Genomic DNA, 72,089 nt, shown 5'->3' on the forward strand with positions numbered 1-72,089 from the left:
CAATTTGACATAGAAGTTTTGTAATATCATCGTTGTTCACAGGGAGTGGCGCAGAAACAGACGACTCCAATCTGGATTCGATCGCAGGGACTCATTGCGAAAGCAATGCAGAGTCATTTTTCAGGCCTACATGAATATTGAAAGACCCTGGTAACCGATTCCAGCACAGATAAATTGGCCGCTTCAAACCGTTTGACTACATCGAAGACAAAATCACGTTTTTCTTCCCGAGTCCTATTCATGGCTCCTTGGCTTGACTAGACGTCACGATGGAGCGATAAAAGGCGCCATAAGTGCAATGTTGCCATGCGAACACCTTTCCGAAAGAATGAACAAGGGGGCCACGACACCGCAATAACAAAAACATTATTGTCACGGTAGTAATGCGTATTGAAGTAACTGACCCACATACGTAGGAACGGCGATCGGCTCAAAGTCATCGTGGTGTCGTGGCCCGAAGTGGCGTCGAAATGTGTGCGCTTATGACCACACCTTGATGTGGTTGGTTCAGCGGCAGCAGTCTCTCGTTAGCAGACATGAATCCGCATGATCGCCGAAAGGCTAGTGCTCACGCAAAAAAATGCAGAAAGGCCGTCGCCGAAAGATGACCTGTCTAAGACGCGGCAGGCCTCCGTGCGCCAGTTTTGCTCGATCGGGCCGAGCAGCTGGCCAGAGGTAATAACCGGCGACTGGCCCAGGGCAGCGAGGAGCCGTATTTGCAGATGCAAGAACAGTCAGCGCCTCAACGTCATCATGGTGTCGTGGCAAATCTAGTGTCGCGGCAAATTTTAATGCAAACCCTTAAACGATGTGAGGCAGCGAAACTTCTTTGATTCATACAAATACAGAGTTCACTTTATCCCCCTTTATTTTTGGGAATCGAATCAGCGGTCACGAACAAACGGGTTTGATATAATCTCGGTGAAGCCAAATTTTTAAATCTCATCTAGTATCACATGTGACTTTTGGATCTCTCCGCATTAAGAGAGCTACAGAGTGTTCTGCACCCATCATGGTCACCTTCATACACCTTTATGACCATTTTCATAGTTTTATTATCAGGGCCCCTTACACCCATATATAAGGATTTTTAGTAATAGTGTCATACTCCTATCACACACATCTTAGACATTAAAATGACAGCGAATGATCACTAAATATGACCTTGGCACTTTTCGGCCTTGGCTGCCGTTGCGCCATAAACACCCACATACTACTACTACAACTAGCATGTTGTTCGCTAGTGGATCGCCACTCCCTGAAGACTGCCTGACAGCGCTCAGGAAGACCGTTTTACTCCATCAGGTACACAAGCATTTCTTGATGACGTTGTCGGAAAGCTTGCAGAGGCAGCTTGTCTGGAAAATGGGACCATAACTAGCAGGGGAAGACGTATCCTTCACATCGTGTGGTTTGAAGAGCAACTACCCCAAGGATGGTCTGCACTTGGATAGTGTGGCACGCCAACAAATTTCGTCAATGATAGCCACACCACCTGACAATATGCTGCCACCATCCCTGTCGTTCTTAAAAGGCACATAACTATTCAGAAACTTTCTGTGCTTGTAGTAAAAAGGAGTGCATCTGTCCATTTTGATGACGTCTGCGTAACGTGCAAGGAATATGTGAGGGATAGCGTCAAGTTTTGTGCACAAATACAGGAGAGCAACAGTGTGATGAAATAGAGAAAAAAGTGAACATTTAGGTGCGCCCTGGTTCCCAAAGCAATAGGCTGGGATTTAACGTCCCCTACATGAATAATAGCTTCCAGATGAGTAAGTACGGTGTCCGCGGCCTGTTTGATTGAGGCAGAATAAAATGGAGGAATGTCAAATTTATCGAATGCCCCTTCTAAGACCAAAGCAGGAATGTCCCATGGTGAGCAACCATTCGCGGGAGCAAGGACTTATTTATTCTGAAGGAGAATATCATGTGTACTGAGATGCTTCCTGAAGTCATACATGAGTTTAGATAAAGGGCATTTTTCTTCACAGAAGGGCTGCAGGGACATTAGTATCGTTCTTTCTACTGACGCGCCCAAACATGAGGTCAGAGAGATCGGCCTTATGTTATCAACATGAGGGGACTTATTTGGCTTGGGGATGAATCGTATTTCAGCCGTCATCCCGACAGGAGTTAGGTGACGTGAGCTCTAGTGCGAATTGATGTGGTAAAGAAGGTGATCCTGCGAGCCGGCGTCCATGTTGGCGAGAAACCAGTATGTGGCTTGGTCTAGTACCTGGGCTCAATTTTTAACACATTTGAGCATAGTTGCTTTTTTTCGTATAGTTGAAAGTTGTTTTCTAAGTAACCGTTTCTGTGCGTGTGTGTGCGTGTGTGAGTGCCTGTTTGTATGTGTGTGTGCGCACATGTGCTTGTGCGTGTGGCCGTGCTTGTGCATGCGGGCGCGTGCGATCGCATGCGTGTGCGTGTGTGCATGTTTCTGTTTTTTTTTTCTTTCCGGGCTTGTGCTTTCGGAGGGGGCTTCTCGGGCCTTTTCGATGACCTGGACGACGGAGGCCGTTCTTTGCACTGAGTTGGAGGTAGGAACGGCGCAAAGTTCACCTCTTCATCAGATATCCTGGGGTTTCCTGACCAAGCGGGCCCCCTGCACTTGGAATAGGTCGGGTGCCCTTTGTACCGCTACCGCCGTAGTGTCATCGCTTGCTACGGAGGGCCACTGGGCGACCATTGCCCGCGGTGTCGTGGGCGTGTCCAAGCATTTGATGACACACGTGTTTTAGGCAGGGTTTGCGACCAAGAGAAACGAGAGATTCGTGAAGCCTTCCGTATTCAGCGGGAGTCAGATAACCGTATCAACGTGGCTACCATCACTCTTACAGCAAAACAACTAGGCTTCTTGCCATGACGCATGCGTGAGACGTAGTTTCGCTGTGTGGGTGGCACACATGTATGGCTGTAGAGTGTTTTATGTCTTGTAAGTGTAAGCCCAGTCTGTTGGCTTTTTCAGATATTACGTGTCTCGAGTAAAAGCGGTTGTGTTGAAGTCTGGCGATTCTCCTGTCTACTTATTTCTAGGTGACTAACTTTTCGCTAGTGAAATGACTGTATGTCAACACCAACTAGCCCAACATTCAGCCTTAACTCTAGAAGGTGATGTTCTCGGTGATCTTAACATAGATTATGTGCTTCTCCTGTTTAAACGTGTAACACGTTTGCGGGCAGCCTGCATCAGCTCCCTGGCAGGTCGCACAGTTGAAGGATTCTCATTTGAAGGTTTCAGAAGGATGCTCATGCTCGTCCCACTTAGCGCAGGTACGCTGGCCATGGCAAGAGTTTGTACCATGACCAAAAAGTTGGCACTTAAAGCTGCGCCGTAGGTTCTTTATGTACGTGCGGACAGAACAGTGTATGGCCTGTATTTATGAATTATAGAAGGGTGGATCGGCAATATGTTTAATTGTTATTTGTTTTCCCTCGCAGTGTATGGTTATGCACGGTACAGCCGTGGTGCTCTGATCCCTTAGCGTTTCCAAAATGTCGCCATCGGTTGCGTCAATAAGATCAATATGAGGAATACCACCCTGAGAACTATTGAGGCTGCGGTCAATAGGATTGTGAATTTTGCTGCTTAGTTTTGAATTTAATTATCAATTCACCAGTTATTTCCTTCTGCATTGTATGTTCTTCCGAAGATGCGTTCAGAAAATTCCAAAACAAGAAATGCGGATTCAGAGGTAACCGGGTTCGATTTGTCGACAGATTCGACGACAAAAAAAGGCGTTAGTAATCTGCAAGGGGGGAAATTAACCTTAGCTACGACCCCTCTTTATTAGCAGATCATATATAAGGGAGATTTTCGATGTACCATACTGAAGAGGATACGGTATAGAAAAGGTGTGCTTTCTTTTACAGCCTTACTCTGATCGCTGAAGAGGTCCCGGAGCTCCCTGCTTGGTTAACAGACAGGGAGCCCATGTGCCATAGCTTTAACACGGCTCTGACGGCCAACGTTGGTGGTTTCTAACCCTCCGCCAATAAACGCATCGTCACGGTAAGTTACGACTTACGTTTGCGGGCTCGGGGTCCGCGGTGTTGCCAATACTGTCACCATGAATACTCAGGGTTCCCCGTATTGGAGATTGTGCACAGCGCCGGCTTTGTTTTTTTACGACAGAAAAAATCGGGTTTCCGTGCATCCTACGCTTCCAATCAGGATTTACGGCGTTTTACATCGACAAGAGGCAGTACACCAGTTTGCTTGCTAGAAACCTGATTAAATGGGCATACCAAGACACGCAATTTTGCCGCATTTCATGTTTCTGAATGGCAAATTCCGGTGCGCAGAACTTTTCATTGATGCATTGATGCAGAAGCGGCAATTTCTAACGGCAGCGTAACGGGTTTTATTTTAAATTTTTCGGTTTGTTTTCAAGCTTAACGTGGCACGTTGTGGAAAAGAATTTGATTATCTCGGTAGGAGTAGAGTTCAATGAGTGGATGCTCGATATGCTACAAGTTATTCACATTGTCACAAACGACACTTGGGACTTCCAATTATGAAGGCTACAAAGAAGGTTCAATACGTGTAAACTCAACGATGCAGCAAAGAGTCCATGAAAGCAAGCGCGTGCTCGAACGTTCTCCAATTCTTCATTTTCTTGCTGCCGATGATAGTAGCTGTATTGCTCCCCTCCCTGAGAGGACATCAACTAGAGGCCACGGACAATAAAACGAAATTGTTGAACGCGGACCAAAATCTTCAAGACGAAACATTGCCAGTTCGATACGTGCGTGCGGAGCTCGTGACTGAAAGTTCGCAGTAAGGCTTGAGACCTACGATGTGTACCAATCCGGAGGTTGGCCTTCAGCAGGAAGCTGTATGCGCTGTGTCAGGTTTGACTTCATATGAGGTCACCAATGCGGCCAAGTAGCTTATATGGCACGAAGTACCGCTTCATAAGCTTCTCACTCAAACGATGGCGCTGTACTGGTGTAGAAAGCCGAACTCTATCACCAGGGGTGAAATGTATGCCTCGTAGATGAGGGTTGGAGCGGTAAGCATCGAATTGTTGTTGGCGCTGAATCGCGATTCAAGTAAGTTGCCCCGCTTCCTCTTTGCGATGGGAGAGTACTTCCGCATCTTCGTCGGTAAGATCGCTGCGTGGATGGGGCAACATTGCGTCGACCACGGTATTCACGTGTCACCTATGCACCTAATGATATAGAGAAAACCCGTCGTTTCTTGCACGGTGGTGTTAAACAGAAAGGTTACAAATGGCAGCGGTTTATGCCATTTTCGGTGCTCGACACCTGCTTGCATGACGAATATGTGTGTCATTGGGTTATTGAAGCGCTCTGTAATTATATTACTTTGGGGATAGTACGACGTTCATTGACTGTTGTAGTTGTTACTCAAGCTGAGTATGTCTACTGCTAGTTTAGCCGTGAACGCAGGAACCGCGATCAGTGATGGACACTTTTGCAGCCGCCTGCTGCGTTTCAATTGCCTCAATAAAAAGTCGCTTTTTAGACATTTTTCCAAGCAGCAGCGTGTTTGACTCCGTTTAGCAAGTTAAATGTTTTGCCGCAATCACGCTCAACCGATTTCTTGATTTGGACATATGATACGGGCCGAGAAGATACCTGCTAATTTGTTCGAAATCTTTTAGCGGAGTTTTTATAGGATGTTTAATTCTGCGGGCTTTGTTGGTAGCTTCTTCTGTCTCTGGCATTCTCGGCCCGTTTACGTGTAGTAACGGGGTTATTGCGGAAGGCGAGGCCAGTAGTATTTTGCTGCTATCCGGGCTAGTGTGCGGCTGTATCTAAGATGTCTGGCGGTGGGGTGGTAATGAAAAGCTTCGATGATTTCCTTGCGAAGACTGTCTGGTGCGACAAGATGTAAGGACCTGCAATTTGAGTCGGACTTCTTTTTGTATAGGACGTCCTGTAAAAGACGTAACAAGGCAACGTCACCAGATAAAACGTTGGGAAGGTCAACTTGTTGGCCTTGGAAGTATGCCATAATTTTTTGCGCTCACGGTCCTGTCCTTCCCGATCTACCATATTAAAAACATGTAGTGTTTTAAGAAAGGTGTCGTTATCACCGACATTCGTCAAAACGCTTTCCACGGGGACCCGAGATAGTCAGCCCGCATTACAGTGTTTGTGACCAGATTAGTAGATAATAAAGAAATAAAATTCGTGAAGGACGTAGCCCCTACCAAGCAAGACGTATGGACGGGTCACTCAGGTTAGGAAGCCAGAAAAGTGAGTCATGATCAATTTCTACAGGTAGGAACGAAATACAGGTGAGGACAAAACTTTGTAACCGCCCAAATGATTGCAAGGCACTGCCTTTCGGTAGTTGAATACTTCTGTTTCGCTTTGGCTAGCGTACGGCTTGGGTAAGAAGTCGACAGCGCCATATAGCATTTGCGTAAGTACCGCGGGAAGTCTGAAACAACTTGCATCGGTATGGATTTCAGTTTCAGCCTCCCGGTCGAAATGGCTTAAGACTGTCGTCGTTGGCAGAGCTGTTTTCAATTCCTGGATTGCGTATTGTTCTTCATTACAATTGAACGGCAAATGTTCTGTTTTAAGGTAAGTCAGAGGGGCAGCTATCTGCGAGAAGTTCTTCATGGAGCAGCGGTAGTAACCGCACAGATTCAGAAAATTTTTAATGCAGACTTGTCAGCTTGAGTTTGGAAGGTATGAACACCGGCCATTTTCGCTGGGTCAGCACTTACATCAGCGCTGCTGGCAACTTGACCTAGAAACTTGAGCTCATGGAAGTGAACCTGCATCTTTGGATTGAGCGTACCGCCGCCGGTTTCGAGAGCCTCAAGTACTTCTCTAAGTTGTCGTTAGGGCGCATCAAAATGTAATTGCAATGGTGACACGTCATCGAGATAAACAAGGCCCTTCCACCATCTGAAACAGGCTAGATTGTGTTCATGACGCCTTGGAAGGTCACTGGTGCGTGCATAGCCCGAAAAGTGTCACTTTGAACTCACAGTTTAAATGAGTCAATAAAGGCCGTCATTAATCGCTCCCGCTTGTCGAACTCAATCTGCCAATACCCAGTCTTCAGGTCTATTGACGTGAATTAAACGGGAGTGAAGGCGGTGATCGGGTGTGTCATCTATGCAGGGCACCGCGTGCAAGTCCTTTGTTCTTTCGTTTAACCGCCGATAATCTTCGCAAAACCGTAGTGTCTCATCCTTGTTCTTTACCAGCCCCAATGGTGCAGGAAAGGGGCGGCTAGACCATGAGATGATATCGTCCTTCAGCATGTGTTTCACCGGTGTGTGTATTGCCTCTGATGATGATGATGATGGTCGGCGTTCAATGGCGCAAGGCCAACAACAGCAAAGAGCGCCAAAAACATTGGTTAGGTAAGAAGGATGTAAAGGTAAACTCTAAAATCGTTTAGCAAAACAAAAGTAAAATCAGTAAATGACAATGAGGATGGCTGGTGTAAAAGGCCAGGTTGTGATGGTGCCTGGTATGAAATAAGGTTTAAAAAAAACTACGCGTGATAGGAAATGAGGTGTAAAAACTTTGTCACTGAGAAGCTTAAAAGTGCGTTTTACAGGAATCACGGTATCATCCGCTAGAAAGAGTGCTTTGTGTAGTGGAATGTGTTGTCTGTAGAGTTGAGGGAAGGGCTTGCGTCTTGTTGTAGGGAGGGCTTTGCATGTAGTGAGCACGTGGAGTACGAATAGGCCTTCCCCACACCTGCCACACGGGGGTCTTGGAGGTCCAGTGAGCAGATGGGAGTGTGTCGCGTGTGTGTGGCGTATCCGTAATCTAGCTAGGGCAACTGCGATGAATCTGTTGTGTGAGTCAGCTGTGTACTGTCCTAAGTGTGGTTTTATTATGTGTAACTTGTTGTCTGTCAGTGTACTCCAGTCGGCTAGCCATGTTTTGCGAAGGTGTTGTCTGATGTGTGGCTTGTGGTCAGTGTAGGGTATTGTTGATATGTCCACTGTGTTTGCAAGTGCAGCAGCGGCGGCCATTTGATCCGCGGCTTCGTTCCCGGCTATACCACAGTGGCCAGGGACCCAGCAAAAGACTAGTTCAAATTTGTGGGCATACACAGACATAATACCCTTGACTACGTTTTACAACGTGATTTTTTGAAGACTTTGTTGACGACAACGCCCGCACAACACTGAGGGAATCTGTACATATAATGGATGGTGGAATGTGGCTTTGAACGATATTATTAACAACAAGAAGTGCACCATAAGCCTCTGCCGTAAAGACACTGCTTTTACTAATAAGAGTTCTAGTGACATTAGGGCGGGGCCCCTTCGCCACGCAGGACACCGTGGTGGAAGTGTTGGAGGCGTCCATATAACATTTAGAACATTGGAACTTCTGCTGCGAATACAAGAAGTGCTGCAGAATTGCACATGTGCGAGCTCGGTTTTTACCTACGTGTGTGAAGGATGTTTCGCATGTTACAGGGCGGAGATGCCATGGTGCTATAAAACCAGTTAGAGGGGTTTGGATTGTATCTAAAAAGGAGACAGCAAGCTCTGACGCTTCCTCTCTAACTCTGTAAGAGAAGAGCGCAGAAAACGATGGTCGATTTAAAAGGAGTTCACTCATGGATCTATCATGAAAAACTGATTTAAAATGATCGTGAGGCATGGATGAAATTTTAAAAGCATAAAGGAGATCTGTGTATGCTCTCTGACGTTGTAGGTTCCATTGTTGCACTCCACATAGAGGCTTTCAACTGGACTAGTCCGGAAAGCACCACACGCCAAGGGGAGCCCTAGATGAAGCACAGGGTCTAGCATTCTGAGGGACGTTTTAGTAGCTGACCCAAAGACAACGCTACCATAGTCCTATCGGGAACCTATCAAGCTGGTAAAAACACGTAAAAGAACTTGTTTGTCAGCACCAAAAGAGATGTGGAAGGGAACCTTCAGGATATTCATTGTTTTTAAGCAGTTATGTTTTAGTTTTTTTATGTGTGGGATGAACGTGAGCTTTTCGTCAAAGATTATACCTAAAAACTTGTGTTCCTCTTTGACTGGAAACGAGACACCATTGAAGTAAATGTCTGGATCCGGCCGGATGCCACACCTCTTAGAAAACAAAACACAAGTGCACTTCCCTAGATTAAATTTAAAACCGTTGCTATCCGGCCAGCCAGCTAGCTTGTTAACACCAAGCTGCACTTTCCACTCGCAGATAGACAGGTTACACGATTTCAAGAGAGTTGAACGTCGTCTACATAAATTGCGCAGGAAATCGACGGTGGCAATGCCTACCTAAGGGAATTCATTTTCACAAAAAAAAGTGTGCAACTTAAAACTCCACCTTGTGGCACTCCATTTTCGTGCACATGAACTCTAGAGAGTGGAGTTCGAACTAGCACGCGAAACGTTCTTTCGGACATGTAACTGGCAACATGTTCATCATGTTCCACGATAAGCCGAAGGACTTCAGGTCGCTTAGGATGCCATACCGCCATGCGGTATCGTACGCTTTTTCCAGATCAAAGAATACCCTCATACAACATTGTTTGTGAAGGAAAGCACCCTTTATATAGGACTCGAGCGCGACGAGTTGATTATTAGTGGACCGCCCTGTCCTGAAGACTGCCTGGCAGCTCTCGAGAAGGCCGTTGTACTCAAGAAAGTACACGAGTCTCCTGTTTATTATCTTCTCGAGGAGCTTGCACAGGCAGCTTGTAAGGGCGATGGGCGATAGCTAGCGGGAGAGGAAGGGTCCTTTCCTTCCTTCAGGATACCCACTACTATGGCCTCCCTCCAAGAGCGAGGAATGTGCCCCGAAAGCCATATTTTGTTGTATAGGTGTAAAAGTGTTTCAAGAGTGCGTGCGTGTAGGTGTAGTATCATGGTGTATGTTATCTGATCTGCGCCTGGGCCTGAAGGTTTACATGTGCTCAGGGCAGCCCTCAGCTCATAAAGTGTAAATTCAGAATTGTACACAGATTTCGGCCTGTTATTATCAGGTAAGGACGTCTTTTCACAAGCGGTTTTATGTATCAGGAAGTGTTTGTGTAATGTGCAGAGCTGGACACATGTTGGAAGTGTTGTGCAAGTGCGTTAGCCTGTTCTTCCACTATGTCCTCGGTTGTACTAACCAGGGGCAGGCTGTGTGTCTGTTGTTCTTTTAGTTTGCGTATTCGTGTCCAGACTTTGTGTTTGTCAGTGTAAGAGTTGATGGAAGTGGGGAAGGTGCGCCAACTTTCCCTTTTCGCCTCACGGCGCACTCGCTTTCCAGAAGCCTTAGCCCGTTATAAAGAAATGAGGTTATCTGACGTGGGGTACCGGCGAAGGACAACCCACGCCTTGTTCTGGGCCTCTCGCGCCCGCCTGCAGTCCTCGTTCCAGCTGGGCCTCCTTGGGGTGCGGCACACACTGGAGGCCTGGGGAATGGACTTTTCGGTGGCGTCGAGCATGTGCGCCGTGAGGAGTTGGGCGGCTTCCTTCACACGTAGGTGTTTTATGGATGTGGGGTGTATTTGAAATTCTTGTGTGAATGTGCTCCAGTTTGCTTTTGATACATTAAACCTTTTATGGGAAGATGAACTGCTCGGGCCTGTACCTATATACGTTAATGAAGTGGGCAAATGGTCACTACCATAAGGGTCCGTGCCCACACCCCACTCGAGACATGGAAAGAGAACTTCGGAACCAATAGCCAAGTCAAGATGGGAGTATGTATTGTGTCCTAAGTTATGGTATGTGGGCTGTTTTTTGTTGAAAAGGCATGCTCCGGAGGCATGCACCTTGGGCATCCGTTCTGGAGGAGTCCCGAAGTGAGCTGTGCGCATTAAGGTTGCCTGTTAGTATGTATGGTTCGGGCAGCTGGTCAACCAGTGCCTCAAAATCAGAGCTCAGAAGTGCAAAAACAGGAGAGATGTAAATGAAGCATACCGTTATCAACCAAATAAATATTATTGTACGGATCACTACAGCCTCGACGATAGTGTTTAAAGAAGGAGTGTTGCATGCTAATGATTTCCAGGCGATAATGGCCACACCTGCTGAAGAGTGGGTGCAGTCAACCCTGTCCTTTCTGAATACCATGTACCTATTTAAGAAATTTGTTTGTTTCGAATTGAGGTGGGTTTCCTTGGGACACATGATACTTGGCTGACGGGCATGCAGAATCTCATACACATCGTCAAGATTTCTAAGGAGGCCTCTGCAGTTCCATTGAATGATGTTTTCTGTTCCCATTATTTAAGTTACGAATGACTGCACTGTGCGTGTTCGTGTGTGTTCATGTGTCGTCTTTCGGGGCTGTTACTCTCGGATTCAGCTTTTTAGGCCTTTCCGCTGGCTTGGCCATTGGAGGACCCTCCTTGCGGTGCGTTGCAGGCAAGAACGGCGTGACGTTCATTTCGTCCTCAGATGTCCAGGTGGTGCCGGTCGAACCAGGCCCCCCGGAATTGGCCCCTTTCGGGAGCCCTTTGTTTGAGCCGCTGCCGTCGGGGGCGCCACAGGTGGCACGGGCGGTGCGGTGGCGGTGGGAGCCGATGCGGGGCTCGTGATGTCCATCCCCTCGGCACTCCAACTCACTAGAGGACGGGGTTGCAGAGGCGGGAGCGGCACCAGTCCCAACAGAAGTGGTTCGCACCAGAGCCGCTGCTGCCTCAGCAGGCGGCGTGGTGCCGGGTTGGGCTGCGTGAGGCAACCCAGCAGGGGGTGGCGGCGGGACTGGCGGGACTAGGTCCGACTCGTTGAACTGGGTGCCTGTGGACACCACACGCCGCTCCGCCCCCGGCGAGCTGCGTCAGCGTACCTCCCCAGGGGGAAAGAGGCGAACCTCTATCGCGCCTTCGGGAAGATGATGTTCTCAGTTCCCTTGATGTTGGTTATCTTTTTTTTCAAGTAGGAATTTTTCACACTGGCGGGAGTACACTGCATGTGGCCCCCCGCAGTTCACACAAATCAGGGTATCAGATGGACAATTGTCGCTGATGTTGTCATGCGCCGCGCATTTCGCACACGTCGTTTGACCACGGCAGGAGTTTGTAGCATGCCCGAACCGCTGGCACTTAAAACAGGGCCACGGGTTAGGGATATACGGACGGGTGGAGCAACGGATAAAACCTGCATATATGTGTTGTGGAAGAACTACGCGGTCAAAAGTCAAGATTATGTGCTTCGTGGCAATATCCTTGTCCTCTCTGCGGATGGTGATGCGTCTCACGCCAGTGACAATCTGATCCTTCAAGCCGGCAAGGAGATCCAAATCCGTTTCGTTCAGGAGATCTCACTCGGATATCAAACCTTGTGAGCTGTTTAGGCTCCGATGGAGTGTGACCCTGTCCTCGAGATCAGCCAGTCTAGTCTGATCTAGAAGCTTTGAAGACTGCTGCTTATCATTTATGTCGATATGGAGTTCAGTAGACCTTTGTTTCTTGCACTTATATGATTTTCCTATTACGGCTTCAAGATATTTTGCGATCAAGAAGACTGACTGCGAAGCTAGAGGGTGGGATGAACTGAGTGACTCCATGACAAGAAATCGAGAAAAAATGATCCGGTTCCGGGAAGGTTAGCGATGGCAATGGGGGAACGGATACTTCAGTGCGGCCCCTTTTCAGGGACCCATCAAAGTTGGGGGGGTTTGAAAATACCATGCGGCATAGTATAAAAGCAGGGAGACGGGGGTACTTTCTCCTTTTACCTTATCCTGTTAGTCAAAGAGGTCCCGCAGATCCCTGTCTGGTAGACAGGCTGGGAGCCCATTGGCCGGAGCTTGACCAAAGCTCCGACGGCCACCATTTACGGCTTCTACCCTTCACCTTCAAACACCTCGCTACAGTTGGACACAGCCTATGTATGGGAGTTCGGGGTACGCGGTGTCGCTGCTCACCGTCGCCATGAATATTCAAGGTGCTCCGTGCGGGGGTGTATTGCCTCTCGTTGTTTGGGGGAAACTCAGTGCGGTGGTTGGAAAGTTAGATGATTAGCGTCATCAGTCAAAATCCTTTGCTTAGCCATGGTGTATCGGCCAACTCAAGACAGCGTTGAAAAAGGGTGACCAAATTGGAGAGCAGTGAAAGCAACTCACCGTTTTGTTTACCTCAAAAGTTTTGAGTTCACGTCGAGTTCCAAATTTGCTGCTGTTTTTTGTTGAGACGATGTGGCGTTGGACAGCACATGAACAGCTGATATTTTAGTGATGCCTTTCACGTGGTCTACCACCATGCCCTTCGTCAGGTGCTGCGACTCGTTTCAAAAATTTGTGAACAGAACTTCCGGGCGTCCCTTTTGAAGCCGCAGTAAGCCTCCCAATACCACGATTCCTTTCTCCAGAAGAAGCTGGATACTTCCTTTTAAGAGTGCTTTCCCGTCAGGAAACGTGTCCACTTGCACCGGCAAGAAAGCGCAGGCTAAATGAGGCAGGTTCACATCCTCCACTAACACCCTAGACGAGGTCAAATGTGGCGCGCGGTGGCTCTGTGATGCCTTCGGCATCCAAAGTGCGAGGCCATTCGAGCCTAGGTAAATGACGTCTCTCTCTCTTGCACGAAATGTACCTAGAATGAAGGTTCCAGAGCATTTCACAAGAACGACAAACTTCGCAGGGCGTGGTTCTCCGTGGATCTTAACCCTGGCACTGCACCGTCCACCAGGCATCACCAGGTGTCCTCCGGCGGCATGTATATTCGGCCCATCCCTAGCTATCATTACTTCTCTAAGGTGACGGGAAAGCCTACTACTCTGAACGGAGTAGTCAGTGCCAGTGTCAATGAGCGCCGTCGCGTTGCAGCGGTCTATAGTGACAGACAGATGCAGCCCAGAGTCTGTGAGGGCAAGCGCTTGTTGGGGCATTCTTTTATTCTCCCTGACTTGCTGGTAATGATATTTGCAGCAATATGCACGGACTGACTCAAGCTTGAACTCGTGCCAAACTTTTGTCCATAATATGCACTCGGGTAGAGAAGAATGCTTAACGCAGTGGTAGTGTCACCCCACTTCTCAACTCTCCCTTAATTTGCCCTACTCTTAACCTTTATCATTCAAAGGGTTCAAACGGCGCTTGCAGGAATAGGATTGCATAATATGTGGTTGCGTATATTAGGCTGCCTGGAAGAGCGATTTACTCACGTTGTATCTAGCAGCACAGATTGCCAGAACGGGCAAAGACCACGAGCATTTCTCTCGCAATTTAAAATCAGCTACAGCTGTACATTTATTGGAGTGGTCGAGTAGTGGCGCTTTAGAACTGCCCTCTAACAGTATGAAATAAAATGAAAAAGTGTGGGCTGATTTAAAGATGCGCTACTTTAATGAAAGTGTAACGCCAAATGACGTACGTGCCGTGAAGACTGTGCAGAGGGGGCTAGGCGGCATCCTTGGCCGCTCTTACACTACGATGTAGGAAGAATCTTGAAGCAAAAATATCAAGCTAAGCACTCAAAATCAAGTCCTCCATTTGCAGCTGTAAATCCTTAAAGTGAAACGGAGAAGACCGATAACGTTTTCGTTTTTCAGAGGAGAACTTGAGGAAATCTTAAGTTGAACTTCCGTATTTCTTGCAGAAAGATCACCAATGTGCTACTGTTTAGCCTCCAACTTCAAACAGACATAATTAAACTCATGACTATGACAGTTAAGTATGCCGCCGAGTGCCGAAGGGAAATGCCATTAATCAAATATCTTTGTTCAGGTCTCACGCAATTGTGACTGTGTATAGAAAAGCAATAAAATGCGTCTAACGAGCTTTGTTGTTGACATCTGCAGCAGTGAATAAGTTCAGGGAAACGGGCACTTAAGTGCCACAGAGTGTTGAAAATACAAAAAGTGCGTTTTACGAGCATTGATCTTGACCTTTTTACCGTTGAACCCGCGTATATCACGGAGCACTTGTGTACCTTCATGGCCATGGAGGCCTATTGGAAGTACTAGGAGCCCCGAGAATTGTTTGGTCGTAAAACAAAAAAAAATTGTGCGTGGGAGGAAAACGATGCGCGATCAGTGCAAATATTGCGCGGAAAAGAGTTCACCAATATACTTTCACGCTTTCGAGGTATGACACTGAAAACGCTATTGCGGAGACTCCAAACAAAGAGGAGACGCTGTTGTGGAGCATTCACAACAGAGAAAGGGAAATTACCACCACCGCACCTAAGTTTCTGTTTATTTTGTGCTAAACAGTAGCCTTGAAATAGAATTTGTAGAATAATTACCATGAAGGTACGTGAACCTTAAATATATATCGCACCAGTCTTCCCTACATCAAACGTAACCTCACATATGAACAAAGAAAATCACGTCTCACTTCTATTACGTATTTTTATGAATTTCTCATTATATTGGTCACGTAAACGTGGTACAATGACATTATAAAACGCATACCACTGACGCCATACTGACATTCTATTCTAAGCAAACGTAGTGTGGGTGTTCTATTCCTGCTCCGACTAAAGAAAAAATTGAAGTGGCAGACCAATTCAGAAACTTTACTACAGACTACAAGATCTCGGCGTTCCAGTGCAAAACTGTAGTCATATACAATCAAATACTGATTGCACCATTTGTAGAAGTTTACAATGAATCAATACAACGGTTTCAAAAGAATGATTTTTATCTCACATCCGGTGTTTTTTATCTCACGTGTAATCTTTTATATCACAACCTAAAAAACAAAGCCTGGGGTCAAAAATGCGAACCTAAAAACCGCCATTTTAATTTGTTCTTGTGCACACGTTTCGAGGAAAGCTCGAAAATTTCAAAAGACAAAGTTATCAGTTTCATACACAACTATTATATGCAAAGATAATCTATTCTCGCAGCCGTGTCTTCATGTATCTTGATGATGTAATGCATCGTGATATTCCAGCGGAGCATCCGGAGTGGCATGAAAGGCAATAAACACAATCTTCAGTAGGCGCCACTACACCCCTGTTTGTAAAACATTTACGGTCAACACTCTAAAAAAATATAAGAAGAGCTTGTTGGATGTTAAAATACTTGATTGGTATTAGGATTCCGCGTGCGACAACTCCGTAAAAACCACAATAGGCTGGTTGTGCTGCTTTTCCAAAAACATTTGCTTAGATCCGAATGACACACGCGAGGTATAAAACAGAAAATGTTGTTAAAAAACAGCACAGCATTGGACAATAATATTTTGCAAATTAAACCTATAAAACATTTAGAGTATTTTATGGTTGCCGCACCGACTTATCTATTTATTTTGCGTATTGTGTTTTGTGGCTTAGTGGTGTGAAAACGGCATTATCAATAACCTATAACCGCTGCGATAAGAACACGCTTTCAAATTATAAACCCATATTTAACTTTCCAGTCCTAATATTTGTACAAAACAAGTCATTCATTGGTAAATCCATTTTTACGAAAGCACAGTTATAAGACCATGTTCTTTAAACTGCCTACTGGGTGCTCAAGCTAAACGGCGCTAATAGGTATATAAAATGCACTCAGCTGATTATGGAAAAAAACGTTGTACAAGGTAAGCATATATCCTATTTCTCCCAGGCCTTGGATTGAATCCTTTATCTTTTTCGTTTACTGATATCACAGTTGTATGCATTTTCTAACGGATAGCATTCATAAATATTATTATTCGCAAATCTACCAGACAGCCATTACACCTACCGTACGTCAATGTAGTATATAAGGTCCCTTTTACTTATTACATGTTGTAAAATAATGCACACGGGGACTTCACTATGGCGTTTTCCTTACGCTGATGTTGATAAATTGTTTTATCAGGTTTTGATTCAGATGAGATAGTAGCAACTTTGAATTTAGCAATACCTAAACAGCCATATTGGGCAATTTTTATAGTTACTCTGAAGAAAACAAAATCAAATTTGTTCCCTACCAGACAAGAAAATTATTTCTTACCCTTTCGAACATCTGAAAACACAATTATTTTGCCCAAACAAGATTCAAGAGTTGTCATTTTTTAGTTTAGCAAGTATGTGCACCCAGATTTACAATATAAAAAGATGTGTGCCACTACAGTAATCTTATCGCGATGCCGTTCCTGCCTCCCAATACCAGCCGAACAATAAGTTTATTACCGCATATTTGTTTGTACAACAAAATTTTTGTAATTTTTTGGGGCCACGACAACAAAAAAGCACGTGAGGCATCTCCTAGTAAGACAAATACGAATAAACCAATCAATTTATTTTTACCATTGAAAGAAAAAACCGCCAGAAGGCGTAGTCCGTGTTAGCTTAGGCTGGACACCAGAATTTTTTTGGGTGGGCGATTAGAAAAACAGGCAGACAGGAAGGAGAGAAGAGAGAGTGAGGTATGATACTTATATTTGTATGCCAAAGACAAAGCACTAAATATATACATTTAAACAGAAATAAACTAGAGGAAAATAAAATACACAAAAAACACTGCCACAGTAGTTTGCTATGTGGGGGAAAGCGATCAATCGTACAGTGCATTAGAAACCTCGAACACGTGCCCGCCATAAAAACGCCTCTTTAACATGCAACAATATTCGTGTTCATCAGTTGTAGTGGTTCTGTTAATTTCTTTTCGCTTGGTGGGATCAAGCTTTATATTCTTCTGTAATTTAAAAACAATAATAAACAAATGCACGCACTTTAATTTCTTTGTTAGGTTTCATACAAATTTGAGCACAAAAATGAAGGTGCAATATTCAACATATTCTGTTCCAGCAACAATGAAGATATAAGAGCAAACCGGCACTTTTTCACAAAACATTCATAACATTCTCAGTGAGGTTGCATGTGTAAGTGGGCTTCTGCTTCTATTTTTCCTCATTTTGCTTCGTATTCTAAAATATATTGTGATGTCGTTGACTGTAGTCTTTTTCTATATCCTTGAAATGCAGCATACAGTGATTTTGAAATACGTATACTTCAGCTTTGTAACTACTTGAAAATTTGCGCTGTCCAGCAACTGTGCATCTTTTCAACACTACGTGTGGTTTTGCGCGCTGTTCACTGCCCATTTAACGTGATTTCTAAAACATGTCAACCTGCTGCACTTGTTTTAACCTGGGGAGCTGTCCAGTGTGTGTGGAAATATAAACTTGAAATTGATATTTAGATTAGGTAATCAATCTTTCTTCCGATTCTGTACCTGTGTTCAGAAGTCACTTGACAAAGGCTGAATGTCTTATACATACCCCAAGCGTAACCTAGGTGGCAAAAAAGACAAAAATACAAAATAATAACATGAAAAACGTTTTTTCACAAATTTAAATTGTAAATATCAGTCTAGGTTTTCCGCAGCGATGTGGGTTAATTTAGAAATATCTTTTTGAGGCGACAAAAAGCGAGGGTATTTACAAATATTGTTTGCAATAAAATGATCGTGTAAGCCACATTTATGTCTTGCATCTGCATACATTCCTTGCGGTTTATAAAGTGCCATTCACTGAATGTCCCAAGAAAAAGTATGCTACCTAGGTAAAAGTGTCAAGGTATATTCTCTGCCCTTGACGTGCTCTGCCGTCACAGAAGACTGGGGTGAAGTAGCATCGTCTATTTATCAGTGTCAACACAATAAGGAAACATAAAAACATGCCACCATAAGAGGGATATAAACATGGTTGCGTACATGCCTTATAGGTAGCCAATTGCTATAATGGGCCATGCAACATGAAGCAGCATAGCGAAGAGTAAAAAGGTTGGAAGAAATAAAATATAAACAATGAAATACCGTAATGCACAAAAGTCTCATACATTCACCAGCCACCATTCTTAGGAATCTGTGGAGCACTACCTCTTTACCGCTGCTGCCGATGTCTCATTTTGAGCTTGTCTAAGTGTCTTCTGTGTCCAAAATGCCAACGAACGCCGAACTAGCAAAGAGAGTAGAAGAACTCGAGGAGAAGCAGAAAACTGAGACTTGTGAACCTGACAGTCCCGTGTATGTAAATGAACACTTGACACCTGCGAACAAGGCCCTCTTTTCTAAGGCTCAGGTTCTGAAAGAGAAAAATTGTATGTTTTTCTGGACCGCACACTGCCAAATCAAAGCTCGCAAGACAACCGAAGTATACAGGATACGCGATGAGGCTGATCTGGCTAAAATAAACTAACTGGCTCCCATTGTACATAATGCGCTTGCGCCAGCCATTTCTTCCTCGTCATCTCTTCTGTCACCTGCGCAAATAAACTCATTTCTGGGAAATACCTCCCGGTCTTTCATTCATTTCAGTGCCAGAAGCCTTCGAAAACAATTTGATGTATTCGATAATCTTCTTTCCACGTTTATCAACCCTTTCTCAGTAATTGCAATCACAGAAAATTGATTATCTGACGACAATAGAAATCTGTTTTGTTTTTCTTCCTACACACCATATTACAGTCACAGGTTATCTAGCAATTATGGTGGCGCAGCCATATACGTATCTTCCAACGCTTCCTGCTAACAACGTTTTGATCTTGAATTAAACACGCTTCACTGTGAATCCGTCTTGCTTGAATTTCAGCATACTTTTCTTAATCTAGATAACAAAGAGATTCATATTCGGCGGTATTTAACGCTCACCATCTTCTCCAGTTCCTCAATTCTGCAAAAACTTGCAACGTTCCCTAAATGTTATTTCCCTTGAAAATAAACATGCTATTATCATGGGTGACATCAACATTATTTACTAGAGGATTGGTCCTCTAACTCAATCAACTATGTAGGTGCACTGAACAGCATCGGGTATGAATGCTTAATCAGTCTTCCCATTAGACCTAAAAGCAATAGCAATGGGTCCCTGATTGATCGTGCATTTTCAGATCTACTCACAGCACCAGACGCTTGAGTGCCAGAAATAAATATTAGTGATCACTATCCCATATTTCTGCGTGCCGATTCCGTTGCAAGACGTAATTCACCTTCCTTTATTCCACATACATTGGACAAACTGAGATTTATCGATGCCGTTGCTAACACTAACTGGTCTGAAGTTTATTTTAAAGCCGACGCACAAGAAGCTTTCACCCTTTTTTCATCTTTACTACTATCACATGTTCAATCCTGTACAGATAAACAAAAATGCCAAAAAATAATAGCATCACCAGCAAATCCATGGATGACGAGCGGATTGCTAACAGACATGCACAAACGTGACAACCTCTACAAAAAAACCAAAAGGCAACCGTTTAACACGAATTTGCTTGCTCGCTACAAAACATTTTTACCCCCAATAAACACGCAGCTATACGAAGCTAAAAGAAATTATTATGAGAAAAAGTTAACTGAGGCCAGAAATACTACGAGAAAAATATGAGAAATCATTGTTTCCTTTTTGCACAGAAACGTAGATTCGGATAAAATAACTACAGTTTGTTCATAATTTTGTCACTTACAGTAACCCACCTGACATAGCTGATCAGTTTGCAATGTTTTTCTTTAACGCAGAAACCACTCTACCACCTTTAAATGAGGTGGTCTTAGATAGGCTACCCCCTTCATTCTTACTGTTTTTCAAGACTCCAGATGAAATAATCAGCATAATAGCTACCCTGAAATGACACGTGCTGGCCTTGATGGCATTCATCCCTCCCATATAAGAATGGTAGCTCACCTTATATCAAATGTATTTTCTTCAATTGTGAATTTATGTCTAAAACTGGTGTTTTCCCGCATAAACTGAAGCAGGGTAAAATATTCCCCGCACAAAAAAAGGAGATACCTCGTCACTGAATAACTACCGCCCCATTTGCATATTACCCTTTTTCAGTAAAGTAATTGAAAAACTGTCCTCTACACGTCTCACAAGTTACGTGAACAAATTTAATATACTCATCTACCTGTCAATTTGGCTTCCGTTCGGCCTACTCCAGGGACCTTGCACTAATTCCACTTACTGACAAAGTAAAAAAGGCTATACATAGCGTTTACTATGCGGGCAGCGTTTTCATAGATCTAACTAAAGCTTTCGATACGATCAATCATCACATTCTATTTATTAAACTTGAAGCACTTGGCATAAGTGGACCACCAACACTATTATTGCGTAGCTATTTCCGTAACCATACACAGAAGGTGGTAATTTGTAATGCCTATTCCCCAACCAAATTAACTTACATTGGCGTACCCCAGGGCTCCATTTTGGCGTCCCTTTATTTTTACTCTATATAAATGGTTTGCCGAATTGCCTCTCTTCATCCTCTTGTATATTATACGCAGACGACACCACAATGTTTAACTCCGAAACCAGCGTTACGTCCTTAACAGAAAAACTAAACTCTGACCTATCACAACTGCCTCGGTGGTGCAGTTATAACATGTTACAAATTAATGCGTCTAAGACAAAATTTGTTGTCTTCTCTTCACCGCAAAAACTATTACCCTCTATTCCTCCCGTTAAAATTGCTCGCAATGACATCCCTGTAAGCGACTGCTGTTGATTCCTGGGCGTTGAACTCGACAGTAACTTGAAATACCACCGACATATTGCATATATTAGGGAAAGAAAATGACGTATGGCAATAAATACTCATTAAATCTTGCCTTTAATTCAATCTCTCAATACTAGTGTCACTGTAGTCTTTTGTTCATTCACACATTTCTTACTGTATTACGTCATGGGGTAACACATACAAAACTCATTTCACTTCAGTTCGACAAATCAAAACCAAGCGATAAGAATTGCCACGTCAAGCCCATTTCTCACTAACGCTACGTTATTACTTCTCGAAAAAAATATAATAACTGTAACCGAACAAGTTAAATATAACCTTGGTATTTATATGTGTATATTTACAATCAACTTCCCAATTAAATGCGATTCTTTCAAATACGAATGTCACAAGGTTTGCCCTAAACAATAACTTCTCTTGCCAAAAGTTCCCACTAATTACGGCAAGCAAACAGTTTATGTTTGTGGAATTTCTTTTTGGAATAGTTTACCTTCTGACATTAAAGCATCCCGGTCCCTCAATGGAATTCAATCGAAGTAAAAAATCGCATCATGTCAACTAACTAGCCTGTTTTCCTGTTTCTTGATTGTTTCCAGTTCATTGTGAGTTGCGTTCTGTAATCACTTGTTTTTCTAATAAGCGTGCCATTCTTGGTTTTCAACTGTTTCTCGGAAATTACAAGTGTATATTTATATTTATTTGCCTCAATTGCAATTTACTGTAGGTCTGTCTCTCTGCTATGTACATCACAGTTTTTCTCACTTCTACATTGTACAAGAGATCCCCTTACAGTCTCTGACTATGGGACCTCTTTCTGTATATCTTGCACATGTTATCTGCATTTCGCACAATAAACCTTTTCTGATTTGTGATTTCTTACGGGCGGGTATAGATGAATTCTGGATGCTTGAGGACGCAACAAAACAGCATTTTTCAGTATGAAAAGGGAATTTGACAGAGCTTAAGGGATACAAGAAAGGATGGCCGGCACAAAATGACAAAGTTGATTTTTCAGCTGCCTCAGTTTCTTCACAGGGTATGTGAGGTCTGATAAATGCCCCTATAAAGAATTCATAAGGGATATGATATCCACTACCATTTTTTTGTTTTGATAACTGTTCGGACAATATAATGTTTTGTAAATCGCCACAAGTAGATTTTGTACATTTTTTCACACACTATGTTTTTCAATAAACAAGACCCAAATATCGTAGTCTGTCTCGTTTGCTTATTGCACAGCACTTGTATATAAACTTTAAAGTAATTTTGTATGTACAATGAATTTTACCTTTTATTCAATTTTTGGTTCATGCGTTCTCTGCACCCACATTGGAATTGCATAGATTAACAGTCTTCTTCAGGCTGATCCAAAAAAGTTTGACTCTGCCTTCCACCACCCAAAAAAAGTACTCTTGCTTCTGTTTGAAAGGAGATATACTTTTGTTTAAGTTGAATTGATGACGCAATTTATGACTGGAAATTCAACTGCAAAACTGCAAGATCCTATCGCGGGAACACTGGCATTGCTGCTGGAAGAAATAATTGTACACAGATAACTCCGGACGTCACCAACTTCAACTTAATAAAGTATCAAAGTGAAAGATTCCGATTTCTTCTATTTATTTAGGTCCTGCAGAAAAAAGGAAAGTACTGGATTTTCTATGGACGCACAGTCACCATGTTGCCCTGACAATGGGTAATTGTAAGTGTTAGCAACAGAAGACGCCTTACAAACACCACTATCCCGTGGCACTGGCGTTCTACTAAGTATAATCTTTTTACGTAAGTTGAAAGTACACTGAAGGCATCAACGTAGAAATATCTTAAGTCTATACGCTTTTTGTGTGCCTGTGAAGCAAGTCGTCGTGTGAAATTGAATACTCAAGAATACCGACTTACTGTTGGCTACCGTCTACTCTAGCAATAAAATAATGATTTTGCAACAACTGAATGAGATTGCTGTTCAGCACTTACGCTATTCGAAACAGGTTTAGACTACACACAACAAAGTAGCCGCCGAAATGTTTTTTTGAAAAGAGCGAAAGCTACCGTACTACTACAATGCCATAAAATTACAATGGTCTTCTTTCCCAACCATTTTACGGTGACACGTTCTGCCACCTAGCCGGGCGGCGGCGTTTCCTCCGACAATTGAAAAATATATAGAACAATGCCTAAAAAGAACTCCAAACACTCTCCTCAAAGTAAGCAGAAAAAGAAGCAAACTGTGTTTAATGCACTTATGTATGTTTCAACACGTGAAATTGGCGCTTGATTTGTACCGCCCTGAACACGCCCAAGTATTGGCTTAGAGCCTCAGCCAACTAATAAATGCTGAGTACACAGGTTATTTTATCTGCTTACAAAGAAATAATAGCTCCACAAAAGATAAAAAGCGAATTAATAATGCATGAATGTATCTGGACAACGGTTGCCGCGTAGTGGTCGGAAGGTCTGCCGCACATTCGACTAAACAACAAAATGTGGTAATCTTATTGGTTTTTAAAAATATGCCTTCATTTCTAGGAGAATCAATACAAATGAGCATATTAGAAACAGATGATTCGGCGCCTTTCAGAGTAATGGTTGTAGAAAAAAATTGTGCCTATGCTTTAGATCGACAACATCAGCAATGTTATCGGGTGTGCAAACAGCGACCCAAAGCAGTCTACAGACACAGCGCCTGATTTAGAGAATCCAATGTACAATTTAAATAAAAAGGTTTAAATAGAAAGGAAAGTATTGGCCAAAAAAATGTTTTTGCGTATAGTTGAAGGTTGCTTTGTAAAAGGTAGTACTAATTACAGTTGCCGCGAAAACAATTACGGGTAAAATAAGCAAGTACATGAACACAACTGCATGCCCTGGCATGTACTAACACTTCACAGAGGGTCATTAACACAGATGGCCTTTTCCTGTTGTCAGCAGTGAATTGGAATTACACGTTATGTCTATATTATAAAGGCTGCTGCTGGCTCCGCAAGTTTGCGGCCCTTTGCAAAATCCATCAAAAGAAGTAAAAGCAACAAGTAAAATGCTGTATGAATACTTTTCACAGCACTACCACAGGAGTAAATTCGTCCCAAATTTTTCTCCACGTTATCAACGAGTATTTCTACAAACTAGCACCGTAAAATCACCAAGGCTTGTTTTTTTTAGCCCACATTGTTCAACAAAACCACATCATAGTTCTAGCTATATTAGCTTATGGTTTTCCCTGCTGTTTCCAACCAATGCAAAGATCAATAGCTAAATTATTGACACAACTTTTAAACATCTTCCCTCTAGTTACCTAAACTTCAAAGATCGTTAACCCGTAACCTGGGTATGTATTTCTATAATGTTTACGTACAGGGGTGTACCTAAACTGGTATATTTATTACTGCAAATCAGTATATGTCGAACCCCCAGTTTTAATTCTTGTGTCATTCATTTACTCGGCGCCGTTCCGGGGCACCTCCGCCCCACCCCTGACACCTCTTTCACAACTATTTTCCCCTTAGCCTCCACCGATGACCCTTTGGCAAATTGCGCGGTCGGCAGATAACGGGGGTATGCGCTTATCAGATGATTATGAAAAATATAATGAAGCACGGATGGGCTTAAAAATGCACTGCCGGTTACTACACTCTCTAATATGAAATTTGTGCGCAGCGATATCTGCAGTCTTCTCTGTCACGGCGCATTCCTGCTGCGTCTCAGGAAATATTCGCGTTATCAGCGAGCGTACGGCGGCGCCCGCTAGTCTGCTGCTACCTTGCAGTGCAGCGCCGCCACCGGCCAGTATCTTGCAAATCGTGTTTGAGCTTCCCGCGCAAATGTCACGTAGTTCGAATAACCGCTGCACAAGGGAGGAGTGACCATGTTGCTCTATATCGTGCTTGAACCTCCGGCGCAAACGTCACGTGGTTTGGATTAGCGGAGCATAGAACAGCGTTTGGGGAAAGTGTCAGGAAGAGGGCGCTCCTTGGTGGCGACACATGAGGATGATGTGTGAAGGCTAATGGGCTAATGGCCCAAGGCCAGCAAGGGCAAAGAGGGCCAATTGGTGGCGACAGATGAAATATGTTCGAGGGAAAGGCAGTGAGAGATATGACGCCGTAGCCGCACGTGTCGTACTCCACTTCACCCTTCGGTAGACGCTCGTGTCCGATTTCTTTCCTTCGTTACGTCTACAATCGCTCACTCGGTTAGGCGGGCATAACAAGACGCCGCTCCCGCGAAGCCCAGGTAACGGCTTCCAAAGGGCTGCCAATAAAATGACGAAAAACCGTCGTCGCGGCGTCTGTCACTTCTAAGCACGCGCACATTACCAGTTGCCCGTTTATGCGTGCGCAGGTTTGCAGTGAAAAATAGTGGGAAGGTGGAGCAGAGGCGTAAACCCGCAGTTATAGGTTTTATGCCCCGACTAATGGATGCCATGTCTGTTGTGGTGGTGGGAGATTTAATCTAGCGCGTAAACGGCTTAGTTGGACCTTTTCGGAGACGGTAGTGGTAGAGCCGATTCGTTGTGTGTGTTAGGCGTTGTGTGTGTTAGTTAAGATTACCGACGCAAAGCCCGCATTGTGATCTATGGACGTAACAAATGCCATTTCACGCAGTTCGGTCGGCAGGGACATGAAATTATGTTATTCTTTAAAGACATTACGACAATTGCGGCAACAGTCCGAACCCGGCATTACAAAAACAGTAGGATGCTTACGAGGTCGGAGGGACCCAGGCAGCTCCATGTTTATCTGCAAGTACAAAACTTGGATCTTTCAGGGGTTCACTCAGCTAATTGGCTGGGAATTATGCTTCATCGGAAATAACGTTAACCATGTTTTGTTTCCTGCACTCCGTGGACAGCGCCAAGCTTTGCAAGTCACCCTTCTTTGGCACTTTAAGCAATCTTGGTGGCAGGTGTGGGCAACACCGGGGACCCCGAGCCACCATACATAAGTTGTGATCAACTGTAATGATGTGTTTTAAGGAGAAGGGTAGAAACCTCAAACGGTGGCTGTCGGAGCCCAGGTCAAGCTCCGGCGGATGGAATCCCATGTCGGTTGAGGAGGCAGGGAGCTCCGGCACCTCTTCAGCTATCAGGGTAAAGCTGACGAAGAAAGTACCAACGCCTCCCCGCATCTATACTAGGAGATATGGCATTTTCAAACGTTATCGGCCCCCGAAAACAGGGCGCACCGAAGTTTCTTTTCATCCTTTGCAATCAATCTTACTCCCAAAGCCTGATAAATTCTCGCGGTTTTTCATCATGGAAACTTTTGAAAAACCACAGACCATCATGCAGTCTGTGACCTTCGCAGTCTGTGTTTCTAATCTCCAAGTGTCGCGAAAGCCTCAACGGAAAGTCGCACAAGGCTAAGAAACTCACAACGGGGGAAGTTTTGATAGAAGTAGAAAACAAACAAAAAACCTCTAACCTCCTCAAGCAAACGCGCATGGTAGATATTGACATCAAGATCACGCCCCATCGCAGCCTGAATAGCTGCCAGGGCGTGATCTCTGATCAGAATTTAATGAATGAGACTGAAGCAGATCTGATCAAAGGCATTAGAAATCAAGGCGTGACAGCAGTGAGGGGAATCACCATACGCCGAAATGGGGAAATAATTTCAACCAAGCACACAATCTTGAAGCTTGACCGCTTAAACCTTCAACAGCCAACGCAGGTTTGTTAAGATGTCCAATCCAACCCAACGTGCCGAATCCACGTCGCTGCTTCAAGTGTCAGCGGCTTGGACACGGCACAACCTCTTGTCGTGGTAAACTGATGCGCGTAAAATGTGCAGCAGCTGATTATTTACTGATAATTGTAAATCCGAGAACTTTACCTGTGCGAACTGCCAGGGACCACATGCTGCCTATTCTAGGAGCGGTGAAAAGGTCAAGCAGGATATACAGATCATTGCCTTGAAAGTCAACAAAAACATCGCCTTCCCAGAGGCGCAAAAGAGGTTCGCCTCTTTATCTCTGGGGGGGTACTCCAACGCAGCTTGCCGGGGGGCGGAGCGTCGTCTGATTTCGGCGGGAACCCAGTACCGAGAGTCGAACCTGGTCCCTCCGCGTCCCCCCTGGGTTGCCTCTTGCAGCCCAACCCACCTCCGTACCGCTCGCCGAGCCAGCAGCGGCTGTGGTGCCAACCACGTCTTGTGGAGATGCTGGTGCACTCCCTGTTTCCTCCACTGCTTTCGCTGGAAGCACACACGAGGTCCCGGAGGAGATGGAGATTGAGGAAACCGCAGCAGTTTCCAACTCCACCGCACCGCCTGTGCCACCCGTGGCGCTCCTTACGCCCTTGGCGGTCGCGGCAAAAACGAATGGCACCGCAAAGGGTGCCACGTTTGGGTGGGGGGGGTCCGGTACGCCGGCTACCCCTTCCGAATTTGAAGATGAGATGAATGTGAAACCTTTCTTGCGTCTTACACAGCAGAAGGAGCGGGTCCCTCAATCTGAACCTCCAGATAAGGCAAAAAGAAACCTCTCCCAAGAGTGCAATCTCCGAAAGACATTACGTAAATACTCACACTATGGTAGCTCTATCACATCATGTTTGGAAGAGAAAATATTGTCCAATGGAACTGCAGAGGCCTTCTGAATAATCTTGATGACGTGTATAAGATTCTGCATGCTATCTGCCAAGTTTATTGTGTGTTTAAAAAACAAGTTTAAATTCCGACCAATGAACTTTCGTAAACAGGTAAATCGTGTTCAGAAAGGAAAGGGTTGGCTGCACACGCTCTTTGGGCGGTGTAGCCACAAAAACCCATAAATCCGTAGCATGCAACCCCATCACTCTCAAAACCGTCCTTGAGCCTGTAGTAATACGTAGAAAAATTTTTAATAGGTTGATGACGGTTTGCTTCATTTACAATCGTCCTGATTTTGCACTTTCGAGCTGTTACATCGAGGCGCTGGATGTCCAGCTGCTCAAACTATACATCGTTATAGGTGACCTTCATACTCACAAATCTCTTTGGGGCTCTTCTCACACGGATTCCCGAGGTTCCCTGATAGAGAAATTTCTTACATCTTCAGGAGAATGCCTTTTCAACAATAAAAAGCCTACATACCATAACATAGGACACAAAAGATACTCACATCTTCGTCTGGCTATTGCTTCTGCAATCTCTTTCTGTGTCTTCAGTTGGGTGTCGGCATGTACCCGTATCAGTGAACACTTCACCACCTCAGTAATATATATAGGTAAAAGTCTATGCAGTCCATCTTTCCAGAGCAGGTTCAATGAAGAAAGAGCTAACTGAATAGATTTAGAAACATCCAAACTACACAACAGAACCATTAAACACCAACACATTAAAGAAGCTTCTCAACTACTCCCGGCGCACATCCTCGACGCCGCCGAAAAGTTCATTCCCCACGCCTATTGTGCCCCGCGCAACCAGAGGAGGCCGTGGTGAAAAGATGACTGTAGGCGGGCGCGGTAGGCCGAGAACAAGACGCGGGGTATACTTCGTCTTTACCCCATGTCGAGTAACCTTGTTTTGTTCAAACGGGCCAAGCCGTTCGAAAAATGTGTGTTCCGTAAGGCCAAACGAGACAGTTGGCACACCTTCTTGACATCCATAATTGATATATGGACACTAAGTCTGGAGACGTATACGTAAGCTAAACGGACAACAGCCACACAGCCTGCCCCTGATTAGCACAGCAGGGGACACACTTCCATTCCAGGCAAACACACTTGCACAACACTTCGAACACGTGTCCAGTTCAGCACACTACACAAACACTTTCATAATACACAAAACATCTGCAAAAAAAGCGCTTACTAGACAAAGACAAATCAAAATTTTCTTACAACAATAATGCACTTTCTATGAGTTAAAGGTTGCCCTGAGCACTTGCAAACGTTCAGCTCCAGGCACCGATACGATTACATACACCATGATACAACACATACACCCAGACTCTCTTCAAACACTCTTACACCTATACAACAAAATATGGCTTTCGGGGCACCTTCTACGATCTTGGACGAAGCCATAGTAGTGACTTTTCTAAAGGAAGGGAAGGACCCTTCCTCTCCCGCCAGTTATCGCCCCATTGCCCTGACAAGCTGCCTGCAAAAGCTCTTCGAGAAGATGATAAACAGGAGACTGGTGCAGTTCTTAGAGTACAACGGTCTTCTCGATAGCTGCCATTCAGGCTTTGGGGCGTGGCGATCTACCAACGATCAACTCGTTGCGTTAGAGTCATATATGAAAGATGCTTTCCTCCACAAGCAGTACTTTATGACAGTGTTTTTGATCCTGAAAAGGTCTACGATACTGCTTGGCGGTACGGCATCCTCAGCGATTTGAAGTCCTTTGGCATGTCTGGTAACATGATGAACACGCTTGCCAGATACCTGTCTGAAAGAATGTTTCCCGTGCGAGTTGCAACTGCACATTTTAGAGTTCATGTGCAGGAAAACGCGTGCCGCAAGGTGTAGTTTTAAGTTGCACTTTTTAATTGTAAAAATGAAATTTCTTCTGGAGGCGTTGCCACCATTGATTTTCTGTTCAATTTATGTAGACGACGTTCAACCCTCCTTGAAATCGTGTAACCTGTCTATCTGCGAGTGGAAAGTACAGCTTGGTACGAATAAGCTAGCTGGCTGGACAGATAGCAATGTTTTAAATTTATTCAAGGAAAGTGCACTTGTCTTTTGTTTTCCTAGATTCGTTGCATTCGGCCGGATCCAGACTTTCAACTCCAAATTGTGTCTATTCCTGTAAAAAAGGAACACAAGTTCTTAGGCAGTATCTTTGAGGCAAAGCTCAGATGCATACCACAGATAAAACAACTATAACATAAAAGCTTAGAAACACTGACTATCCTGAAGGTTCTCTCGCACAATTCCTTTGGTGCTGACAAACAACTTCTTTTACGTGTTTTTACGAGCCTAATAGATTCACGATTGTATTACGGTAGCGTTGTCAATGGGGCAGCCACTAAAACATCCCTCAGAATGCTCTACCCTGTAATTATCTGGGGCTCCACTTGGCGTGTGGTGCAATCCAGACTAGTCTAGTTGAAGGTCTGTATGTAGAGGGCAGCAAATGGAACCTACAACGTCAACGAGCATACACAGATCTCCTTTATGCTTTTAAAATTTCATCCATGCCTCACCATCCTTTTAAATCAGTTTTTTAGGATGCCTTCATGACTGAACTTCTGCTAAATCGACCATCGTTCTCTGCGCCCTTCGCTTAGGAGTTATAGAGGAAGCGTAAGAGCTTGCTGTCTCGTTTTTAAATACAATCCAAAGCTTTCACACAGATTTTATAGCACCGGGGCATCTCCGCCCTATATCATGCGACACATCTTTCACACATGTAGATGAAAACCGAGCTCCTAGATGTTCAATCCTGCAGCACTTCTTGTGTTTGCAGCAGAAGTGTCAGTGTTCTGAATTTTATACGCATGCTTCTAAAACTGCCAACTTTGTGTCCTGCACGGTGCATTAACCTGGCCTTAGCGTTACTAAAACTTTGAACCGTAATACTAGTATCTTTGGGGCGGAGGCTCTGGTGTACTTCTTGTCAATCAAATGCTTCACAGCCACATCCCTCAATCAATTATCTATACAGATTCCCTCATTGTTTTGCGGCCATTGTCATCAACAGTCTTCGTAAAATCCCATTGTAAGCATGATACTCAAGGATATTATGTGTGTGTATGTCTACAGACTTCCACTGGTTCTTTGCAGGGTCCCTGGCCAGTGTGGAATTGCTGGGAACGATGCAGCGGATCGAACGGCTTCTGCTGCTACACTCTTGAATACAATAGACATACCCACATTAGCCTACACCGAAGTGAAACCACACATCCGACAACTTCGCAAAACATGGCAAACAGTGCGGAGGCAACAAACAGACAACACGTTACACGTAATAAAACCACACTTGAGACCATACAGCACCGACACATAAAATTATTACACTGAAGTCGCCTTGTTTAGATTACGGATAGGGCCCACTCATGCTGCGGACTCGCACCTTCTCACTGTATCTCCAAGACCTCTGTGCAGCAGGTGCGGAGAGGCCCTATCCGTGATCCACATCCTCTTACAATGTAAGGAACTTGACACAACACGACACAAATACTTCGCACAACTGCACACGCGACTTATTCCACCACACGGGTCATACTTCTTAAGAAAGGAAGCCTTGTTTTTCAACCAAACATGCTTTTGAGAGTCTTACCGACGTTATATTTTTTCATCTCCTTTCTTGTCATGTATCTTGACAACCTGGCCCTTTACACCAGTCATCGTCATTAGGTTGTGTATCCCATTGTTTACTTTTACTGAAATGTTCTACATTTCTCTCATATCACTGTCATGTGATCACTATTGTTTGGCGCTCTTTGCCCTTAGTTTGCGTTGAACCATTAATTCCAAACATCATCATCATTCTTGACACAGTTGAAGGGCACCACTTTTTGTTCCGTTCTGATTGACGCAGGAAAAATCGGCTGTACGGTATTACACCGATCTATTAGGCGCGGTGCTTAACACGGAGAGGCGAGACAGCACGTTAGATCTAAGCAAACGTTGCTGAAGAAATCATGCACGCGGCCCCAAGAAACGCGTTCTAGTCGTTGCCTTCGTACTACCGGCTGACCAGGGGATACCGCAGGTATCCGTCACTCATTATACCAAGTGGAGTAACCGGTACATACCTTACACAGGGGGATTGCCCTGCTTAACACATAATACAAGGGGCAATATAGCGCTTTATGTACTCCATATACAGGAAGGTTACATCGACATTCTACATAGAAAGAAATGATAGGAACTCGCTGCCTATAGACTTCCTAACAATGGCAAGGCCGAGTTGATTTCACGCGTGAGAAATATAAGTCTTCAAACACGCGAGAATCTTTCATCGTCTGCCTCTGCCTCATAGGTGACTCTTAAAACTGCTCACATTTTCCCTAGACCAAGGACTAACCTATGAAAATAACCGGTTACAGCCATCGACGTACTTTTCTAGTTGTGGCTGCTATAAGTTATGATGGATGCTTTTTCAATAGAGCACGGTCTACTTTTGAGTATACGAGCCTTCTCAAAAACTTCTCTCGTCCTTCGCAAAAGTGTGCTTGTAAGTTTGCGTCTTCTTGTGTTTGTATTTTTTGTTTGAACGGGGCGGTGGTTTTTCAGGCCAGATAAGCCTGAAGCCTGACAGAATGCATTTAAAGCACTAAGAAATATTAGCCGTGATTATATACACCTCATGTAGGTCCCATGAGTTTCCTGCCTGAGGCGAGCTTGTTTTAATGAATAATACAACTTCTTGAACTTTATACACGTTCATGTACTATAATTCCAGTCGCCCCTTTTTCTAGAGCTGTTGTTTATATGGTATCAAATGCACTGCTTTGAGATGCCGTATGGTAGTGGAAGACGGAGCTTTAATGGCTGCTAAGCAGCGCTGAATACAATGCAGTACCAACAAAACAGCGGTCGTATGGCAGCACCATAAGAGCACACGAGTGACGTACTTCAAACTGAGAAAGTATGGGTTACGCCATGCTTTGAAAATGTTCAAAAGTATTGCTGGCATGGAAAAGTCACTGCGTTCCAAGACCGGACAGTCTTCATGAGTGCCTATCCTGTGGTCATTGTAGTATCTCTTTGCCCCTCTCATAGTACTGAGAGGCCCATACAAAACGTCATTTTTTTAATCTAAAGTAAAGTGGCCAGATGGGCTTGTGTGGATGAGGAGCCGGCCGACCCATGACATGAAGCCTGATCGGAAATGTCGGGGCAACTTTGGTTCCGCACATATAAATGCATCTGCGGCCGGCGTACTGCCGAATCAAATTAGGCAGTTGTGAGAGAACCCTTAGAAAACGTCTTGAACTCATAGTTTACTTACTGTACTTGTGAGGAATTTGCGTATGGTGGAGCCTCTCGCACGCTACACAAGATAGAGAGTTCTGGTTGCACTGATTAAAGTACACGAGGAGTAATTCTGCATGCCGAAAGGGCCAGCTCGCCTACACGATCTTGAATATTTTCACAGCGGAATTGTTTACGTCGAGCGTTTCGGTTCCTCGAATGAAGGGTGTTCATCATGCAGTGGCACAGAGCGAAAATAATATAAGAAGTGAAGTAAGCCATTGGAGCAAGCGCGGGCAAGCACAAAAAAATGATTCTGACTTAGAAAGCTTTGTATCTGCAACGGCAGGAAGACATGGTAGGAAGATCTGATACACATTACAATACCGAAGACAATTCATTCGGCCGCTGCAAAGCAAAATGGCGTTCGCCGCAGCCGCGCAGTTTCCTTTTTCTCAACAGATGCCTCTATCATAATGTAGGCCGAGTGCCAAACATGATCTGACCGCGCAGGGAAACGCTGTTCTCCTACTGTCTGGTTCTTACCCCATGAGAAGGGGTATGATCGCCTGGGAGTGTGTCGCACCAGCCTCCTGCACGGAGCCTCGCGGTACCGACAGAGGCCTGGTCCAGCTGCACCAATGGCCTATACGCAGAACCGACTTGCCGCTACCGCCCTTTACGGAAATTCACTTGAATGATACGCAATGCACGGCCAAACCGCCACCTGATCTGCCCTTCCTCCCCCCTCCCGGATGCACGTGCCAACCACGTCACCGACTCAACGCCGACACCTCACCGCCAAGATAAAAGCAGGAACATCGCTAATCGTCCCATTAGTGTGCTCGGCAACACGTCAAGGATGGCGGACGCTTGCCTGCGACGCCTGTGTTTCGTGATGGTAACTAACCGTTACTCTATATTCGCCAAACCAACAGGGTACTATGCCTTGGTAATGTTGCCGAGACCACGGTATTGTATTGCTGCCTTCTGACAATGCTGCTATTGTTTTATAAATTTGGTGCTTCTTTCCGGCGATATAGAAGAAAACCCAGGTTCTACTACAGGTTCCGTTTCCACCCAAACTTCTGGTGACACCTTAGCAGCTCTCGATGAAATTAGAATAAATCAAGACTCCGTTATGAAAGAAATGAAAGCCATCAAACTACACGGTACCACAATGTTAAAACGTTTGACGATATTAACCAACGGCTTGCTAAAATACAAACAAAAAAAGTCCCGCCGTAGGCGCACTTAAGGCAGATGTCGAGCTCATTCAATCAGTTGCTGTCAAAAATTCCGAACAAATATCGGAACAAGCCTGTAGTCTTGACGATTCAAACGATCGCGCCCGGCGAAACAACTTTATATTTTAGGACACACTGATTAGGAACGCAAAAATTGGGCCCAGTCCGAGAAACTAATCATATATCATTGCAAAGATACGCTCAAAGTAACGCAAAACCCACGTGATATTGACCGCGCACATCGACTAGGATCTTTCCACCCCAACAAAAATAGGGCGATCATTGTGAAACTCATGAATTACAAAGATAAAGACTGTATTCTTTCTAACGCAATTAGACTGAAAAATACTACGAATAGCATTTCACAAGATTACTCGCCTTACACCCGCTGATACACAAGCAGCTGATTGCGTTTGGAAAAGTTCAGTTCCGACCCTATAAACTTGCATGCCAAAAAATAACCACCGATAAGGTCACTTACATTCTTGATCCGACTACGCAAACGGTAGTCCCACGTGCCCCGTAGCTATCTACTAAATTTCGTCCTGAGTTTCGTGCTATATTTCGCTCATCTATACCAACATTAGGAGCCTACTGGCCGAACGCGATGGCTTACACAGACTAATTCAAGCAAGCGACTGTAACTTAGTTCTGCTAACAGAAACGCGGCTTAATGCAACTATTTTACACTGAATTGCTTTCTCTGTTCAACGAATTCGATATTTGCCGTTGCGATTGCAAAAACAAGTGGGGCGGTGATTGTTAATCGCCGCTCACCACAATTTACAATGCTGCGCTGTCGACATTTTTTCGAGTCTTGAAGTGCTCTTTATTCACTCCAAAGCTGCCGTTCCACCCGTCACCATTGACGTCTGCTACCGCCCCCCTCGTTCTGATCCTTCTATTGTTGGCGACCTTCATGATGCTCTACAACTACTGGCGTCAGCCTCGGATAGCGCCCGTATCCTACTCCTTGGTGATTTTAACTTCCCCGCAAAAACTTGGTCTGACCTAGCATTAGTGATGTCGAAACAGAACACTGAAAGTGATTTTATAAATACTTGCCTAACTTTCAACTTATCTCAAATGATTTGCTTTCCTACACGAACGACTTTTATTTCATCAAGAATATTAGATTTATTTCAAACTACCCAACCATATAGTCCGAGTAGCCTGAGTGATCTAGTTCTCGTCCGAGCTGCAAGAGTGATCATGCCGTCATTCATGCGACTTCTCAATGTAACTTGCATGATCCAAAAAAAAAGTAAAAAAGACGATAACCCTACGCGAAAAAGCAGATTATAGGAGGTATGAATGATGAACTGGCTTCCTTTTACGACTGGTTCCTCGTGACTGTTTTCAAACGTTCAGTTGGCGAAAACTGGAAGCTCTTCAAAAAATAAGCTGCAATTGATAAACATGTACATCCCCACAATTGCCACCAGAGAACGCCATATTTCACCATAGTTAAATAACACATAAAAACAGCTTAGCAACAAAAAAACGACAATTCCGGTCAGCCAAAAAATCAAAGTTCAATCATGCTTCGGAACAATATCGTGAGACTGAAAAACTTTACTCATCCATGATCTAGAACGCTAAGCGGACGTTCTTCTCGTCAACCCTGCCAGAAAAGCTACGTACAAACCCCGAAAGTTATGGAACACTATAATCCAACCAATGCTTAACCCATTTTGTTATTGGATCAAGAAAACATTACAATGCCGGTGTTCAAAGTCCCCGAAACATTGAACTCTACGTTTTGCTCTGTGTTTACCGATGAACCTGACTATGTATTTCCACGTGTGCCCGACGTATTTCTATGTGTCCTGTCCCCTGATTACCCTGATATGCCCAGTGTCATTTTCGAACTAACTGGAATCATACGTCATTAATTTCTTAAAAGTGACGTCATCAGCTGGTATTGACCGTAAAAATTCGAAAGTTTTAAAATATATCAAACATCTCTCTGCTGTGATATTATCGCACATCTTCCAACAATAACTGTCATCTGGAGTGGTGCCACGGGACTGGAAGGTTGGCAATGTCGTTCCGATACCCAAGAAAGGTCCGTCATCCTCACCTTCAAACTACCGACCAATACCACTAACTCGCGTGTGCTGAAAAATATTGAAACATATAATTTTTTCTTAAACTGTCAAATTCCTGATCTCTGTGAACATTTTTCATCCCAGTAAGCACGGAATATAGAAAGGCCTCTCCTGTTACATACAACTAGAGCTGTTTATTAGCGACATCAGCTTAAGTATCGATCACAATATTCCTGTATATGCCCTTTTCCTAAATTTCAAAAAAACTTTCAATAAAGTACCCCATACACGACTTTTTTAAAACTTTCGCGCTTAAACATTCACCCAGAAGTTCTAGAATAGATACGAATTTTTTTGTCACACTGGTAACAGTTCGTTTACTCCAACAAGTCATCATCTACCATGCATTCCGTTTCTTCAGGTGTACCTGAAGGTACGGTGCCCGGTTTCCTTCTATTTTTATTTATGTGACGACGTACCTAGCAATATATCGTCTCAAATCTGTCTATTAGCTGGCGATTGCGTAATTTATCACCCTATTAGCTGGCCTAATGACTCCCAGATCCTTGAAAATGACCTAATAACTATTGAAACCTGGTGGAAAAATTGGCTCATGACTCTGAACATTCGGAATTCCCCCATCATTTCTTTTCATCGCACAAATCGCCAACCGGCTCCTTCATACTTTTTCTGGTTGCGAAATATCCCCGGTGAATACATACAAATATTTAGGTTAAAGATTACGGCAGCCCTTACTTGGTCCTCCCAGATAACAAACATTTCTAAAGAAGCAAAGTCCTTCGATACCTAATAATTAGTTCACGACTAGCTCCCCCTTCTGTTAAACTTTTAGCATATGAAACACTAGTCATTCTGAAATTTGAATACGCTTCCGGCGTCTGGTATAGACCGTCCCATCGGGCGAGGGGGAAACGTACTCTCGGACTCAGCGGCCGCGGCGTGCGGACCACCTTTCGCCCTCTCTGGAGTGTGCGCGCCGATCACGGCGGGCCTTGCGCGGCTGCTCCTTTGCCCTGACTACGCTTTGTAGGCATCGCGCTCGCGGGTTTACCACTCATCTACGCATTATTTTAATGAAATACTGCTGACAAATGAGCCACAGAAGCAGCTTGTGAGTTGCGCACTTTAAAGGACACGAGATTTTTGGCAATTTAGTTCTGATTTCTGTCTGTACACTCCGACCTTCTAGTAGTGGCAGAAAAGTCTTCTGCCTTCTTTCCAATCTTAAATGGGTCACTTAAACTTGCCTGTACCGCAGACGGTATTAGTTCCATCTCCGCTGCTGCTGCGGTCACATTGCGGGATACCCAGCTCCAAGTATTACATGGGCTGGCGTTGGCGATTTTCACAGTGACTACTATAGTACTTCCCTAGGTTGTCCCTTTCCCCAGCCAATCTGAGCAAAAGGGGGAGGGGACTACTGTAGGGGATTCCACCACCATTCTTACCCCATCCCCGACTCGGGCAAAATATGTTGTTCACTCGCTCACTTCAGCCAGGAGTTCAATCTATAACCCAAATGTGATGTCCATTTGTTGGCAACATAAAACCTACATAAAAGCAACGCAAAAGCTTGTCTGGTTGCCCAACAGCGGACGCTTAATAATAAGTTGCCCAACGGCGAACTCTCTCCAGGAGCTGTGCTGTTCATTTTATTTATGTTGTACTTTAGTACTCCAGAGCAGCTTGAAATTCTACAGAGCGGAAGTTTTGTCTATAGTTGGCGACAGTGGTGGCTGAGGGTGATGTGTTGATAGATTGATAATATTTAATACAATCAATGTAATATGCCCAATACTTACTATGTCCACCCAAAAATACCTGTATTAAACCCTGCAGGGATATGAAGCCAGAAGTATGTTACTCTGACGTCGTCACGCTCTACTGCTTGTTGCCCATGGGCGAAGGGCGTATCACGGTTAGAACGTTTAATTAAACATCGGTTTTTGCAGTAAAGTGATAAAAATACCCGCTACGCGATCGCGGACACAGACACGCAAACAAAAAAATTGTGACGAAGAATTCCAAACATATGTCCGACACGGCATCGTTTACCTACGGAGGACCATGATACCTCCAGGCGAATTTCAGCTCCACCGTGCCCAAAAAGCCGCAAATTTAAGCCAGATGAGTTAAACTGGCCCTATGCAACAACTTTCGGATTTAAAGTATATTGCGGAAAAGAACGTACACCGCGCTACAACGAAAAATTCACCGAGCCGCCGCTGGCGCCCATTCGCCGCGGATTAAACGCCTTAAGCCAAGCGAATCGGACAGCTGCGAGATGGCGCTGCGCACACAAGATGGTGGCGGCATCGTTGGAATGGCTATACCCACCAATAATTCTATCCAAAACATTAGAATCTGAATTACATTAGAATTACAAAATGTCCATCTAGGTTTATATATTGAGATTACAAGCGCTTCTTAAGCGTTACTAACTTAAAGATCAAAGCCCATCTTCCCAACCTTGAACTGAGACGCAAAGCAGCTAGAATATCTCGGTTTGATAATTTTTTTCACTCACTGTCCGACGCATCTGTTGTCATGGCCGCACATCGCATATCTTCCCGCACTAACCACAACAACCCAGTTTACCCTGCGCATTCCCGTACACCTGCTCACCTTCGGTCATTCTTTGTTCAGACACCCAAGGATTGGAATGACCTACCGCCCCACGTCGTGCGCCACTCCAGCCCCATGATTTTCAAAACGCACATAGAAGAAACCCTTATGAAATGCCCACCGCTCATGTAACACCAAGCCCTGGGGTTTTTGAGTATCATAAACAAATAAATAAATAAATAAATAAATAAATAAAACAAATAAAAATAAACAAATAAAAAATAAATAATTAAATAAATAAATAAATGAATAATAAATAAATAAATAAATAAATAAATAAATAAATAAATGAGGACTGTGGGCGGGCGCGAGAGGCCAAGAACAAGGCGTTTGGTGTCTTCGTCGCTACCCCACGTCAGATAATTAAATTTCTTGTAAACGGGCAAAGGTTTATGGGAAGCCAGTGCGTCGTGAGGAGAAAAGGGACAGTTCGCGCACCTTCCTCACTTCCATCAATTCATACACAGACACACACAAATTCTGGACACGGATACGCAAACCTAAAGGATAACTGACACACAGCCTGCCCCTGGTTATTTCAGCAGGAGACACACTGGAAGACCAGACTAACACCCTCGCACAACACTTCCAACATGTGTCCAGTTCTGCGCACTACACCAACACTTTCACAAAACACAAAACATCCTGTGAGAAGAACTTGCGAGATAGTAATAAGTCGACCTCATCCTATAATACCTCTTTCCTACTTCATGAGCTGAAGATCACACACAGTACTTGTAAACCTTCACCTCCGCGCCCAGGCAGCATTGTATACACTATGGTACAGCACTTACACACATACACACTTGCAAACCCTCTTCACATCTACAACAAATTATTTCTGTTGGGGCACCTTCCAGGGTCTTGGAGTGAGGCCATCAATGTGGCTTTTCTGAAAGAGGCAAACGACCCTTCCTCTCCTGAAAATTATCGTCTCCTTCCTCTGACAAGCTGCCTCTGTAACGTGCACGAAAAGATGAATAACAGGTGACCTGTGTACGTTTTGGAGTACAATTGTCTCCTCGACAGCTGCCTTGCAGGCTTCAGGGTGCGGCGATCCGCCAACATACAACTTGTGAGCCTTGAATCATTGATAAAAGATGCTTTTTTACATAAAAATGCTACATGACTGTATTTTTTGATTAGAAATTGCCTATGATACAGCACGGCGCTATGGCTATCTCAGAGATTGGAAATCTTTTGAAATATCAGGTAACATGTTTAATACCCTACAAAGCTACCTGTCTGACAGAACATTTCGGGTGAGAGTAGGCTCTGTGTTTTTGAGGTTCACGTTCAATAAAAGGGTGTGCCTCAGTTGGAATATTTGAGCTGCACATTGTTTATTGTGAAGATGAACTCACAGGGAAAGGCACTGCCACCAACAATCTCGTATTCTATGTATGTGGATGACGTGCAGATGTTCTTCAAATCTTGTAATCTTTCCCTCTGTGAAAGCCAAGTGCAGCTTGGTGTTAATAAGCTTGCTCTGGGTAGATCAAAATAGGTTTAAACTTAACCCCACGAAAAGTACCTGCGTCATATTTCCAAGGAGGTGTGGGATCAAGCAGGACCCTGACATTTAACCTAATGGGGACTTATTACTGTAAAGAAGGACCAAGGTTATTAGGCGTAGTGCTAGACAAAATTATCATGTTCATTCCTCTTATTATGAGACTTAAACATAAATGTCTAAAAACAATGAACTTCATAAAAGTCCTCCCGAACCAGTCCTATGGTTCAGAGACGCAGCTACTCCTACGAGTTTTTTCCAGCTTGGTGGGGTCTCGCTCGGATTATGGGAGTGTGGTTTACAGGTCGGCAACAAAAACAGCACTGCAAATGCTGGACCCTGTGCTGCACTTGGGGCTTCGCCTTTTGTCGGGTGAATTTTGCACTAGTCCCGTACAAAGCCTGTATGTCGAATGCGAAAAATGGTCGTTGGTTCACCAGAGAACAAACATGGATCTGTTATACGGATTGAAGGTTTCATCGTTTGCAAACCATACTTTTGAACCTGTCAGTTTTGATACAACCACGTCCAAACTTCTTTAATATCACCCATGTATTCCTGCTCCACTCGCACACCGTGCTAGAGATGAAGAGTATAATCTTGGTCTCACTTTTCCAGACACCTGCAAATCAACTCTTTATGACCTTTTACCCGTATGGTAGATTCTGGCTGTGGTCGGTGACAAGTCGTTTGTAGCTATGGATGGAAAACGAGTTACAACAATTGCAATTCTGCAGCATTTCTTGTTTCTGCGAGAGAAATACAGATGTGCAGAATCTTATAGCGACGCATCAAAAACTGCTCTTACCGTGTCTTGTGCCACGCACGGACTCGGTTTTAGGGTCCCTATGGCCCTGAACTCAAAAAACAGCATGTACTATAGGGAAGTTGTTTACCATTAGGAAATTGGCGCAATGTTGTGAACGGGATGTGTAGAGAAGTGAAAGCAAGAATACTTCAACTAGGTTGAGTGTTCAACCGCTTCTAAGTTTCCGCCGTCTATGCATATACCAATTGTTTCACTTTTATCAATTCATTATAAGGTGTAACACGCTGATGCTACACAGGCAATGGGGCGTGTCGTAGTAGAAGGCTTGAGATTAATTTTGACCATCTGCGTAATATTAAGGGGCACCGAAATTTCTAACAAATGGGCATTTTCCGTTTTCGTCTCCATGACAAAAGCACCGCCGCGGCGGGCAATTGAACCCACGCCCATGGGCTCACCAAACAACGCCTCTATTGAGAATTCTCATGTCTAGAGGAGCTTACGCGAGGAGTTTACACTTCTATTATGCGTGGTTAAGAAAGCATGCGTGTCAATTAGGGGAAAGCCTCCTTGCAGTATTATAACCATGATTTATGTTGTAAGAGGTTTTCTTTCAACGACTCTGATTCAGCACATGCTCGCATTGCCACCGCAAAGAAATGACTTTCTTGCTAACGTATTTTGCTGCTTGCTTGAAGGATGCTTCTGCAACCATCATGCTAAAATTATTTGTTTAGGCAGGCCTTGTTATCATTTCCAACACTTTGTTAGGAATAAAAATAACACATTTACTAGATTTATGTTCAGTCAGCTTGATTCACAGACAACGATCGTGTTGCTAATGCAAGCTAATATAGAATTTGGGAGAATCCTGGGATCGAATCGCCAGAACCCTTATAACAAACTTGTAACCAGTAAGTTATCAACATTGCCATGCTTCTGACTTTTTTTCTACACTCTGTGAGCCGCACGTGTCTTGCTTTTGAGATGACAATTTACTATTTATCTCGCCCTTATAGTTCAATACTGCCTTCCAGGTTTTTTGCTTGATTACTAAGTTGCACACAAAAGCTTGGGGAGATTCTGCTTTACAGCTTTATGGTCCTGATGAGAAATTTCAATTCAGGTAAACGTTTACCTTTGGCCCAGTACAGCAAACCTATGTTTTCATTCTTCGCTAAATCGGTGCGTGTCTTGAGAACTGCCACAATTTTTATTACTGTGCCATTGAGGTACCCAGGATTTTTGTGAGGACGTTAGTTATATTTTTAAAACACGCAGCCATAAAATGTATTTAACTTGTTCCACTTTATTGAACTAGTTCACAATAGCGCCCCGCACCTCTTACAGCGTGCCGAACCAGTCCTGTATTTTTATTTACAGCACCTCTTGGTAGTGTAGCACTGGCCCCAACTCAGTTTTCATTCGGTGCTGCTGGAAACTGCAGAGAACGTGCGGGTGCTGTAGGCTGTATTTCTTGGACATACGAACGATCGTCATGCTAATTTGATAGATGCAAGAGCCACTGTTTTTGCAGTGTTATTGATGGTCATCGATAACATTACACTTTGGTTTCTTTTCTGGATCGGACGACATCATTTCTGTGATGTGTAATAATCAGCTATACGTTATGCTGTGAGAGCTCGAATGTTCAGTCGTTGTACATAATTTGTGTGGCAGTCATAATGAAATCACGTATGACCACAGCATCGTCATGTTGTCTTCTTTCCCTAGTTGTGGATCCACTACTTAGGGTTCTAGATGCGTAATAATATTGAATATTATGCCGAGACCAATCTGGAGACGGACGCATGTGACATAATCCTAGGAGCCATCGTCATTCATAAAAAAATGGCTGGAAAAAAAATTCGCCTACGCAAGCCGCTCTCCGTCAAAAAACGACGAAACTATTCGGCCTCTAAAAATCGCGCCTTTCTGAAATAAGGAGCGTCCTTTAAGGTTCTAATAAACCGTTGCGCCCTGAGTGTGCTTTCAAAATTCAAGGCACCGTGCGGTCGTCTTAGTAGTGGTGGTAGCGCCTCCAGAATTTCCATGTTGCCCTTTCCCCCAAAATCCGGCCGGGAACATTCCGGCGCTCACTGCCTATACTGCTGCCCTCTAGACCCGGCGCGACTGGAAGTGCTCAGAAGGAGACCGCACGTCATTTCGCATCGTGTATCCTCGTTAATGACTCCATGCGTACGGTCGTGACCGACCACATAAAAAGGGCACAATATCGCCGTGCCCATAGCCCTTAGGTGAAACCGGATTTTGTATTTGGTGTTTTATTTTTATTTTTTTAATTATTTATTTGTTTATTTATTTATTTATTTATTTACATATTTAGTTGTTTATATACTTATTTATTATTTTTTTAATAATCCGATGGCTCAAAGGCGTTACAGAGAAGAGTGTGTTACATTTTATAAAGCATTAGTAAACGGCGTTTTTGGGCGATTCGAATAAGAAGGCAGTTAAAGTCGCGGCAGGTCTTGGGCGTGAGCGAATAATTCTACGGTTTGCACTGCAGTTAGAATAATACAATTTCGTAAACCTGTGTAAAATAAATCTTGAGGAGAAGAAGGGAGGAGATCTGATAACCTTTTTAGAAATGGGGTTAGTAATGCCAATGGTGGGCAAAAGGCACAAATGTGAACTTCGTCCCCTAGTAGGAAAGTCAATAAGTTAACTGTCACTGAGTCACTGAGCTGGCTCAGTGATTGAGGAGATGGTAGCGGTTCGGGAGTTGTAGTAAAAAATAAAGCCCTGGGCCCTAATTGGTTTTCAAAGTTGCAGCCAACACCATCATATGAGGGTTCCAAAATTTGTATGCATATTCTGATTCAATATATCAAGGCTTTTTACAGTACAAGCTTGAAATGCTTAAGCACAACAGTACTTGAGCATGCGATCAGCATGCGATCAGCATCATTTGTTTCCTAAAACGTAGATGCATTCGTTCTTCATCAGGAAAATTTTAAAACCTCCGACACAACAAAGCACCTTGCTTTTATCTCTACACACTTACATGACACATGAAGCCTGCCATAACGTCTTGCCTCAAAGACGCATGGATGTGGCTCGGGCACTCGGGGAATAGGTGGAATACGCTGACCCCTGTTACCAATCGATTTAATGTATTTCGGCTGGACCTGTCATCATTGGACGCCACTACAAACAGTGCTGACGAGAGCCGTGGATATTTTTAGCACATCACCTTTCCCCCATGTGCCTTACATTACAACGCAATTGACCTTCTTACCTATTCCGTACTCCACCAGAAGGGAAAGAGGCGATTGTTGCAGGAATAGACTAGCTAAAGCGGAACAAATTGTAGAATCGCACCTCCGTGGATGCTGGCGAGGGTGCGGAGTACGGAAACTGGAAATGACATCCAAGTTGCGACCCCTGTAACATCCGATTGCACCTTGCACCTTAATAATTTCCGAGATGAGACTGCAACTCACGGCTCAAATCGAATTTTGCTTTACTTTCGCTTGATGGTGGTGTGCGCGAGGATGGACGCGAAGGATATTGGGAGGTCCTAAGTTACCCCACACCGTTACAGGCAAGGTTATAAGACGTTTCACTTACGGGTAGTAATTTAAGGTCGTAGCCCAACAGGCAAGATGACTGCCAATACATCTGTCTCATTTATAACACACATGCTCGAATCCTGGCAATGCCTGGGTGATTTTTGCGATTGTAAATTGTAGGCGCACTGACCCGGACGTACATTGTGCGGTCCTATGGTACTCTGCCCCTAATAGTAGAGTCAGCGCTTTTCCGATGGATACTGCACACGTCATCATATTCGTCTTCCACCATGTTTTACTGAGAAATTGAGCCCCTGAACTCTGCAGCACAAACCGCAGAGCTCCTGCTCATCACACGAACCACCGAGGAATACAGGGTACCACTCCAAAACGGAAGGACGAAAGGAATGCCCGCAAAACACGATGGCGGGTATGCTGTCTATGTATGTCGAAGTTGAGCATAATGTGTAAGAGGAAATTGCGTCTATGTGACCTTTGTGTACATCACGTCAATTCTGAAGACTCTGCAGATATTACTGTTCGAGGTTGTCACCGCAAGGTAGCCAAGCATCATGCCGCTGCCATGGTGATCAATGATTAGGGCGACTACATAAATTCTTTTTTCAAACGGTACCTCAAGCGTGTATAGAAGGGGTTCCAGCTCGCCTGAGTGCGTATAATGGACAAACAGTTTGTTCATGGCTGAAGCCATCATATCCACGCCGAGTTTCACCCAGGAGACCTTGTGTAGGTTTGAAGTTTGATTCTGTGATGTGGCCTCAGCGAGAATCTTCTGCCACAGCGTCTTCATTACTACAGAATTTTACGACGTGTTGGTTTACTCGTCCACGGGACTGTCCCTGAAGGTGACTCCTTTGCATCACCAATATGCATGTGGTTCGAAGTCGTTTTGCTTAGAACATTTTTAGTTTTGTTTACTTATTGGTTTTGTTGTCAGCGTCTGTCACTTCCCATTCCCTTATTTGTTCTCGAAGCAAGTGCGAGTTCCCTTTTCTCGCTTTTGTACGCCACATAGGCTATCTGATTTGCTAGGGAGATCATTTTACCTTGTCAACACTAGACAAGGTGAATCTCCTATGATCTTCAATTTTGTTGGTGTAATGTTACGCTTCCTGAAACTCACGCGAATAGAAAAACTCTTGCTGCAGAAACCACGGCAGTTCATCAGCTCACGTTCTTTGTGGACTTTTCATATTTACTGCTCCTTCCCACTTGCGCAATTTTTGAGGTATTAGGTGAAGACGAGATTGTCGCAAGAAAGTTTGTTCCTCGAAAAACATGTTTCTTTCTTGGTTACGTCGCAATATTGATTTTTAAAGCACATCATGCCATGATGAACCTATTCGTTAAAGGTGCACTCTTTTTAAGGCTGAGTTGAGGTTAGAGATTCAAAAAGACCAGTCGCTAAGACTCAAGAATTTCGGATCGCAACATGGGTTTTGGTAGATACGAGTAAAATAGACATTTACGCCGGACGACAGGCAAGGGTAGATGTTATGTAACTCAGCGATAGGTAATACAAACGCCACGCCAAAAAGCACCGCAGAAAGTAAGTCAGATATAAAAATAATTGAAATTGCTCCAAAAGACATAGGTATAAAGCGAGTCTCTTACTTCATAAAGCTCGTAGATGGTGGGGCAAGAAGACTCGTCGATGGCTTTTGGCACTGAAAGGAGCAAGCGCTTCGAAGACACCGGTGTTTGTTCTCAGGCCAGTTTGTTGAAAGGGCGCTGGGCAGGACAAGGTGAACATAAAAAAAGACAAATGTAGGTCGGTGGTGATGAAAATATCGCCGCGGCCAAGCGTTTCCGGGTAACTGGTGCCTGAACGTCCTTACGACGGCCGCAAGTCACCTGGCCATCCCGGAGATATACCTGTAGTGTCGCCGTGAAGCGTCGGTCTGCAAAGCAGTGCTTCTCCAGCGTGAGCTTCTTCCTCCTCCTCTTCTCTTTGCTCTCCTTGGTGCGATCACCGCTCCATATTAGTGATGATGCTTTTGTCAGTGCATGAGTTAGTTGATCCCATGAGCAAAGCCTTTTCTTGTTTACACACCTTGTTGTTTTCGGGCACGTTACCATAATACCACCACATTAGGAAGTTGCCGGGGTGAAACCACGTCGACTTTTCACGTCCAGTAACTGAAAGGAAATAAAGCCATGTCCACTACTTAAGGCACTTATACAGTTTGAACTGCACAACGCAACTACGGAAATGTTTCACACAGAAAGTACGACAAATAACCAAACGTTCTCCTCACGAGCAGCAAATTCAAAGCCCCAGTCAAGATTATAAAATACAGAAGCTGTGTCACAGTCCTAGGAAGTATTCCCTGCCAGTATTAGAGCCACTTCTTTCCTGCAAATCAGATATGATTTATTGTCCGCCTATGCCTATACGTCCAGCATTGAAAGCCATGAGACATTTTCCGGCCCAGACACTTCTAAAATATTCTCAGTTTCAGGTTTGGAGCGTTCCACCTTCAATTGCGGAGGCTCCTCTTGCACAGAGCGTTTGTGCTTGTTTCTTGCGGTCAGTCTTTGCATATCGAATGCGAAAACTGAAGCTGCCGATTGAGTGACTGGAAGTTTTCACTTGGTCACCAGTAAAGCTGGCCCGTCTTACAAGAAGCTTTGACACGCACTGCGGAGCTAATCTCCCGCAGCTTTACTAGGGTGGAATTATACCGGGCCAGCATCCAAATGTTTGTGCTTATAATTTTCTGCGGCCGTACTCCACAATTGCCGACTTGAGGTTTATTGTGCACCAGCTCGGGGAAAGCTTTTTCTTGAATTGTTTCCGCCTACGATCTTCCACTTTCCTGATCTCTGCACCGAAGCATAATTCCATTAGCGTTCCACTATATGGAAGGTCGAGAAACTTGTTTGTGGACACCCCTTCGCATCCGATGTTTTGAGAGACCAGCGATGTGTTTGTTTCAGGCGCGTCTCAACCAATAGCCAAAGCACCTACCATGAGCATGTATGACAAATGCGTGTACATTTCTTCGTATGGTTCATATACCATAGTGCGTATGTGGTGCACTACTTTTTCTTCAACAAAATCCAACAGCGGATATTCTCTTTCTTTTTCTAAGTCAACTGGCCGGAACATTATTTCGATCCTTTCACGCGGCGTAGGATCTACCCCTCCAATATGAACATTTGGAGATGCGTCACCTGCATAAATATCAACACTTTCGCTAGAGCTGTGCCACCGGCTATTCAAGTTCAGCAATATCTTTCTCTTGCGCTGCTCACCTTAAATCCTCGGGCTGTGCCCTTGGTCTAGTCGATCTTAGTCGAGCTGCCCTATCAAAATCCCGCTTTTACCTTAGTTTAGCACGCTCGGCTTCTACCAACTTTCGGAGTGCCTCTCCCTGGAGCCACTACTTGAGCCTCTCGGCAGTAGGTTTCTCTCACTATTTTATTCCTGCTGTAAGCATCTCAGCCTCCCGAATCCACTCTACAGGCTTGTGTCTCATTCTTCAAAACGTTGCAAGAGAGTCCTGTCGCGGACGCCACACTCTAATGAGGTTCACGTTCGGGAGACACAACGACCAGTCGCAAAATGTAGGAACTAAGGATCGCAACAAGGCTCTTGGCAGAAACGAGTAGAACTATGATTTATGCCGGACGGCATGCCACGACCGATGTAATATAACTCTAGGATAGGGAAAACAAACGCCACGCTGTAAAGGGAGACAGAAAGGATGTCAGTACAGAAAATATGAAAATTTGTCCAACGGAAAGTAGGAATAAAGCGAGTCTCTCACGACACCAAACCGATAGTTGGTCGGGCGGGAAACGTCGTCGGTGTCCAGAGGCTGTGAGAGGATCAGGCGCTTCAAAGGCAGCGGTGCTTGTCAGACCAGCTTGTTGAAGGTGTTCTAATCAGAACAAAGAAGACAATTAGCGGTCTTTAGAGGTCTATGGCGATACAAATACCACCATAGACTTGCGTTGCCAGACACCTGGTTCCCGGGCGTCTTTACGACGGCCTCGGTAACCTGGCATTCCTGAACACCAGCCTGACAGTGTCGCCATGGAGTTTCGGTCTGTCGAGCAGTCCTTCTCGAGCGTGAGCTCCATCCTACTGATATTCACCTCGGTCTTATCGCTCCGATACCCGCAGTCTATCCGTGACAATCCGTATGTATTGGCATGAATGCGGTAATCTCTAGCGCTGCGCCTTGTTTACATTACTTTTCGTTTTCTGGCACCTTACCACACGTGCATTCAGCAGTTAGCCTGTTCATATTGCAAAACAATGTGTTTTACCCCATCTAGATGCAACTTAAGAGAACGTAATGATGATTATTATCAAGCACATGATGCGTCAAAATCAGATATCATTAGGTATAAGTTTGCGCTCTACAACGTGTCAGCCATTAGCAAGTGTGAATGGAAAATGACTATTTTACAGTTAGCTGCTTACACCACTCAATACATCAGCAATGACAATGTTTTTTGGAATAAATTGCATCCGTGTAGATAGTTCTTTTTGTAGCAACTGTGTACATAGCAAATGCTTCCTTTATTATGCGCAGAAAAACCAGTGTTTTTTTCTGTCAGAATAGTGCATGGCGAATACATATGTAACTAAAAACATTTAAACACTTACTACTATTGGCTGCAACCATGGAAACAAAATGCATATTTTCCGCGATTACCAACAAATTTAATGGTGGTATTGATAATATACCCCCAATGCTTTGCTACTTCGTATATTTGAATTACTTGAATGTATGGAAGGTATATCTTTAGCCAGGGGAGAGGTTGTGACCATTAGGAACAGGTACACGGCAGCCAGCGCTGAAAACATGCCGATGAAATGAACGGCGCCAGTTGTGGCCACGAGCAGCACATACTCAGGTAAAACTGCCCGAGAGTCAGTAGCGGGAGCCTGCCGGAAGAACATTAGGTGGTCTTCCCAGTAAAAGACTGCCTACATGATTTCTGTAGAATTTGCAGTAGTTTGTGGGGATAAAAACCGATAGCTTCACAAACCTTACCACATTTGTGGACTGCATGTTGAATACGTAAGTTGTTTAAAGGAGTCCGAAAGGGGCACCGTGTGAATTTCAGGGGACAGCATAGGCGACACTTGACTCCGAGTCCCCAAACATCAGCTGTGACCAATCTTCACGATGTGTTTATAGCTGAAAGCTGTTAAACCTTAAACTATGGGTTTCGGAGCCTTGGTCCAGCTCCGGCCAATGGGCTCTCAGTCCATTTACCTGGAAGGAAGCTCGATGCCTTTCTCGCATCAGGGTAAACCATGCGAAATAATGTCCGCCGTCCCCTGCCCTTCTACGTCGTTTTCATCAATATCCCCTAAATGTGCAATGAACAATACATCCAAGTCTTACCTCTTGTTAAACTACCCGTGCACTTCTGTGCCTTTCTCGCACAGCTTGAGAAAGAATGCTTCTGAAGCACTGTGTTTTGTTTTTAGACACCTTCAAATGTCTGTGTTTGATTGTGTAGCCCAATTTCACTTTCGCCCTAATAATTTTATTTGTCTTTTACCATTTTCAAGAAAAGCCCCGTACCTAAAACTGCCATTTCGATTTACAACCATTTTACCAGCGAAAAAGAGACAGGGACCAAGAAAGTCCCGTGTTGTCACTCTTGGTCTTGGTTCCGTCAGAGACCAAGAGTGGTTCGTCTACTTCTTTCTTGGTCCCTGTCTCTTTTTCACTGGTAAAATGGTTCTAAGTCAACACCAACTTGCCCAACTTCCAGCCTTAGCTGCCATTTTTATGCATTATATTTATCTGCAGCAAAAACATGGCGCTCCAGAATGTTTCAGCCATGCGTCTAAAACTTCAGCCATGGCGGACTCGCACTGGACTTAACAGGAACTGAACCATGTATGTGAAAACCAGCATGTTTAGGGAGTAGCATATAGAAAATTTCCTGTTTTAAAGCATGTAATAGAATACCACAGTTCCTGGTTAAATCGTTTGCATGGATTTACTTAACCTAGTGCGCACATTATTGTCCCAAAGGCTATCCAAAATGTATGTAGCGAAACTTGTTTTTATGTGTTTGTTATCATCATATGCCTCAAAAAACGCGACCATCTCTTAGGGTCTAGACTGCGTTGGGATCGCTTGAAACAAGTTGGTCGATTACAGGGACGCTGCTAGTGCACTCAGGAGGCCCGTAGACATAACAATGGTACCAAACACTTACCTCATGGCACTCATCACACGACACTTGCATAAAACATGGCACACGGTGAACAGACAAACCACCAATTCCATGTAATAAAATGGCACTTGGGACGATATACAACAAAATAACACAACAGACACGAGGAATTGGCTTTAGCAAGGTTACGAATAGGCCACACACCTGTGAAAACTCCCAACTATTCACTGGATACCAGAGCCTTGTGCAGCTGGTGTGGAGAAGTCGCATCAGTAATCGACATTCTGATTTTATGCATGGCACTAGAGACAACCTGCAGCTTTCTTAAAAAGGAAAAACTGCCGTTTACGATGGCACAACCGTAGGTCTTCTGAAAGAATTAGGATATATCGTGTTTGGACAGCTTCCTTTACTATTTTCGGAATACTTGAAGACTCAAGATGCGACCAAAGCCTGACAAAAAAGCCAGCAATTTTCCGATTTATGAGAAGGGAGATCTCAACGACTTAAGAATTACCGACCCATCAGCCTACTCTCAGTTGTTAACAAGCTGTCTACCAAATTTATAGTTAGCTGCATAAGTGACCGCCTGGATTCCCATCAACTCAGACAGCACGCTGGCTATTGGAAAGGGTACTCCACCATAGATCGCATCAATGTCGTCGACCAATTGATAAAAAATCAGCAGTATACAATTACCCGTTCACGGGACATTTTTAAAGTGTTAGAAAGCGTTTGATTAAGTAGCCAACCCAGCCCAGCTAAAAAACATTAAAACTTCAGCGAATATACGAGGCGTACATAAGCCTCATAGACGACATATTTAGTTGTGAATTGGGAGAAAAATACTTCGCGCTAAGCTATTATTCGCCATCCGAAAGTATGTCACACTGGGAGATATCATATAGCCAAAACTGTTCATAACATGCCCCGCGAAGTACAAAAAATGCTTGACTGAGAAAACACAGGATTAAGGGTAAATTGAGAACACTTTAGTAATTTATGGTTGGCCGACAACATTGTCGACATAGCAACGACATAGTGATGCTGCAGAAAATCTGCAAAAAATTCTTGAGAAATTGCAATCGCAAACCACAACCGTGGGGATAAAAATAATATGAATACTTCGAAGGTTATAAGGCCTAAGTATGCCAGGAGTGTATTCTTCAGCTTACAAAATGAAACGCTAGAAGATGCAAAATAATATAACTACCACACACAGACCATTAGTGCAGACCCAACCACGTGAGAGAAATCCAATACAGTACTAGTGTTGGTGGCAGAACACTCGGCAGGCACCACAAGTAATGAAAAGTAAGCAAACTCCGTAACTCAAATGAAAAAGTTACAACTACGCCATACTGCCGGTTATAACTTACGGAGCATAAGCCTACGGCCTTACTAATCAAGCAGAAAGATAACTTTGGTCCGCTCAACGGGTTACAGAATAAATTATGTTAGAAATAACACTCACGAACAAGGAATAAGCTACCTAGATTAGTGAACAAACTAGAGTTTACTGTATCATAGTTCAAATAACCGAAAAATGAAGTGGGCACCCCATGTATACTATAGACAAACGGACCCCGGTGGACAATAGGGGTAACGAGTGGATACCACGAGATGTGTATAAAAGAAGGGGAAGGCCAGTAACGAGACGGAGTGATGAAATACGGAACTTTGGGGTCACCTTTGGACGCGAGCACTGCAGGACAAGAGCGATTGGAGTTCAAGTGCAGAGGCGTTGGCCCTGTAGTAAACCTTAGCCGGATGATTATGCTGATTATGATTACAATGATGACCATAACACAACCAGACGCAAATACTTTCCACAACTATACACACCGCACACTTCATTACAACCGTAATACTTTTACGAGGCCTGCAGGTGTTTTTTTGAAGGGAGTTTTTGACTTTACCAGCGGCGTCAAATTTTCACATCTCATTCTTTATCATTCCTTTTGAGGAGCCTCAACCCGTAACACCAAGAGAAACTACCTGCTACTGCTCGTGCTTCATAACCGGCCCCGGAACAGTGCTTTTGCGGTGGCATAGTTGTGTCACAGACTTGGGCCAGGTACCCTAGAAACTTACACGGAGCATAACCGCATAACCATGTGGCCAATTTCACCATATCTGGGTATGTGCTCCGGCGAAAAAATTCTGGTCGAGGACCAACGAAATGAAGAAAAGGTAGAGGAAGTCCGAGCTCCCGCTAGACTAGATTCGAGCCATTAACAAAATACACGCCGTGCGGTCCATTTATTATTATTATGGAAATTATTTATTTTTATTTATTTATTGTTTTATTTATTTATTTATTTTCTATCTCAAAGGCCTGTTCAACAGGCATTACATGAGGGGTGAGCTCAAAAGAAAAATCACTGGCAAAAAACCACGTGAGATATAAACAAAGCATTTGACAAACAATTGATTTGAAAAACTTTAGGGGAGAGCGGGTCACAAGTGGAGAAAATAAAAAGGCGGTAGGAGTGGTAAAACGTTTATGGCATACACACAGAATAAAAATTCACAGGTGAAAATCACGGGAGATATGAACGAACTCGAGAAGCACTTGATTTATAAAAGTAGGGCGGCGGGTCACAAGGGGGAAAATAAAGATCGGAATCAATTAAAGAGAAGTTGAAGACGCCACAAGAAGGATCAAAGCAATTTTAAAGACATGCAGATGATCGAAAACATGCTATCGGGGAGAAAGAAATACACGCAAAGCAAGCGAAGTCAATTGGCTGGCATTTCTAACAGCAATTGCCTGAACTGTACTGAATCTCTAATCTGCGCAAGCTCCTGCAGGCGATCATTTCAATCTTTGGCTGGGCGAATGAAAACAGAGTGTGCAAATGTAACGGTTTTTGCCCGCGTATACGATACTTGGAATGTGTTTTTCCTTCGGCTCGAAAAACTTGTGTGACGTATGGCGTGTTCGTTAGGTAACAGTGTGTAATAATATTTATGAAAGAGGGCTAGTCGGCCAAGCTTACGGCGGTGACTTAGAAGTGGAAGAGAAGCACGATGTTTAAGCTCGGTTACGCTAGTAAAGGATGAATAATCCGAAGATGCAAACCTGACGGCACAATTTTGTACTGCTTCCAATGCGTGAACAAGGTACTTTTGGTGGTTATCCCAGATAGCGGCTGCATATTATAATTTTGCGCGTACTAGTCTTCTTTATGCTAGTAATTTCAGTTCTGGAAGGGCCAGTTTTAAATTGCGTTGGAGAATACCGAGAGTTTTGGGTGCTTCAGAAACGATAAATTTAACTAGAACAGACCAGGTCACATCATTTGTTAGATGTACACTTACCTAGTTGTAGGAGTTAGTAGGTTGGCGTTCCGAATCGTGGAAGGAGTAATTGTAATTAAGTGGGTTTGCGCGTCTATGGAAAGATATAGTTCTGCATTTCAGAACATTTAGCGACATTTGCTACTCGCTACACCAATTTTCAATGGCTAAAAGGTCTCCTTGTAAGGTTTATTGATCGTAGCAGCTATTTATTCTAGTATATATCACACAATCGTCCGCAAAAAGCCGCATTGTGTTAGTTACTCGGGAAGGCAAATCATTGCTATATATTAGAAAGAGAAGTGGTCTGAGTACAGTGGCTTGTGGCACTCCAGAGTGCGCTTAGGTAGTATTGGAAGCAGTGTCATTTACGACTGCATATTGTTCTCTAATAATACGAAAGTTACATATCCAGGCTAAAATAAATAATTCAAGGTTAAGCTTTTTAATTTAGGCATACAACGACCATGAGAAACTTTATCAAATGCCTTTTCGAAGTCCAGAAATACTGCGTCGGTTTGGATGTTATTAGCAAGGTTTGTGGGCAAATCATGAAGGAATGTAGCGAGCTGTGTTTCACACGACAATCCTTTCTGGAAGCTGTACTGTGATTGATGTATGAAGTTGTTGTTTTCCAGGTGATTTTGTCACATTTGTAAAAAATGATTTGTTCTATATTTTTGAGGGATCCCTGGTAAGTGATAATGGACGATAGTTACGTGGCGATGATTTGTTACCACTTTTAAAGATTGGTACGATTTTCCGAGTTTCTATTACCTAGGTATATAGCCAGCTGGTAGTGATTGCGAGAACAGCATTGTGAATAATGTGCTTGTCACATCCATCGTGTTTTTAATCATTTTTGATGCGATGTTATCAGGCCCCGCAGCTGAAAAATTCTTCAAGCTTTTGATTTGGTAGGTGATTCCGTTGTTTTCAATTGTAATGAGGGGCATAATATTCAGAGTGACAGGGTGGTCTGCTGGGAATGTAGTGGTGCGCTCTTACGTAAACACGGAACAGAAAACGTCATTAGGTACGTTTCCACAATCTTTATCAACTAGCGTTTCGTCTGAGTTGCCGGATAAAATTAATGAAGATGAACTGAACGGAATTATGGTTCGCCAAAACTGCTTGGGATTAGTCTTCAGCATGTTATGTAAGCTGACGCGAAAAAAACTTATATTTGGCATGGCAGTACTAATGGTTTTTATTAGTTCTATTTCCGCCTTGTGGTAGGCTTCCCATGGTGACAACTGGTTTTTCTTCATTGCTGTTTTAAACAGGCGTTCTTTGCCTATTATTCTTTTAATTGTCTTAGGGAACCAATGGGCTCATGGTTTTTTTTATTGTGATTGTTGGTATAAATGTTTCACCCAGTTCGGTTATTTAAGATGGAAAAAAATGCCAGTTCTCGTGTACGGATCGGTCATCGAATCCTTCTCTGAAAGAGTGATAGACCTCATACACTGCCGTGTTAATAGCTTCATAATTCCCCCTATGATAGAGTTTGATTTGTTTGTTTTGGGATTCCTCAACTGTAATCTGCGTTGTAAACGTTGCTAGAGTAACTTTGTGGTCACCTAACTCCTGCAGGTATAAGAACGATTGCAGGCTGCTTGGGTCCGCCAACAGTATTAGGTCGAGAATGTTGGATGTGGGTGCTGTTTCTCTGGTAGCCAGTGTGATCACTTGAGTTAGCCGATAGTTTTCTAAGCAGTTTGAAAAAATCATTAAATTCTGAATGTGGATAGGTGGTGCAGGTATCTCACCGTTTATTGTTTGGATAGTTGAAATCACCCACGAGAATGAAGCTACCTTTTGGAAATTTTATGTGTAGGAGGTCAAGGGCGTAATTATTATGGCTGGTGAATCCTAATCTGGCTTCGGGGGGCGATAACACATACCAAATATTGTAGTGCCTCTAGGCCTTTCGCACGATATCCAGAGCGCTTCAAGCGGGCAGTTTATTTCAATTTTAGAGTGACGGACAGGTCTATTTACTCCTATTAACACACCCTCACCACATTACAGTAATCGGTCATATCGGCAGACCAGAATGTTCGGGAGAGTTGGAAAGATTTCAGAATCGATAACAGAGGGGGATAACCAAGTCTCAGTCAGCATGACGATTTTGCATTCCGAAGTCTGTATTAGGGCAGTTATCTCATCGCATTTGGCATTATGCTTCGAATGTTAGTATAGAGAATAGAAAAGGATGAACAAGAATTTGCACGGGATGGCGTGTGTAGCGTATGATTTGGTTGCTCTTGAGATGACTTCTTTCTTTTCCCCTGATTCGCCCGGCCGGATGACCTTGTTGCGCGCACTTGGTGCATGTTTTTTGGCCCCGACAAGAGTTGGTACCATGCCCAAACCGCTGGCACTTGTAACAGCGCCACGAATTGGTGATGTACGCTCGGACGAAGCACCAAATGAAGCCTGCATTGATATGGTCTGGGGGTTTGCACTGTTCAATGTGAGGTGCCTGGTAGGTATTTCCTGATTATCTCGTCCTATTGATGTCCACCTAACTGCCATCACACCCTGATTTTACAGGCCTTGGAGGAGATCAGCTTCCAACTTGTTGGCCAGACCTGGCTCCGAGATCATGCCCTGCGAGCCATTGAGGCAACGGTGGGGCGTGACCTTGATGCCCACATCAGCAATACCGGTCTGCCTCAGGAGATTTGGGGACGGTGGCTGGGTGGTGACTTCTGCCAGCAGCCATCCAGCAAGAGACAGAATGTAAACAAACCATTACCTTGCGTTCAAGATCCTTTCGTTCATATCGCAATTGTATCGACAAAGCGGGCCGAATTGTCACATTTTTGCTAAGACATCTGCATTCTAAGTTAGTACCCTTTCGCACTCCACCTTATAACGTGCTAGAGCTCATTTCTGCCAAGTTTGAACAAAGTAGAAGCAATGGTTTGAAAGTTGTAAATGTTTCTTTTTTTCTCGGAGGCGCGCAGGAGCGTGCAAAAAATACACAGTCAAGCAAGAGAATCTACCTTCCACGTCAAGGCGACTCATTAAAGGCCCTACTCACGTTATCCCGTGGCTGCTGCGATAGTTTTACAAGTGAAATTAGCTCGCTAGGCTGTTTTTGGTAAGCCAAAATTAGATCCGGATTGTAAACAAACCATCACCGTACGTTCGAGAACCTCCTATTCTTATCGGACGTGTATGCACAAATCGGCGCGAATTATCTCATTTTTACAAGAACATCGGCCATGTAAGTTTGTTTGTTTGTTCCGCACTCGTTTTTAATACGTCCTAGAGCACATTTGGGACAGATTTGAACCTACAAGCAGCAATCGTTTTAAATTTATAAAAGTTTTTCATTTTCGGTGGTGCAGCTAAGGAGCGTGCATTTTCTCAGGCAAGCAAGACGAATAAAACTTTCACGACAATGCAACTCATAAAAGGCCATACTCCCGTTATCTAGTTGTTGCTCTGGTAGTCTGAAAAGTGAAATTAGCTCACTAGGTGCTTTGCTGGTAATGCCACTGCCAGAGCCGGATTGTAATCAAACCACCACGCTAAGTTCAACAACCTTCAACTCATATCGAACGCGTATGGACAAAGCTGCCCGAATATTCCCATTTTCAAAAGAAAATCTCAAATGTATGGCACTCCTGTTTCACTATGTCGTTGAGCTAATTTGCACCAAATGTAAACCTCGTAGCAGCAATGGGCTTGAAGTTTTAAACGTTGTTCTTGTTTTTCGTTGCCGCAGAGGAATGCGCCCAAAGAGGCACGGGTAAGCAAAACGTATCTAGGTAACGTATCCGACAAAGTGACTCATTGTAGGCCATACTCGCATTTTCTTCTTGTTGTTCCCTTTGTTTGAACTGTAAAATAAGCTCGCTGGGCGCTTTTTCTGTAATGTCACAGCGAGAACAGGATTGTAAACAAACCACCACTCTATGTACAAGAACCTTCTATTCATTACTGACGCGCATCGTAGCAGCAATAGTTTTCACGTTCTAAAACGTTTTTTTCTGTGCCTCGGAAGCATGTCTGTTGAGCCACAGGAAAGCAAGACGAATTTAAGTTTCACGACAAGGCGACTCAATAAAGCCATACTGGACTTATCGCGTTGCTATTCCGATAGCTTGAAAAATAAAATGAGGCCACTAGGTGCGTTTTTGGTAATGCCGCAGCCAGATCAGGATGATAAAAACTATCACCGTGCATTGAAAAACATTCCATTCATATGGGACGGGTATGAATAAACCTGACCGAATATTCACATTTTCGACAGGAAATCTCCAAGGTCAGTTTTTCTCCTTTCGAACCCATCTTTCATAGCATGCTAGAACTTATTTTTAGCAATTTTGAACCACGCAACAGCAAGTGCTTTAAAGTTGTAATCGTTTTTCTCCTTTTTCGCTCACAGGAAAGAGCATGCGTTGAGACACTGGCAAGCAAAATGAATTTACGTAACTTATCCGACAACGCGACTCTTTCAAGTCCATACTGGCGTTATTGCGCTTCTGTTGCTTTTGTTTGACAAGTGAATTCAGCTGGCTAGGCGCTTTCTTGGTAATTTTACGGCCAAAGCAATATTGTAAAAAAACCATCACCGTATGTTCTAGAACCATCTCTTCATATCTCACGTGTAGGAAACAAGCTACGCGAGTTCTTGCATTTTCACAGGAAAATTTGCCATGTAAGTTTCTAACCTTTGGCACTAGGCTCTCATAACATCATGGAGCATATTTCTACCAAATTTGAACGCAGTAGCAGCATACGTTTTAAAATTTTAAACGTTTTTATTTTTCTTCCTAGCCTCGGAAGAGCATGCATTGATACACACGAAAGAAAACGAATCTAACTTTCAAGACAAGGCGACTCAATAAAGGCCCTACTCGCCTTTCAATAGTTTCACGAGTGAACTAAGCTCGCTAGGTGTTTTTTGGTAATCCCACAGCCAGTGCCGGAAATTAAATATACCATTACCGTGCGTTGGAGAACCTTTCATTTTTATTAAACACGTATGGACAAAGCTGTGAAAATTATCACATTTTGTCAAAATCTGCCATATGAGGTCTTGTCGTTTCACTGTCCTCTTACGTAACGTCCTACAGAAAATTTCTACCAAATCTGAACATCGTAGCAGCAATTGTTTCAGAGTTCACACGTTTTTTTTTTTGTCTTCGGTGACAGAGAGAAGCACGCGTTCAGGCACCAAAAAACAAAACAAATCTGGCTATTTTATCCGACAAGGCAACTCTTTCAGGCCATAATCCCGTGATCGCATTGCTGTTACCATTGTTTGACAAATCAAATTAGCTAGCTGTGTTTTTTTTGTACAGCGACAGCGAGCACTGGATTGTAATCAACCACCACTCTATGTTCAAAAACCTTCCATTGATTACGCACTCGCATGAGTAACACGCGCACATTTTCACATTCTCATCAGGAAATGTTCCATGTAAGTTCTAAGCTTTCGGACTCATCTTTCTTGACGTCCTGGTGCACATTGGTACCAAAGGAATAGTTTTAAAGTTATAAACGTTTTCTGTTTTTCGGTTCCTTGGAGGCGTGTGTGTTGAGGCAGAGGAAAGCGATACGAATATACCTTCCAGAAGAAGGCCCCTCTATCGCCAAATACAAACAGACTCTGTGCTCACACCAGTACGGGGCTGCCACATAGCCATCGCAACCTACGAGACATCCGAGTGCACCATCTGCCGCGCCACTCGCGGCAAGCTGGCTCACATACTACAGTGCGCACCCCAAGACCCCACACCCTCAAGCATCCGACAGCTACCAGTAACAGTGCCAAGAGCCATCACCTCGTCAGACTACAACACTCAGAAATTAGTCGTCCAGTGCGTCCGGGAAGCCCTGGAGAGGCAGCGGGTAGGTGGCGTGAGCCCCTTGGGGCCGACCGCCGGACGCCCGACCTGCAGCTCCTAGGGCTGGCCCGGATGACGCCATCGGCACCACCGGACCGTTTCTATTCAATGGAGTCTTTTCTCTCCCCCCACTTATTAAAGCATTGCTCGGTTTATCGCATTGCTACTTCGATAGTTTGACAAATGAAATTAGCAAGCTGGGGGATTTTTTGATAATGCCACAACCAGAACCGGATTATAAACCCAATCACCGTTCATTTGAAAACCTTCTAATAATATGGCATGGGTATAAAAAAACCTGAGCGAATTTTCACATTTTGGCGAGGAGATTTCCCGTGTAAGTTTTTTCCATTCGCACCCATCTTTAATAACATCTGAGAGCACATGTTTACAAACTTTGAACCTTGGAGCAGCATTTATTGTAAAGTTTAAACGTTTTTCTTTTTCTTTGGGGCCATACAGGAGGACGCTATGTGGCACAGGCGAGCAAAACGAATGTAGGTAAATTCTGCAACAAGGCTCCACGTGAAATGCCATACTGGCGTTATCCCGATGCTGTTCCAACAGTCTGGCAAGTGAAGTCAGCTAGCTAGGATATTTTTAAGTATTGGACAGATAGAACCAGAATATAAACATTATCACCATGCATTGGAAAACCTTCCAATCATAATGGACAGGTATGAACAAAGCTGTGCAAAATACAACATTTTCACATAAAATCTGTCATGTAAGTTCTTATCGTTGAACAGTCCTCTTTCGTAACGTCCTACAGCAGATATATACCAAGTTTGAACCTTGTAACAGCAATTGTTTTAGAGCTAAAGACGTCTTTCTGTTTCTCTGGGTCCCGATAGGGGCACACATTTAGGGACAGGCAAGAAAAACGAATCTAGCTTACTTCCACCACAAGACGGCTAGATAAATGCCATACTCCCGTTATCGCGTGGCTGTTCCCATAGTTTGGCAAGTGAAATCAGCTGGCTAGGCGCTTTTTTGGCAATGCCTCAGACAGAGCCGGAATGTCAACAAAACGTCATCATACTTTTGGGAAGCGTCCATTCATATTAGAAGCGTATGAACCAATCTGGGAAGCTTATGACATTTTCCCAAGCAAATCTACCACGTAGGTTTTTATCCTGTCGCACTGATCTTTCCTAACATCCTGTAGAACATTTGTAACAAATTTGAACCTCGTAGGAACAATTGTTTTAGACTTATAAACGTTGTTTTTTTTTCCGGGAAAGAGAGGAGCACGCCAGGAGGAGCAGAGGAGAAAACGGTTCTAGCTAACTTATCCGACAAGGCGACTCTTTGCAGGACGTACTCGCGTTATCGGGTTGGGGTTCCCATAGTTTGACTATTGAAATCAGCTCGCTAGACATTTTTTGTGGTAATGTTTCAGCTACAGCCCGAAAGTAAACAAACCATGACCGCACGTTCAAGAACCTTCCATTTAGATCAGATGCGTTTGGACAACGCTGCGATAATTATCACATTTTCCACCGAAAATCTGCCGTGTAAGTTCTTATCGTTTCAGAGCCCTGTTTCATAACGTCTTAAAGCACATTTGCACCACATGTGAACCTCGTAGCAGCAATTGTTTAAAGTATTAAAACGTTCGTTTTCCTCGGGGACCAAGAGGAATGCGTGTAGAGGCATGTGCAAGAAAAACAACTCTAGCTAACTTCCGCCACAAAGCGACCATTTGAATGCCATTCTCGCTTCATCGCGTTGCCGTCCCCATAGTTTGAAAGTGAACACATCTCGCTAGAAGTTTTTTGGTGATGTTTCAGCCAGAGCCATAATGTAAACTTAGCATGAGCGTACGTTCAGAAGAACTGCGAGTTGGGCTTGTTGGTATCGGTTCATAATGGGAAACAGCGACAAAACAAAACTTGAACAACAAAGACTACGGGACGAAGCGCTAATAGCAACTGAAACGTTTAACCGTGAAAACACACGAATATATATATACAATTTAGGCCACCGCCAACACAAAGTACAGTACAATCTACAATCTTGTACAGTCACAGGGAACAACCACAAAAAACACTGCATACAAACAAGTTGCAGTTGTTCAGACTCCGAAAGATGCACGGTACACATTATCAGCCCTTATTCAAGAGAGAAAACTCGGCATCTGATAACAAAACAGAAGTTTGGCTGACACAGGTATCTCCTTCTTTTTTTGATGTAAAATGCTTCCATTATCCCTCTTCTTGCCCGCTTACGGTGTTTGTCAAGAACGACGGTGTGCGCTAGCTCCGGATGGCATGCACATTCCTTGTGGTTTTGGTTGCCATCAGTGAGCGTAAGTGGCAATTCCGTACGGCCAGTACACTTCTTGCAATGCATGATCAAATGAGAACCCGGTACTCCTTACAATATGCTGTCATGCTCACTCAGGCGAATGGACAGGAAGCGCCCAGTCGGACAAATGTACTTCTTTCCACACTTGAAAGGGATACTATACATAACGTCCGTACCAAACTCAACAAATTTAATACCATGTTTTATCCCACAACCATCGGCCCATTTAAATCCGAATGCATTTCTTAGTCGAGCCATGTCAGGCGCCGTTCGACGTCCCCGCGCCCGCAGGTGTTTTCTCTCCGCTCTCACCCCCTCTCCCATAGCAACAGCGGCGAGCGCGGGCGCTCCTCCTCTCCCCTAGCAACCGGAGAAGGTGGTGCGGGCGGATCAGCGGCGAGTGAGTGAAGAGTAGGAGGGCGCTCAGGCGTGTGAGGGCGCTTGCATCGCGGGAGCTCGCTGGAGCTCCCGCGTGTGTGGGAGAGTGTAGGCGAGGGTAGGCGCGGTGCTTCGGTGCTTCTCCTCTCGACGCTCGCCCCACTCTCCCACGCCCGCATGCTTCTCAAAGACCCTTTAACTGTGCACTTTACCGACCACAAGGCAGTGATCGTGGCCGTCAAGTACAACGACAACACGAACAGGTGTTAAATAAATGGTTACGCTACAAATCACCGTCTCCTCATTAGTTATAAATTCCGCGCACTCTCGCGCAAAAGAAATGCATTCGCATTTCCTCACGATTCCCTTCGGGGAGGTGGGGTGAATTTTTATTTCTTGTCTGCTTACCTTTGCACCGCAGGGCAAATCTTAGCCACTTTGTTTTCGGCTGAAACGACGACACGAACACCCTATCTGGAAGCCACTTTCTTCAGCCGATGTGATACACTGTGTAGGTAAGGAATGACAACTATCTTATTGGGAACTGAACCCAGTCCATTTACCCTGCCGTGGGCCACTCTTCCAGCCTTCTTATTCTCTCGGCGATTCCTTTCACAAGCCAAGCGAATAAAGTGATCAGGGTGCCCGGCTGTCCCTAACCTGTCTACCTGGGCGGCGACACTCCGTTCCGTGAAATTGTCCCAGGATTTGTTCAAAGCTGAGGTAATGCAAGAAAAAGCGACACCGTTCTTCACCAGCTTTGAATGGGCTGATTCATAACTCCTTGGTTGACATTCGTTGGCCCATCCAGAAAGTTTTGGTGACAGCCGGGCACCCAGATGAATCTCTTCGCTTGGCTTGTGAAAGGAATTGCCGCGAAATTAAGGCTGGAAGCGTGGCCGCAGCAGAGAAAATGAAAAGGGTCAGTTTCCGATAAGATAGCTGTCATTTCTTACCTACACGGTGTATCACATCGACTGAAGAAAGTGGCTTCCAGATACGGCGAGCGTGTCGTCTTTTCAGCCCAAAACAAGGTTCCTAAGATTTTCCCAGCGCTGCAAAGGTTATCAGACAAGAAACAAAAAAGGACGAATGGTTGTGAGAAAAACGTGGCTTTACATTTGTTGAGTACGGTAAGGACGTTGTGTATAGTATCCCTTTCAAGTGTGAAATGAAGTACATAGGTCACACTGGGCGCTGCCTGAACATTCGCCTTCTTGAGCATAACAGCTCATTGAAAGGAGTACCGTGTTCTCAATTGGCCATGCATTGCAAGAAGTGCACGGGCCGTCCGGAGTTGCCACACACGCTCACTGATGTCCACCAAAGCCACGAGGAATGCGCGTGCCATCCGGAGCTACCGCACACCATCGTTCTTGACAAACACCGTAAGCGGGCAACAAGAGAGATAATGGAAATATTTTACATGAAAAATGAAGAAAACACTGCGTCTGCCAACTTTCTATTTTTTTATCGGATGCCGAGTTTGCTTTCTTGAATTCGGGCTGATAAAGTGTACCGTGCGTCTGTCAGAGTCTCAACAAGTGCGACTTGGTTGTATGCAGTGTTTCTCGTGGTTGTTCCACGTGACTCTGCGAGATTGTAGATTGTACTGTACTTTTGTGTTGGTGGTGCTTAAATTGTGCGTATAATTTTGGGTGTTTTGACGAATAAACGATTCAGTTGCTAGTAGCGCTTCGCCCCGTAGTCGTTCTGGTCCAAGTTTTGTTTTTGCGCTGTTTCCCATTATGAGCGGATGTTCAATAACCATTATTTCATAACTGACGCGTATGGACCAAGCTGCGCGAATTCTCACATCTTCAGAAGGAAATCTGCCCAGTCGATTCACAACCTTTCCACTGTCATAACGTTCTGGAGCATATCTGTACCAAATTTCGACTTACAAAGAAATAGTATTAAAGATTTTAACGTTTTTCTTCATTGGGGCCTCCGAGGAGAGCACTTTATTACACAGGCAAGCAAGACAAATCTAACTTCCACTACAATGCGACTCAATAATGATCATACTCGCAATATCGCGTTGCAGTTCCGACAGTTTGTCAACTGAAATCTGATCGTGAAGCGCTTTTCTCGTAGTGGCACTGAGAGTGCTGGAATGTAAACAAACCATCCCCGAACGTTGCAGGACCTTCCATTTATACAGGACGCATATGGACAAATCTGCGTGAGTTATCACCTTTTTACAAAATCTGCCCTACAAGTTCTTATTTTTTACCGTCCTCTTTCGTAACGTCCTACAGAACGTTTGTACGGAATTTGAACCTCGTAGTAGCAATTAATTCACAGTTTTGAACATTATTTTTCTTCTGGGACCGAGACGAATGCCCGTAGACACGTGCATGCAAAACGAACCCAGATACCTTCCGCAACAAGGCGACTCTTTAAAAGCCAATCTGGCGTTATTGCGTTGCTGTTCTATAGTTTTACAAGTGAAATAAGCTCTGGTTATTTTTTTGTAATGCCACAGCCAGTGCCCGAATGTAAACACGCCATCACTTTAGGTTCGAGAACCTTCCATTTATTACGAATGCATATCGAGAAATCTGCCCTAATTATCTCATTTTCACAATGAAATCTCCAGTGTAAATTTTTATGTCTTCCCAGCGCTATTTTATAATGTCCTTAGACATTGAAGAAGAACAAGAAGAAGAAGCAGTTTATTCACTCTTGTAATGAAGGAAGGTTACATGTCAAGATATATCCAGACGAGGGTCCTGTAGTTGATAGTGCACCAGGACCCTCGATAAATAATTACATAGAAAAATACAATGAAAGCACCTAAAGACAATTTATATAGTCACAGTCTCAGAGTTACACTTACAGAGCTAAATTGACAACAGAGCACTGCAAACTAATAACTGATGTCGTAAGATTTCCAGACAGACTAAATTAAAAAAAATAAACAAAAAAGGAGAAGAATAAAAAAAGAAAGAAAGATGGAATGATAAATGAAAAAAAAAGAAGAAAAAGAAAAAAAAGGAAAAAAGAAGGAAAATAAAAAATGGACACATTACACTGTAATGTATGTCAAAACCCAATTTTAAGGAAAACCACAATTTATTAGGTGCAGGAAAAGGAATAGACGAAACAGTTCATTAAAGCGAAATCTCTAAAACTTTATGCCAAGAGAGGACAAAGACTAACGCGGTTCAAGGGGAGAGTATTGCGCACGTTAAAAAAAGTGGAAAAGAAAATGGGCAAAGTGAATTAGAAAAAATATTGGTATCCCACTAACAGCACAAAAGAACAAACACACATATTCAATAGAAGTGAAAACAAACAACCATGCAACAAAAAAAAAAGAAACAACGGCTAAATTACACATTCGTACAACTACTGTGTACGAATCAAAACTGCAAAAGAAACTCTTTAAGATCCTTTTTAATAGCGATAAAGAAGAAAGTGGCTTGATTGCATCCGGCAGACTATTCCAGTTTGAAATATCGGAAAAATGCGATGTCATTTTTTTATAATTTGCTGAAACTGAAGGAAGCAAATAATTGTAGTTTGCAGCGAATCTTGTTGGGAGGTAATTAGTGAGACAACGTAACCCAATAAAATGGAAAATAGGTTGATTTTTTATTTATTGGGTTAGTTTACGAACTGACAACACGTTATCTTGACCAATAAGTGCACTAGCGCTGGTAGAGAAGGAGCTATTTGTGATTATGCGGATGGCTTGACTCTGGACAGCTTCTACGTATGAAATGTGAGAACTATTTGTATTACGCCATGCAACAATTTGATATGTTATATTACTGTGAATACAGGCAAAATACAAAGATAGAAGTGCTTGATGGGGAAAAAACTGACGAGCCCTCATTAGGGGTCTAATACCAAATGCAGTTTTTGGTCTTAAGTAATTGAATTGATGGCTAAATTTGAGAAGAGAATCAAGGTAAACGCCAAGAAAAATGACATGGTGAGAGGGATGAACAGTGTCGGTACCCAGATTTATCGCCGGTAAAAAGGGGACGCTTTTCTGTTCTGATCTAAATACAAAAATTTAGTTTTTGAGGTGTTTATAATTAGGTTATTCTTGTGATACCCATCCGTGGCTTTTGTTAAAACACCATTTAGCAATGACACATTCGGCAATGAAAGCGATTGGTGGGCACAAGATAATGTGGTGTCGTCGGCGTAAAGAACACAATGGTCTGATTAAAGATGATTTACGGTGTCATTCATATAAATTATGAACAATAAGGGGCCAATAATTGACTCTTCAGGGACCCCTTGATTTATAATTTTGGTACCAGCAGAAAGTTCATAATTGTAAACCTTGCCTTCCCTATAATTAAATAGTTCTTCGAAAAAGAAAGTGCAGTTCCCCTTGTGCTGTATATATCAAGTTTATGGAATAAATATTATGAATAATTGTGTCGAAAGCCTTCGTGAAATTTATAAACACTGAGAATACTAGCATGCCGGCGTCTATTTATTTTTAATTTAATCTGTTCGGGACAGGAGTGCGAGATTAGTCGAGCTACCCGCGCAAAAACAAAATTGATTGGGCTTAAGGTGGTCATATTTCGGGATGAAATCACTCAAACGCTGTACAAATAACCGCTCGATAATCTTAGTGATACTTGATAGAATAGAGATCGGCCTGTAGTTGGAAATTAGTAACCTATCTCCCTTTTTGAACAGAGAAATAATTTTTGTCCTTTTTTTAAATTTGTGGGAAAATTCCGCCTTCAAAAATGCGATTGGTTATTATGCATAACGTACTAGAAATAACACAAGCCACAGCTTTTAAATGACTTGCATGGATATTGTCTACTTTGGAACTAGTATCTTACAATCCCAAAATTGTTAAGTATACCTCTTCAGGTCACACAGGAAAAGGGTAAAATGTATGACTAGAAAGGTTTACATCAGAATATGACTAAGAAAGCTGTGGTTGCGGAAGCGAGAAAAAGTATTCACAAAATGCATTAGCAACGTCGCCAGATTTGTGAATGACACCGTTGTAGTTTACTTCCGATACAGGCACATTGAATGTGGACCTGTTTAGAAAATAATAAATACCTTCCACTGTTTTCAAGTATATTTTTTTGTCAAATATACCTACGTAGACGTTCTTTAGCTGCCCTCAAGAAATTATTTAAAACATTTGACTCATTCTGGCAGCACCTAGATAGTGATAAATTGAAAGATTTCTTTTTAGTTTTGCGGTATATATTTTCTTGCGCATTCTTCGTAGTAGCCCCTTTGTAACCCAAGGGTTGCCAGGGTACTTGTACGTTTTTTTACAGTTCACTGTAGAGGTGCTAGCGGATTTGGCATTATTGATAATGTAACAAATTTCCCCTATATCATTATGTCCATCTTGTAAGGTGTCGATACCTGACCAGCCAGTGGAGGTAACGATTTCTACAAATTTATTTCGGTTGAACACTGAAGGTGAAAAACACGGGAGGCTTTTTGCCGCTGCAGCGCTAAATGTAAAAATGGGATAATGGTCAGTGATATCTACACTTACCACTACAGATGCTGGCGCAGGTGATATGTTAGATATGGCATGATCCAGTAGAGTTTCAGGGCCAATGAACGTGCATCTCTTAGGATGTTGAAATAACTATTCGAAGCCGAACCCCCTGAAACAGGCAATGTAATCTGCGGGTGTTTTAGAATCAGTATCCTGCAGGTAATGTTAATATCTTCTTCAAGAACAACGTTGGTGTTTTCCAACGACAGGTTTTCAAATACAGCGCCAAGGCTAGGCAAAAATTCAGAAACAGATGACGACGGTGAAGGATAGATATATCCCAGAATAAAGTTTTTGTCCGCACCTTCAATAAAAGATTTGTCAAGTTCGATAAATACAGATTCGAAATGGGTGACATTTATTGCAATATCAAGTCTGCGTGAATATGAGATCAGCTGTAAGATGAAGAAAGCATGCCCCCTTGGCTACTAAATGGACTATGGCAAAACTTTGACTGATAATGTGGAAAGCCGTATAAGTGTGCATTGTCATTGCAAAGCCCAGTTTGCGACAGGCAAATAAAATTAAAGGGATGTTCTAGTGATCTAAGAAATGTGCTGATGTATTCATAGGTTTTCCGGATGCTTCGCGCGTGAAAGTGAACCAGGGATCTCTTTTTGCGCTGAAGAGCTAGCTTAAATTGGTCCGGTGAAAACAGAGCCATACCGGCGTCGAGCACGTGATGTGTTGTAAACAAGATAAGGAGGGACCATTAGGCGAATATTTTCAAGTCGGATCCTGTTGCTATTCATAATACCTTACTTTATTTGTTGCAGCGAGCCTTGATCTGGCAGTTTTCGTTCCACAAGACCTGCCACTTCTTCTCTTTCTTGAAAAAAACGGCCTTCGCGAAAAGTTTCTTGTTGGCCATCGTCAAGTGGTCGTTTATATACACTGGGCTGTCGCATTCCTCAGAGAGTCCAATCTGGTTAGCACGCAGTAGGGCTTTGCGTGTCCTTCGGATGAATTCCTTTTTCTGATCAAGGAGCAGAAGCGAGCTATAATGTTCTTTTCTCCAGAAAAGGCGGAAACGCTGTGAATAGTGTCAATTTCTGACGCTTCAATGGGGCACTCGAGTGCTTCTGCCTCAGATCTCAAAATGGCTCCACAGTGTTCACCTTTTGTTACCGGCACACCTTTAATTTTGATGTTATTTTGGCTGGAGTATTGTTCAAGGTCAGCCATTCTCTTCTCGAGAGCTTGGTTGGGGGTTGTTAATATCTTATTAGCTTCGAATACTTCCGCATACTTCGCCTTAAATGAGTCATATTCATCGCTCATAAACTCAGCACACTTTGCCAGCTGCAGTGATCAGGTGCTCCTAAGTCGTCCATTTTCTGTTTAAGCCTAGCGACAGCTTCCTCGCCAAGTGCATCTAGGCTACTTGTTAGCTTTGACTCAATTTCATCAATTCTTTTGGCGAGCTCAGCACACGAAACCATTGCAGGGACCGAATACAAGCAGAAACAATACAAACGTTTGAGCAAGAGTTGCGGCAGGAAATGGCCAAAAGAAGAGCAAAAGACACCAGACCAGCCTGCGTGCATTCATACAGTCTTCAGTGAACGAGCTTTACGCCGCAACCGCTGCTCCAAAGTGCCTTCACGGTGCTTGGGGAGTGCTTTTCTGCTTCGACGAAAGCAGCGATTTGTGGGCGCAGTCGCAGGATGATCCTCAGAGCTGGTCTTCTGAGAGAGGGCACATTTGTACCAAATTTGAACCTCGTAGTGCAAACGTTTTTAACATTAAAAAGTTGTTCTTTTCTTCGGGGCCGGAGAGAAAAGCGCGTAAGGCACGGGCAAGCAATACGTATCTAGCTATTTTCGCTTTATTGGGTTGCAGTTCACGTAGTTTGGCAAGTGAAATCAGCTCGCTAGGCGCATTTTTTAGTTATGCCAAAGCCAGTGCCGGAATATAAACACACCATCACCGAACCTTGCATAACCTTCCATTAATAATGGACGCATACGGACAAATCTGCGCGCGTTATTACATTTTCACAAGCACATCTGCCATACAATTCTTATGTTTTCACAGTCATATTTAGTAACGTCCTACAGAACATTTGTACGGAATTTGAACCTCGTAGTAGCAATTATTTTACAGTTTTAAACATGGTTCGTTTTCTTCTGGGCCGGAAACAAACGCCCGTAGAGACACATGCAAGCAAAACGAGTCCAACTAACTTCCGCGCCAAGGCGGCTCTTTAAAGGCCATTCTGGCGTTATCGCGTTGGTGTTCCCATAGTTTGCCATGTGAAATCTGTCGCTAGGCACCTTTTTTGGTAATGCCAAAGCCAGTGCCGGAATGTAAACACACCATCACTTTATGTTCCGGAACATTTTATTTATTACGGATGCGTACAGAAAAGTCTGCGAAATTATCACATTTTTACAAAGAAATCTCCCATGTTCTATCGGGCTCTTTTAAAACGCCCTTCAGCATATTTGTTCTAAATTTGAACCTCGTAGCAGCAAAGGTTTTCAAGTTATAAAAGTTTTCGTTTCCTTAGGAGCCGCGGTAGCGTGAATTGAGGAGCAAGACAGGAAAGCAAGACAAATTTAACTTCCACAAGCCGACTCATTAAAGCCACACCCTTCTAATCATGTTATTTTTCCAATAGTTTGACAAATGAAATCAGGTCGCTAGCACCTTTTTGTTATTGTTTCAGCCAGAGCCGGAAAGGAAACAAACATCCGAGGTACGTTGGAGAACTATCCATTCATATCGCACGCGTATAGAGGATGCGGCAGGAATTATCACATTTTCCTATGGAACTCTGATGTGTATGTTCTTATCCTTTCACAGACCTCTTTCACAGCGTCCTAAAGGACATTTGTAGCCAAATTTGAACGTAGAAGCAGCAATTGATTTAAAGTTATAACGTTTTTATTTTCCTTCGGGGCCAGATAGAACCACAGCTTGATTGACAGGTAAGCAAAACGAACCTTGATAACTTCTGCGACAAGGGGAATCTTTAATGACCATACTCGCGCTACCGTGTTGGTGTCCCTGTAGTTTGACCAGTGAAATCCGCTCACTGGGCGCTTTTTTGTGATGCTAAAGCCAGAGGCGCTTTGTAAACTAACCACCGTACGTTCCAAGACCTTGCCTTTGTATCGTCCGGGTATAGACAAAGCTTGCCGAATTTTCATAATTTCACAAGGAAATCCGCCATGTATGTTTTTACCCTTTGGCACTCCTCTTTCCTTATGTCGTACAGATAATTTGTACCAAATCTGAAACTCGTAGCAGCAATATTTTTAAAGTTTTAAAATGTGCTCTTTTTCTTTGGGTAGAGAGAGAAATCCCTTTATTTTCGAAGCAAGCTGGTTAGGAACGCGTGGTGGCTGCCAGCCGAGAGCTGGCAGCAACGGTGGCATCTCGGTCAACCAGAAGTAGCCGTACCCCCGGTTTCGACCTTCCCAGGGCGTTCTCCCACTGTGCGATGCTGGAGATTGGGGTAATGGGTTAAGCGGGCGGGCCCTCATGGTGTGGGTTAGTGTGTACAAGTAGTTACCGAAGGGTAATTTGGTGAAGAGAACTCAAAGGGATAGATTGTGTGGAGGAGCGAACGCCT

Source organism: Haemaphysalis longicornis, unplaced genomic scaffold (assembly GCF_048455015.1).
Source record: "Haemaphysalis longicornis isolate Haplotype H1 unplaced genomic scaffold, Haemaphysalis longicornis Haplotype H1 scaffold_11, whole genome shotgun sequence".
NCBI classification, from domain to species: domain Eukaryota; kingdom Metazoa; phylum Arthropoda; class Arachnida; order Ixodida; family Ixodidae; genus Haemaphysalis; species Haemaphysalis longicornis.